The sequence below is a fragment of the Rhinoderma darwinii genome, chromosome 1 (genome assembly GCF_050947455.1).
Source record: "Rhinoderma darwinii isolate aRhiDar2 chromosome 1, aRhiDar2.hap1, whole genome shotgun sequence".
Taxonomy (NCBI): domain Eukaryota; kingdom Metazoa; phylum Chordata; class Amphibia; order Anura; family Rhinodermatidae; genus Rhinoderma; species Rhinoderma darwinii.
In genome coordinates, this window is record NC_134687.1 from 407,341,523 (window position 1) to 407,413,611 (window position 72,089).

General features: G+C 43.3%; 1 protein-coding gene across 1 annotated transcript; it reads right to left on the minus strand.

The window, feature by feature from the left end:
* Positions 1-12,699: 12,699 nt before the first annotated feature.
* Positions 12,700-43,238, minus strand: C1H14orf93 (chromosome 1 C14orf93 homolog). Its single transcript, XM_075852818.1, has 7 exons — positions 43,162-43,238; positions 31,200-32,207; positions 29,319-29,657; positions 18,472-18,533; positions 18,264-18,367; positions 16,507-16,619; positions 12,700-13,629 (listed from the first exon to the last, which is right to left on the minus strand). Exons 2-7 carry the CDS (start codon positions 31,734-31,736, stop codon positions 13,231-13,233), a joined length of 1,554 nt encoding a protein of 517 aa, XP_075708933.1. The 5' UTR covers positions 31,737-32,207; positions 43,162-43,238; the 3' UTR covers positions 12,700-13,230.
* Between the last annotated feature and the right edge of the window lie 28,851 nt (positions 43,239-72,089).

Below are 72,089 nucleotides of genomic sequence, written 5' to 3' on the forward strand. Positions count from 1 at the left end.
CCGAGTACGGCAATACCCCATATGTGGTAATAAACTGCTTTTTGGGCACACAGTAGGGCTCAGAAGGGAAGGAGCGCCATTTGGCTTTTGGAGTGCAGATTTTACTGGATTGGTTTCTGGACGCTATGTCGCATTTGCAAAGCCCCTGTGGGACCAAAGCAGTGGAAACCCCCCATAAGTGACCACATTTTGGAAACCATTTGTATTAGTTCAAAATTGCAGGGCTCTGATGTGAAATAATGTGAAATGTGAAATAATAAAAGAAACCCCTGAGAAGTGACCGCATTTTGGAAACTGCACCCCTCAAGGCATTTATTAAGAGGTGTAGTGAGCATCTTTACCCCACAGGTCTTTTCCATAAATGATTGCGCTGTGGATGGTGCAAAGTAAAAATTTCAATTTTTCCCTAGATATGCTATTTCAGAGGCAAATATGTCATGCCCAGCTTTTGCCACTGGAGACACACACCCCAAAAATTGTTAAAAGGGTTCTCCTGGGTATGGTGATGCCATATATGTGGAAGTAAACTGCTGTTTGGGCACGCTGTAGGGTTCAGAAGGGAGGGAGCACCATTTGGCTTTTTGGGGTGTGGATTTGCTTGGTAGTAGATTTGTTTGAGTATTGCTGGTGTTTCCATTTATAATGTGGGGGCACATGTAAGCTGGGCAGAGTACATCAGGGGCATAGTCAGGTGGTATAATAATTGGGTTAAAAAAAAAACAGTAAAATAATCCATAGATGTGTGTTACGCTGTGATACAATCCTTTCTGCACAGGCCAGTGTCGCACTGATAAATGGTCCTTTCTTATCCCCCTTTTGGTCCACACTCCGCACCTTTGCAGTTTGGGGAATTTTGCTGGGAAGTGTTGTCCTGGTATAATACGGGCACCCTCACTTCCAGCAGATATGTTTGGGCCCTCTCCTTCCTGGTTCCCTAATTTTAGGGCCTTGATAAATCGCATCTTGAAACAAGAAATGTTCTCCTCGGGCTGGCACAACTGCATATTTTTTATTTCCTGACTTAGGCCTTATTCACACGAACGTGTCCGTTTTGCGCGTGAAAAAAACGCTGTATTTTGCGTGCGCAAAAGTACAGTGTGGCATCTGTATATGGTGCGCGGCTGCGTGATTTTCGCGCAGCCGGCATCATTATGACACTGTTTTCATGTTACGAAACAGTAAAGGAGGAGCTTCTATGTTTCCCTTCACTTCTTTAACAACTGTAGCGCGAATCACTCGCGTCACCCGGAAGCTCTTCCATGTGCCGCGCACGATTTGCACGCACCCATTGACTTCAATGGGTGCGTGCTGCGCGAAACGCGGGCAAGTATAGGACATGACGTGAGTTTTACGCAGCGGACATACGCTGCGTGAAAATCACGACCTGTCAGAACGGCCCCGTTGACTTACATAAGTTCGTGCGACGCGCGTGATTTCCACGCGCGTAGCACGGACGTAATACACGTTCGTGTGAATAAGGCCTTATGGAAGCCTTAACTAATTTTATTTTTTGATAGACGTAGCGGTATGAGGGCTGTTTTTTTGCAGGACAAGCTGTAGTTATTATTGGTACCATTTTGGGGTACATGTGACTTTTTGATCACTTTTTATCCTATTTTTTTGGGAGGCAAGGGACCAAAAAACTGCAATTCTGGCATAGTTTTTTTTTTATACAGTGTTCACCATGCGTTATAAACTACGTTTGGCCTTATTCACACGAACGTGAGTTTTGCGCATGCAAAAAATGCTGCGATTTTTGCGCGTTGCAGTTCCGTGTGTCATAAGCGTTTGCTGCGTGATTTTCACGCATATGCCATCCTTATGACATGCGGTTTTGATGTTTAGAAAAAGAAATTAAGGAAGTGGTTTTATTTTTCCCTTCATTTCTTGTTCTACTGTTGCGCGAATCACACGCAGCACACGGAAGTGCGTCCGTGTGCTGCGCGTGATTTTCACGCACCCATTGACTTCAATGGGTGCGTGATGCTCAAAACACGCTCAAGTATAGGATATGCTGCGTGAAAATCACGGACTGTCTGAACGGCCCCATTGAGTTACATAGGTCATTGAGAGGCATGTTCGTGTGAATAAGGCCTTAACTTTATTCTGCAGGTCAGTTCGATTCCGGCGATACCAAATTTATAGCACTTTTTTATGTTTTACAACTTTTTGTACAATAAAATTACTTTTGTAAAAAGAATGTATTTTTTCTGTCGCCAAGTTTTAACGGTTTAATTTTTTCGTCGATGGAGCTGTATGAGGGCTTGTTTTTTGCGAGACGAGCTATAATTATTATAGGTACCATTTTTGGATACATGCGACTTTTTGTGCACTTATTCCAATATTTGTAGGGCAAAGTGACCAAAAAACAGAAATTCTGGTATCGTTTTTTAAGTTTTTTCTTTACGCCATTCACCGCGTGGAATAAATAACATATTTTCATAGTTCAGGCAGTTACGGACACGGCGATACCAAATATGTATGGTTTATTTATTTTTTTCAATATTAAAGGACTTGATAAGCGAACAGGGCAATTGTGTTTTATTTTATTACTTGAAACTTTTATTATATGTTTTAAAACTTGAAGGTTTAACTGTCAGATTTTTTTTCTTTCTAATACATTGCAATCTATGTAGTGCAATGTATTAGATCTGTCAGTCATTCGCTGACAGCAAGCCGGATAGGCTTCGCTTCCCGGCAGGGCTTATTCAGCTTCTGTAATGGCAGAGCAGGAGGCCAGCCCTGATTGCATGGCAGGGCTGGCGATCTGCAAGCAACCTCTAAGATGCAGCGATTGCTGCATGTAAGGGGTTAATGGCAGGGATCGGAGCTAGCTCTGGTTCCTGCCGTTACAGGTGGATGTCCGCTGTAATATACAGCCGACATCCACCGCTGACGACGCCGGCTCAGCTCCTGAGCCGACGCCATCTTGCCGTCGGCTGCGAAAGCCTTTCAGGGGCCGGGCGGCTCCTGGATGGCTTTCGTGCTAGGCAGACCGGCAGGCCAGTATTAGGCCTCCTGTTGCCATTGCAGCCACCGGAACCCCTGCAATTTCATTGCTGGGGTTCCGATGAGCTGTAAACAGCTTAAATGCAGTAATCGCGTTTTAGCGATGCATTTAAGTGGTAAATGGCGGGGGTCAAAGCTAATTTCGGTCCCCCCCATTACAGCCGGATGTCAGCTGTAAGATACTGACATCCGGCGATGGAGGCACCGACTCAGCTTCTGAGGCAGTGTCCACCATTTGTCGTATAGATACGGCAAAATGCGGGAAGCACTAGCTTTCAATGGCGTATCCATACGACAAATGTCGGGAAGGGGTTAAAAGTAATCCTCTAGCTGTAAGCCTATCGCACAGGACATACTCTATAGAAACAAAAGTATTGGGACACACCTCTTAATGATTGAATTCAGGTGTTTCATTCAGTCCCATTACCACAGGTGTATAAAATCCAACACCTAGCTATGCAGTCGCCTTTATAAACAATTGTGAAGAATGGGTCCTTCTAAAGAGAAAATTACATTACAAATACACCGTGATGCTGTAATAGGACGTTACGGTTGTAAGGGTATGTTCACACGCCTAGCAAAAAACGTCTGAAAATACAGAGCTGTTGTAATGATGGGGTTAGGGAAACAGACAAGTGAGCCCTAATCTACCCGCCACTCAGTCCCTGCCTACTTGCAACGAGCCGCCCTAGGCGACGGGGTACAACTGGGCGACGGTCCCTACGCTCAATAAGTGCACGACAAACAGAGAAGGGTACAAAGAAGCTAAGGGAAAAGGGGCAGTTGCCCACGGCAACACCGTGAGCAACAAGAGTGGTGAACGAGCCGAGTCAAACCAGGAGTGTACGAGGTACCAAACGCAGAGAAGGAGAGTAGTGAACAAGCCGAGTCAAACCAGGAGTGTACGAGGTACCAAACACAGAGCAGGAGAGTAGTCAGTAAGCCAAGGTCAGTATGAAGCAGGGACAAATAGTTCAAGAAGCTGCAGCAGGGCCAGGAAACCAAACGAGAAGAATCACAAGCAAGGAGGAACAGGAAAGGCAGGTATAAATAGACAGAGGGCGGGAGCTAGTTCCGTCTGGCCAGGCTGTGATAGGCTCTCCCACTCCTAAGCCTGCCATCCTGAGTGGTGGAAGATGGAGTCAGTCTCACAGACATAGAAGCAGGTGCAGACTGATTACCTATGGGCATTGACACAGAAGCTGTGCCTGGCAGATCCTTTACAGTACCCCCCCTTTTATGAGGGGCCACCGGACCCTTTCTAGGTGGACCTGGTTTATTGGGGAAACGAAGGTGGAACCTCCTGACCAATACCCCAGTGTGAACATCCCGGGCGGGTACCCAAGTCCTCTCCTCAGGCCCGTATCCTCTCCAATGGACCAGGTACTGGAGGGAGCCTTGGACCATCTTGCTGTCCACAATCTTGGCCACCTCGAATTTTACCCCCTCAGGGGTGAGAACGTGGACAGGAGGTTTCCTCGAGGGAGCCAAGGACGGGGAGCAGCGTTTAAGGAGGGAGGCATGAAACACGTCGTGTACTCGAAAAGATGGGGGCAACTCCAGTCGGAAGGAGACAGGATTGAGGACTTCAATGACCTTGTACGGCCCTATAAACCGGGGAGCAAACTTCTTGGACGGGACTTTAAGGCGCAAGTTCTTTGACGATAGCCACACCAGATCCCCGACCATAAACAAGGGGTTAGCAGAACGTCTTCTATCTGCCTGAGTTTTTTGTATGCTCTGGGATGCCTCTAGGTTCTTCTGAACCTGGGCCCAGACTGTGCACAGTTCCCGATGAACGACGTCTACCTCGGGATTGTTGGAACTACCAGGTGAAATGGAGGAGAACCGTGGATTAAACCCAAAATTACAGAAAAAGGGGGAGACCCCTGACGAGTTACTGACCCGGTTATTAAGGGAAAATTCGGCGAGGGGAATGAAGGAGACCCAATCATATTGACAGTCAGAGATAAAACACCTTAAATATTGTTCTAGAGACTGATTAGTCCTCTCAGTTTGGCCATTAGTTTCAGGATGGAAGGCAGAGGAGAAGGACAGATCCAACTTTTTACAGAATGCTCTCCAAAACAATTAAACAAATTGTACCCCTCTGTCAGAAACAATATTGACAGGGACCCCATGGAGACGCAGGATGTGTTTGACAAACAAGGTAGCTAACGTCTTAGCATTGGGTAGTTTCTTGAGGGGCACAAAGTGGCACATCTTACTGAAGCGGTCTACTACAACCCACACCACCGACTTGCCTTGAGATGGAGGCAAATCGGTGATAAAATCCATGGAGATATGGGTCCAAGGTCTCTGGGGTATGGGCAAAGAACGTAGTAAGCCCGCTGGTCGGGACCTGGGAGTCTTGGACCTAGCACAAACTTCACAAGCGGCGACGTAGGCCTTAACGTCTTTAGGCAACCCAGGCCACCAATAGTTTCTGCCAATGAGGTGCTTGGTACCCAGGATGCCTGGATGACCAGATAGTGCAGAGTCATGATTTTCCCTAAGTACCCTTAGCCGGAATTGCAGGGAAACAAACAGATTGTTCTCAGGAAGGTTCCCGGGAGCTGAACCTTGATCAGCCACAATCTCAGAGACTAAATCAGAATCAATAGAGGAAATGATTATACCTGGAGGCAAAATACAAGCAGGATCTTCCTCCGAAGGAGGGCTGGCCATGAAGCTACGCGACAGTGCATCAGCCTTAATATTTTTAGACCCAGCCCTATAGGTAACCAAAAAGTTGAATCTGGTAAAAAATAACGCCCATCGAGCTTGTCTCGGGTTTAACCTCCGGGCAGATTCTAGGAAAACCAGATTCTTGTGGTCGGTAAGGACCGTTACCTGGTGCCTAGCCCTCTCCAGGAAGTGGCGCCACTCTTCAAATGCCCATTTAATGGCTAAGAGTTCGCGGTTGCCAATATCATAGTTACTCTCAGTGGGCGAAAACTTCCTGGAGAAGTAGGCACAGGGACGGAGATGGGTGAGGGACCTGGTACTCTGGGACAAGACAGCCCCCACTACCACCTCGGACGTGTCAACCTCCACGATAAATGGCTCCATTTGGTTGGGCTGAACCAGCACCGGGGCCGAGATAAAGCACTTTTTAAGGATCTCAAAAACCTGGACAGCCTCAGGAGGCCAGTGGAGGAGATCCGCACCTTTGCGAGTGAGATCCGTAAGAGGCTTAGCGATGACCGAGAAGTTAGCGATAAATCTCCTGTAATAATTAGCGAACCCCAGGTAGCACTGTAACGCCTTCAGGGAGGCAGGTTGGATCCATTCCGCCACAGCCTGGACCTTGGCGGGGTCCATGCGGAATTCATGAGGAGTGAGGATTTTACTCAAAAATGGTATCTCCTGCACCCCAAACACACATTTTTCGGTCTTCGCAAACAGTTTGTTTTCCCGAAGGACCTGGAGCACCTTCCTGACATGCTCAATGTGGGAGGACCAGTCCTTAGAAAACACAAGTATGTCATCAAGGTACACTACAAGAAATACCCCCAGGTATTCTCTTAAAATCTCATTTATGAAATTCTGGAAGACCGCGGGAGCATTACACAACCCAAAGGGCATGACAAGGTATTCGAAATGACCTTCGGGCGTGTTAAACGCAGTCTTCCACTCATCCCCCTCTTTGATGCGGATAAGGTTATACGCCCCCCGTAGATCAAACTTAAGAGAACCATTGGGCCCCCTGAACCTGATTAAAGAGATCAGGAATCAAAGGAAGGGGATACTGGTTCCTTACAGTGACCTTATTCAAGTTACGGTAGTCAATGCATGGCCTAAGACCACCATCCTTCTTCCCTACGAAGAAGAAGCCAGCACCTACCGGAGAAGTAGAGGGGCGAATGTAACCCTTGGCCAGGCATTCCTGGATATACTCTCTCATGGCTTTACGCTCGGGACAAGAGAGATTAAATATCCTACCCTTAGTGAGCTTAGCTCCTGGTAACAAATCGATAGCGCAAACGTATTCTCTATGAGGAGGTAACACTTCGGAGGCCTCCTTAGAGAAAACATCAGCGAAGTCCTGAACAAACTCAGGTAGCGTGTTCACCTCCTCAGGGGGAGAAATAGAATTAACAGAAAAACATGACGTCAAGCATTCATTACCCCATTTGGTAAGACCCCCAGTATTCCAGTCAAACGTGGGATTATGCAACTGCAACCAGGGAAGGCCTAAAACCAAATCGGACGATAATCCCTGCATCAACAGTACAGAGCACTGCTCCAAATGCATGGAGCCAACAAGGAGTTCAAAAACAGGGGTATGCTGTGTAAAATAACCATTAGCAAGAGGAGTGGAGTCGATACCCACTACCGGGACAGGTTTAGGCAAATCAATCAAAGGCATAGCTAGAGACATAGCAAATTCCACAGACATGATATTAGCAGAAGACCCTGAATCCACGAAGGCACTGTCGGTAGCAGACCTACCACCAAAAGAGACCTGAAAGGGAAGCAAGATTTTATTACGTTTCATATTTACGGGAAATACCTGTGCGCCCAAGTGACCTCCCCGATGATCACTTAGGCGCAGAAGTTTTCCGGCTGCTTATTCCTACGCCTAGGACAGTTGTTCACTTGATGCTTGACATCCCCACAATAGAAGCAGAGACCATTCTTCCTGCGGAACTCTCTACGTTGTTGGGGGGACACGGAGGCCCCGAGTTGCATAGGTACCTCCGAGTTTTCCGTGGAAGAACGAAGCAACGGAACCTCGGGATGCATCATGGGGGAGTCAGAGGAGAAAACACCAAGACGTTCAAGTCGTCGTTCCCTGAGACGTCGGTCAAGTCGTACCGCTAAAGCCATAACCTGGTCTAGGGAGTCAGAAGAGGGGTAGCTAACTAGCAGGTCTTTCAGGGCGTTCGACAGGCCCAACCTAAACTGGCACCTTAAGGCAGGGTCATTCCACCGAGAAGCTACGCACCACTTCCTAAAGTCAGAGCAATACTCCTCAACAGGTCTCTTATCCTGACGTAAGGTCACCAGCTGACTCTCGGCAAAGGCAGTCTTGTCAGTCTCGTCATAAATGAGTTCGAGAGCAGAAAAGAAAAGATCAACGGAGGAAAGTTCAGGGGCGTCAGGAGCCAAGGAGAAGGCCCATTCTTCGGGCCCTTCCTGGAGCCGGGACATAATTATACCCACCTGCTGGCTCTCAGAACCTGAGGAGTGGGGCTTTAAGCGAAAATAGAGCCTACAACTCTCCCGAAAGGAGAGAAAAGTCTTCCGGTCCCCTGAGAACCGGTCAGGCAACTTGAGGTGGGGTTCAAGAGGTGAGGTGAGGGGCACTACCATGGTAGCATCAGGCTGGTTGACCCTCTGAGCCAGGGCCTGGACCTGTAGGGAGAGACCCTGCATTTGCTGAGCCAGGGTCTCAAGGGGGTCCATAGTAGTGTCAGGGACCAGGGTAGACTAGGTATATGGGCTTGTGATTATGTAATGATGGGGTTAGGGAAACAGACAAGTGAGCCCTAATCTACCCGCCACTCAGTCCCTGCCTACTTGCAACGACCTGCCCTAGGCGACGGGGTACAACTGGGCGACGGTCCCTGCGCTCAATAAGTGCACGACAGACAAACAGACAAGGGTACAAAGAAGCTAAGGGAAATGCGGCAGTTGCCCACGGCAACACCGTGAGCAACAAGAGTGGTGAACGAGCCGAGTCAAACCAGGAGTGTACGAGGTACCAAACGCAGAGGAGAGTAGTGAACAAGCCGAGTCAAACCAGGAGTGTACGAGGTACCAAACGCAGAGCAGGAGAGTAGTCAGTAAGCCAGGGTCAATATGAAGCAGGGACAAATAGTTCAAGAAGCTGCAGCAGGGCCAGGAAACCAAACGAGAAGAATCACAAGCAAGGAGGAACAGGAAAGGCAGGTATAAATAGACAGAGGGCGGGAGCTAGCTCCGTCTGGCCAGGCTGTGATAGGCTCTCCCACTCCTAAGCCTGCCATCCTGAGTGGTGGAAGATGGAGTCAGTCTCACAGACATAGAAGCAGGTGCAGACTGATTACCTATGGGCGTTGACACAGAAGCTGTGCCTGGCAGATCATTTACAGCTGTTTTCAAGGGAAAACAGCTCCTGATTTTCAGACGTTTTTTAAGCCACTCGCGTTTTTCGCTGCCTTTTATGGAGCTGTTTTTCTATAGAGTCTATGGAGAAACTGCTCCAAAAATGGCTGAAGTAGTGACAAGCAGTTCTTTTTCGCGGCCGTTTTGAAAAACGGCCCGTCAAAACACCGTTTTTCCCATTGAAATCAATGGGCAGATGTTCGGAGGCGTTCTGCTTCCGATTTTTCAGCCGTTTTTTGGGACGTTTACGGCCCGAAAAATGGCTGAAAATACTACGTGTGCACATACCCTAACAATTCAGTCAGTTTGTGAAATTTCTTCTCTCCTAGATATTCCACGATCAACTGTGAGTGGTATTATTGTGAATTGGAAGCATTTAGGCACCACAGCAACTTTATGTGGCAGTCCACATAAAGTTACAGAGCAGCGTTACCGAGTGCGGAGTCGCATAATGCATAAAAGTTTCCAACGCTCTGCTGACTCAATATCTGCTGAGTTCCAAACCTCCTCTGGCATTAACATCCGCACCTAAACTGTGTGCCGGGTGCTTCATGGCGTAGGTTTCCATGGCTGAGCAGCGGAGGAGCTTCATGGCATAGCTTTCCATGGCTGAGCAGCTGCATGCCAACCTTACATCACCAAGCACGATGCCAAGCCACTCTGGATCAGTGGAAACGTGTTCTGTGGAGTGACTAATCTCGCTTCTCTATCTGGCAGTCTGATGGACGAGTCTGGGTTTAGTGAATGCCAGGAGAATGTTACCTGCCTGACTGCATTGTGCCAACTGTAAAGTTTGGTAAAGGAGGGATAATGCTATGGGGTTGTTTTTCAGGGGTTGGCCTAGGCCTTTTCGTTCCAGTGAAGGGAAATCCTAATGCTTCAGCATACCATGAGCAAAAATTCCCAGATACACGCCAAAATCTTGTAGAAAGCCTTCCCAGAGAAGCGGAAGCTGTTTTAGCTGCAAAAGGGGGACCAACTCTATATTAATACCTATGGGATGTCATAAAAACTCCTGTAGGTGTAATGTGTAGGTGACCTAATACTTTTGTCCATATAGTGTATGACAGAGCTACAGAATGACAACCACCAGTCCCGCTTTATCACCTATCCACTGTATAGGTGATAAATGTAGATTGCTGAGGGCCACCGATCACTGGAGTGCCTCGTTTCTCCTCTACACAACCACGTGAGGAGGAGTGAATAGAGAGACGGTCAAGCATGCGTGCTGTCGCTCCATTCAAAGTCTACTTTTTATCTGTAATCATATGTTGCTATACTATGCAAGAAACTGAATTTTTCTTTTAGCACTGGGAGCCAACTCAATAGGCTGGGTTCACACATTTTGTATGTGATGCAGAATTTCGTTTGTTGAACAACATACAGTACAATGCAAGTGAACCCTTTTCACAAACAAAATAGACAATCTGCAGCAGATTCTTGACATGTTGCAGATTTCACCTTTTGAGTGTAATGCGCAGCAAAACCCACATTGAAATCTGCATGTAACATGCAATTTTTCTGGCTAGTTCTACATTGTATATTTTAGGCTCTGTTCACATCTGCACTCAAATTTCCATTTTTCTGTTTAGTCATAGGAATAGGATAACGAAATCGCCAGATCTGTGAAACGCACGTGAAAATCACTCGCGTCGCACGGACCTATGTAACTTAATGGGGCCGTTCAGACAGTCCGTGATTTTTACACAGCCTGTGTCCGCTGCGTAAAACTCACGACATGTCCTATACTTGGCCGTTTTTCGCGCATCACGCACCCATTGAAGTCAATGGGTGTGTGAAAATCGCGCATGGCACACGGAAGCACTTCTGTGCGATTCGCGTTACAGATAAATAAATGAAGGTAAAAATAAAAGCACCTCTTTTTCGGTTTCTAAACATAAAAACAGTGTCATAACGATGCCATATGCGCGAAAATCATGCAGCCACGCACCACATACTGATGACACACGCAACTGCAACGCACAAAAAACGTTGCGTTTTTTTGCGCGTGCAAAACGCACACGTTCGTGTGAATAAGGCCTAAGGGTATGCCCAGACGTGGCGGAGTTCTGCATACACTGTCCGCATAAATGCCGCACAGAATCTGCGTTGCAGATTCTGTTGCGGCTTTGCCTAAAATGGGCAGTAAATTGATGCGGACTAGCCGTTGTGTATTGAGTGGGTTAGAGGGCTTCCCTTCTCTCTATCAGTGCAGGATAGAGAGAAGGGACAGCCCTTTCCCTAGTAAAAGTAAAAATAAATTTATACTTACCTGGCCGTTGTCTTGGAGACGCGTCCCTCTTTCGCCATCCAGCCCGACCTCCCTGGATGACGCGGCAGTCCATGTGACCGCTGCAGCCTGTGATTGGCTGCAGCCATCACTTGGACTGAAACGTCATCCCGGGAGGCCGGACTGGAGGAAGAAGCATGGAGTTCTCGGTAAGTATGAACTTCTATTTTTTTTTACAGGTTGATGTATATTGTGATCGGTAGTCACTGTCCAGGGTGCAGAAACAGTTACTGCCAATCGCTTAACTCTTTCAGCACCCTGGACAGTGACTATTTACTGACGTCGCCTAGCAACGCTCCCGTAATTACGGGTGCACACACGTAGTCACCCGTAATTACGGGAGCCCCATTGACTTCCTCAGTCTGGCTGTAGAACTAGAAACACATATATATAGGTCCAGCCAGAATGAAGAAATGTCATGTTCGTAAAACCGATACGCTCCGCAGCACACATAACATTTGCGGACATCATTGCGGAATTTTGACTCTTCATTGAAGTCAATGGAGAAATTCCGCAATGAGTCCGCAACAGTCAGTGTATGCTGCGGACACCAAATTCCGCACCGCAGCCTATGCTCCGCAGCGGAATTGTCCGCAACGTGTAAACGAACACTACTAAAAAGCTGTGGAAGGCAATGGAGAAACGTGTACGCTGCGGATTTCCAGAGCAATTCCGCCACGTCTGGTCATGCCCTTAGACTCTGTGAAAACAACCTTATTATGCTTCCTTTATACACACTTTGTGTCATTGGTTTTGTTGCTTTTTGGGGGAGGGTGGGGGGGACACATCTGAAAAAAACTTTTTTCTCTGTAAAATGTTACATGCGTATTTTTTATGAATAGTGTTTTTTACTCCCTGCGTTTTTTTTATGTGCCGTTTTTCACATTGCAAATCATGTGATTTAAAGATCAGGTGATGCAAAGATTCCTCTTTGCAACACATGATTTATTCTAAAAAAAAACGCAACACACATTGACACTTGCGTTTTTTTTAAGCAGAAAAAAATCCTTTAGAGAAAAACACTACTAAATGCTTTAAAAAAAAACACTAAAACCAGCCTAGCTGGACAAAAATAAAAAATAGCCACCTAAAAAAAGACATGTTTGTAGCGCGCTTATCCATGCAGCATTTTTTGCCGAAACTAAATGCCAGGAAAAACACTATGTAAAGGCACTATAAAGCAGGAAATCTGAACTCCTCAGCCTGTCCGCTATTTTATCCTTTGTTCTTGCATATTTATAGGAATAATAAAAGTAGCCTATATTCCGCTCATAGATTTCCAAAGCAACAACAGGGAATTTTGATTTCCTGCTTCCTCCTGCTTTATTATAAGTAGCCTCCAAATTGCAAATGAAAGGTTTCTGCTAATATATTCATACGAATAATAGCATTAAAATATGTGTTAAACAAGGATGTTAAAAATAGCACTTTATTGTGGACATAGTAGGCTTCTTTGTACCACCTGGGCAGCTGGATCCACACTCTGTGCACAACCACAATTACTCAAATTTACTAAGACTGGCGAATCATACGCCGGTCTAAGTAAAGTAGTTATTTGCACCAAATTTATTAATTTGCGCTATCATCTGGCTTTTTTCATAATAAATTTGTCTAAAACTACATAATCTTAAAGACCACGTTGACTTTTCACGTCACTTGCCAAATAAGAAAAGTGAAAATTTTTCGCGTACATTTTTTGGGACTTTTTTTGCCCAGTTTATGACAAAAACTGGAGTACACTGCATGGTAAATTGTGGGCCATTGATTGTTCATATACCTCCGCTCAGTCACACAGATCAGGTCCTTTACTTGTAGTGCAGTAATTGTCTATAAAGCGTTCATTCATCTTTTTCCACTTTTATCTGTATAAAAGCATTTAGGTCAGGACAAGATTTTCTTCCTCTTCCTCCGCCTGCGACCTCTTCCTCTTCCCCTTCTCTTTCCCAATTTGGATTGTAGAGATGTGGGGAGAGAAGTTGAATCTCTGTGGACGGTAACCGATCGGATAGAGAACCATAAACACGATTGGATTTATTGCCATGCTTAGAGTGCGAGTCAATACTGTAACAGAGCCTGGAGAGCTCCGGTGCTCGGAAGCGAGGAGGTCGGGCGACCCAGACACCAGGCTCAGACAAACTGTCCTCTTCGTCCGACATGAACTCCTCTGTCACACCCTCCCACAGGGCTTGTTCTTCTAGTGGAAACTGCTGCACACCCCATGATCGATTTGCAAAAAGCTGTACAGAAACATTTTTACAGGTTAATAAATTGTATAAACCTAAAACATTTTTGCAATGTGCAGTATATGTGTGTGGTATATGCCACATAAAGTGAGACTGGTATAGGATAAACTAGGCACGAGCGCATGTTGGCCATCAGGAAAGATAAGGAAGCTCCTAAAAAGCAGTAAATTTAGCGCACTGAAGAAAACACATGTAAATAACTGGCTTTTGTGGTTTTAGAAGTCTAGAAAAAAAAATATTAGAACTTGAACAAGAAAGGACTAAAAGCTTATTAGGTGATGACAAGATTTAGGCAACTTCACATAAATAAATAGTAAATGGCTGTGGAATAGCACCTCTGACTACAGGTATGTACAACGCCCCTCTTAGGGTATGTGCACACACAAAATAAAAACGTCTCAAAATACGGAGCTGTTTTCAAGTAAAAACAGCGCCTGATTTTCAGACGGTTTTTTACGGATGTTTTTTAACCCCTTCAGGACTGAGCCTCTTTTGGCCTTGTGGACGCAGGCAATTTTTTCAAATCTGACGTGTCACTTTATGTGGTAATAACTTGGGAATGCTTTTACCTATCCAAGCAATTCTGAGAATGTTTTCTCGTGACATATTGTACTGTATGCTAGTGGAATAAAAATTGATCAATAAATTCAGTATTTGTTTGTGAAAATCACGTTTTTCTAAAATTAAATGTGTCTGCTTGTAAAACAGATCGTAATACCACACAAAATAGTTACTAGTTAACATCCCCCATATGTCTACTTTATGTTGGCATCGTTTTTTGAACTTCCTTTTATTTTTCAAGGCTTAGAACTTTAGCAGCAATTTCTGACATTTTTCAATAAAATTTCCAAAACCTATTTTTATAGATACCAGTTTAGTTCTGAAGTGGCTTTGAGGGCCTTATATATTAGAAACCCCCATAAGTCACCCAATTTTAAAAACTGCACTCCTCAAAGTATTCAATACAGCATTTAAAAAGTTTCTTAACCCTTTAGGTGTTTCACAGGAATTAAAGCAAAGTAGGGGAAATTTACAAATTTCTTTTTTTTGTCAGAAAATCCATTTTTTTCTGTAACACAGAAAGTTTTACCAGAGAAATGCAACTCAATATTTATTGCCCAGGTTCTGCAGTTTTTAGAAATATCCCACATGTGGCCCTAGTGCGTTAATGGACTGAAGCACCGGCCTCAGAAACAAAGGAGCACCTAGTGGATTTTGGAGCCTCCTTTTTATTAGAATATATTTTAGGCACCATGTCAGGTTTGAAGAGGTCTTGTGGTGCCAAATCAGTGGAACCCCCCCCCCCCAAAAGACACCATTTGGCAAACTACACCCCTCGAGGAATTCATCAAGGGGTATAGTGAGCATTTTAACCCCACAGTTTTTTTGCTGAATTTAGTGGAAGTCGTGCGTAAAAATGAAAATTACATTTTTTCCAATAAAACTTAGAAATGATCGATTTTTACAAGGAATAAAGAAGAAAAAGCGCCCTAAGATTTGTAAAGCAATTTCTCCTGATTACGGCAATACCCCATTTGTCGTAATAAACGGCTGTTTGGACACACGGCAGGGCTCAGAAGGGAAGAAGCGCTATTTGGCTTTTGGAGCTCAAGTTTACTCAATTGGTTTTCGGGTGTCATGTTGCATTTGCAAAGCCCCTGAGGGACCAAATCAGTGGACACCCCCCAGAAGTGACCCCATTTGGGAAACTACAGCCCTAAAAATAATTTGTCTAGGGGTATAGTGAGCATTTTGATCCCATAGTTTTTTTTGAATTTAGTGTAATTAGGCCGTCAAAAATTCTTTTGTTTTTTATTCCTTTTTTTTTTTTACGGTGTTCACCAAGCTCTATAAATTACATATTTAATTTATTCTGTGGGTCGATGCGATAACGGCGATACCATATGTATATAGGTTTTTTATGTTTTACGTTGTTTGCACGATAAAATCACGGTTTTAAAAAAAATTTGTTTTTGTGTCGCCATATTCTAAGAGCCACAACTTTTTTATTTTTCCATCAGGAAAGCTGTGTGCGGGCTTGTTTTCTGCGGAACAAACTAGTTTTTATTGGTACAATTTTTAGGTACATGCGACTTTTTGATCCCTATTTATGCAATTATTTGGGAGCTGAAGTGACTAAAAATAGCGATTCCGGTATCGTTCTTTTATTATTTTTTTTTATGGTGGTCACCGTGCAGTATAAATTACTTTATATTTTTATAGTTCAGGCCTTTACGGATGCGGCGATACCAATTATGCATAGTTTATTCATTTTTTTCTAATAATAAAGGACTTTATAAAGGGAAAAAGGGCGATTTTTTTTTTTTTTTTTTACATTTTATTATTTCGACATTTTACTTTTGTACATTTTTTTGTAACTTTTTTTAACGTTTCACACTGACAGGAGGCATATTAGGTCCTGCCTCTGGCAGGACCTAATTGCCTTCCATAGATGGCAGACTGGAAGCCTTTGTTAGGCTTCCGGTTGCCATAGCAATAACCCCCCCCCCCCCCCGCAACAATCGGACCCCGCAATCGCGTAGTGGGGTGCCAATGTTGCTATAACAACTTAAATGCGGCGGTCGCTATTGACTGCCGCATTTAAAGGGGTTAATCGGTTCGGATCACCGCTGTGATCCGACCCGATGTTTTCCCCCAGTACATTCTGCTTCCATTTTTTTCAGGCGTTTTTCAAGGCATAAACGCCCCGAAATACGCCTGAAAACACTCTGTGTGTACATACCCTAACTGATTCATAGTTTATAGCTACTCTTAATGCAAGTTAAATTCATGGTATTTATATAAAACAATGAGGCTTGCAGAGGATGGTGAGAATGCAGCTGAGCTCCTAAGAACTCTGTATATCCTTACCCTGTATCTGCGACTTCTCAACTTCTTTTCTTCCTTTTCTCTCAGACTCTTGAAAGGATTCATTGAGTTTCGGTATTCTCTTCGCTTTGTCAAAAAGTAGGCAACACAGGCACCTATGGATGAAAGAAAAATCTTCTTAAAGGCTATGTACACTTTCGAAGGCAATTTTTTTTTTAAAATAATAATATTTTTTTTAAATCATGTTTTACTTTTTGAGATACAGCTTCTATGTATCCCGTATACATAGAAGCTGTATCTTGCACTCAAAGCCGAATCAGTCAGGTCAGCAGGAATGACTGCTTCGGTGAATGCTGGTCACGCAAGATTCAGCTGTTATCGATCACATCTGAGTTCATGAATTTAGATGTGATCGATAATAGCTAGATCCTACTTGTCGGCCAGCGTTCACGGAAGCCGTTAGTCCTGCTGACCTGACAGATATGGCTTTGAGTTTATTAAGTTTATTTATTGTAAAAAATGTGTATTTCTGTGTATTTGTTTTACAATTTTTATATTTTTGTTTAATTTTTTTTTAAAAATGTTATCCCATAGAGGGATTTTTTCATTTAGATTTTTTAACTGTAATGTACCGGCATATATCTATATGCCAGTCCATTAGCCTGTGTACTGATTCTACACAAGCAGTTGTTAGGGCATACCTCAGTATGCACTATCATCAGGAAATATGGTCAGACAGCCCTGGGGTCCTTCAATGGACCCTAGGCTGTCTGGCTTTACAAGTTATGGGCTTTGATCACGTCACAGGGATTTTCTGTGACGCGATCAAAGGGCAGTCCCCCCTCCTCTTATTTACTTTGAATGCTGTGATCAGCTTTGATCGCGGCATTTAAGGTGTTAGAGGCGGAGAGAAGAGGTTTCTCTTCTCTCCGCCGTTAGAGCGGGGCTGCGGCTGTGTATTACAGCCGTTGCCCCGCTCCTGATCGTGCGCGGACACGGCTGTCACCCAGGACGAGAATACTCGTCCTAATGCGTGAAGTACCCGCCGCTCAGGACGAGTATTCTCGTCGTGTGTCTGCAACTGGTTAAGTACATAACATGAGACAATAAAAACTACAAGTACAGTAAACGTGAGCATAATGAATGACAGACTGGTACAAAAGGAGAGAGGAGCCTGCCCGCGAGGGCTTACAATCTACTGGGGATGGGGTAAGGAGACAGTAGGTTAGGGTAGAAGCTGTTCATCGGTAGTGTAGGTTTTCTGAAGAGGTGGGTTTTCAGGTTAGTTTTGGATGGTGGGAGAGTCTGATGTGTGAGTTCCGTAGTATGGGGAATACACAGGAGAGACAATGTTATGAGGAGCAGATCAATGGAGAGCAGAGAAGGAGGTCATATGAGGACCAGAGATTACGGGTGGGGCAGTATCGAGAGATTAGGACAGATATGTATGGTGAGGACAGCCTTCTATGTCATTCGTAGTGGATGTTTTTATGTGGATAAACTCTATATGTAACCTGTAAAATGGTGTTGGACACGCTAAACAATGTTTAGGCTTTATATGTGAAAATCAGTACATTTATGACAAGCGTTGTCCTCTTCTGCCAAGTCCTTAAAATGTTATTTTATTATACTTTATAACATGTTGGAGCCGTTACATGATTTATTTTTATTCATTAGCCCACTGTAGTCTATGTAGAGACTCCAAAAAGGTAAAGCTTCTTTCATATACATATTTTGTACTTTTCTCCCTGTTCAATATAATTTAGAAAATATTTCAGAATAACTACTGCCTCGATTACCTTTCAGCTCTTTGTCCGTATAGCGATGGCCACTGGATACAAGCTCTTGCTTCAGCTTTTCCACCAAGAACTTTAAAACTGAAATATTCCAGGAGGACTTGATGCTGCAATTGGACATTATACCAGATAAATATATCATGATAAAATAAAGGTTTTCAATAATGAAAAACATAGCACTGAATAGTATATTGATAGTGAACGCACTCACCTCTCTGAACCATTGAAACGCTTGTTGTTAGAGATGTGATTGTGAATATTATGTACCAGTTTCTGCGAACAAAAATAAACATATAGGGTGATTAGGTGGGCACTACCAAGAACAGAATCAGTCCTTTTCTACTTGTGTAAAGCCATAATATACTATTCGGCGGTTTCCTTGTTATAGCCGTTTCTGTCAGTGTATTACAAATAAGCCCCTGAGGAAGAATACTTCATCAGTGATACCATGGGGATCGCTATTGGGGAAACCGCTACATGTGGCGTATATATGGACATAGATATATTGTAGTATCTCATGTTTAGGGTGGGATTGTTATTGATGCTCCTGGAGCACCAGTTCCAACCCTCACTCTGTCTTAGACGGGCCCCAGACACTTATTGAATTTTGCCGCAATTTGCACAAAATCACCGCAAATTTTCCGCAATTTTACAGAATTATGGTGTTTGACAGTTCTACATAAATTGAAATTTTGCACAAATTGCGGCAAAACTGCAACTAGGAGAGGAGGAGCTTTTTGAAAAATCATAGTCACATGACGAGAGAGAAACAAAAAAAACAAAAACACAACACACTGGAGACTGGTAGGCAGAAAGGAAGAAGATGCCAAGTGCAGGGAGGCAGGTAGAGAACATCGATACTCATAGGAGCTCACACATATGTGCACTGGATTATAGGCTAACTATATGCACAGATGTAGCAGAGCTGAATTAGTGGCTGCAATGATTGTGCATGGTGATAACTTGCTGAGTTAGGATCATAACTTGTCATCATTCCGCCTCCCCTCTCAGATCAGACTACACCCCCTTCCCATCGGACAATAAAAATAAAAAAAGTGGTGTACATTACACACCTCACCGTTGTAAAGGCCCTGACGCTGCTCGGTCAGGACCTTGTAAGAGCTGGGGGAGCCTAAGGGGACACAGTGGGGAGAAGCAAATAGGTGAGGTGAGCATACATTTTAGAAGGGGGTTGGATGGCACATGGCCACTGTTTCTGTAACTTGGAAGTTTCTGTTTTCGTAACTTCTATGGGAGTTATGGAAACAGCGTAACTCAACGAGCTCGGCTATTTCTGGAATCTTGACCACCTTTACTGTCTGGATGCCTTGGCCACCTCACCAGGCAGGGACGGGACCCCCATTCTTGAGAAAGGTGCATTTATGGCATATCCTGTGGATATGCCATAAATGTCTGTCGTGAGACAACCCCTTTGATGGTTTTGACAGGGTTAGATGTAATTATGTACCAGCCTGGTAACAGTGATATTGTGCTGAAGAAAGAGCAGGTAGCATCCAGGTAGTTAATGATGTGAACTGCTCCATATCCTAGACCAGGGTTCTCAAACACACCCCTGAGGCTGTCATCTGCGGCCCGCGCAGCATCGAAGCCCTCGAGACAGCAGAGAGCAGGCCGAAGTGGGAGCGCAACACACACACTCCCTGTAGAAAGTGACGCCCCCCCTGTAGATAGGGCCCAACACAGCCCCCTGTAGATAGAGCCTTTAGGGCTCCCCCTAGGAGTGGAATACCCAGCCAGAGCGTTACTGATGCTTTGGCCGGGGATTCCTCTCCTGCAGGAGCCCCTGACGTCACTATCCCGCCAGGGGCTCCTCTTGGGCCTGAAACTCCGGTCAGAGCGTTGCCGACACCCTGGCCAAGGATTCCACTCCTAGAGGTGGTCCCTGACATCACTGTCCATTTATGGACAGTGATGTCAGGGGCGTCAGCAACGCTCTGGCCGAGGATTCCGGTCCAGGAGGAGCCCTGATGGCACAGTGACGGCAGTATCTACAGAGAGCACTGTGGCAGTATCTACAGAGGGCACTGTGGCACTATCTAAAAAGGAGGGGCTGCCCAATCTTGACATTTTTGTGTCTGCCAAACGCTGCCAACTGAGCAGCTAGACTGCATTTAGTGACAACTAAACTGGTAAACTCGCAAATTTCTGGTAAGTTTAAACCAAGCGCTATTATTATAGTAATGTAGAATTGTTATAGTAATGTAGTATTATTATAATATAGTATTGTTATAGTAATGTAGTATTATTATAGTAATGTAGTATTCTTATAGTAATGTAGCATTCTTATAGTAATGTAGTATTGTTATAGTAATGGAGTTTTATTATAGTAATGTAGTATTGTTATTGTAATGTAGTATTATAGTAATGTAGTATTATAGTAATTTAGTATTGTTATAGTAATGTATTATAGTAATGTCGTATTGTTATTGTAATGTATTATAGTAATGTAGTATTATAGTAATGTATTGTTATAGTAATGTATTATAGTAATATAGTATTATAGTAATGTAGTATTGTTATAGTAATGTAGTATTGTTATAGTAATGTATTATAGTAATGTAATATTGTTATTGTAATGTAGTATTGTTATAGTAATGTAGTAGTATTATAGTAATGTAGTATTATAGTAATGTAGTATTGTTATAGTAATGTAGTATTGTTATAGTAATGTAGTGTTATAGTAATGTAATATTATTATAGTTATGTAGTATTGTTATAGTAATGTAGTTTTATTATAGTAATGTAGTATTGTTATAGTAATGTAGTATTATAGTAATGTAGTATTGTTATAGTAATGTAGTATTATAGTAATGTAGTATTGTTATAGTAATGTAGTATTGTTATAGTAATGTAGTGTTATAGTAATGTAATGTAGTATTATTATAGTAATGTAGTATTGTTATAGTAATGTAGTATTATAGTAATGTAGTATTGTTATAGTAATGTAGTATTATAGTAATGTAGTATTGTTATAGTAATGTAGTGTTATAGTAATGTAATGTAGTATTATTATAGTAATGTAGTATTGTTATAGTAATGTAGTGTTTTAGTAATGTAGAATTATAGTAATGTAGTATTATTATAGTAATGTAGTATTATTATAGTAATGTAGTGTTGTTATAGTAATGTAGTATTATTATAGTAATGTAGTATTGTTATAGTAATGTAATATTATAGTAATGTAGTGTTATAGTAATCTAGTATTATTATAGTTATGTAGTATTATTATAGTAATGTAGTTTTATTATAGTAATGTAGTATTGTTATAGTAATGTAGTGTTATAGTAATGTAGTATTATTATAGTAATGTAGTATTGTTATAGTAATGTAGTGTTATAGTAATGTAGAATTATAGTAATGTAGTATTATTATAGTAATGTAGTATTATTATAGTAATGTAGTGTTGTTATAGTAATGTAGTATTATTATAGTAATGTAGTATTGTTATAGTAATGTAATATTATAGTAATGTAGTGTTATAGTAATCTAGTATTATTATAGTTATGTAGTATTATAGTAATGTAGTATTATTATAGTAATGTAGTATTGTTATAGTAATGTAGTATTATAGTAATGTAGTGTTATAGTAATGTAGTTTTATTATAGTAATGTAGTATTGTTATAGTAATGTAGTATTATTATAGTAATGTAGTGTTATAGTAATGTAGTGTTATAGTAATGTAGTATTATTATAGTAATGTAGTATTATAGTAATGTAGTATTATAGTAATGTAGTATTGTTATAGTAATGTAGTATTATAGTAATGTAGTATTGTTATAGTAATGTAGTATTATTATAGTAATTTAGTATTATTATAGTAAGGTAGTATTATAGTAATGTAGTGTTATAGTAATGTAGAATTGTTATAGTAATGTAGTATTATCGTAATGTAGTATTATTATAGTAATGTATTATTGTTATAGTAATGTAGTATTATATTATTGTTATAGTAGTTCAAATAACTAATTAACAATAATTCTGTATTTTATCAAATTTTAGAGTAATGCGGCCCGTCAACATTACATTTTTTCTATGTGCGGCCCATTTACCTGGCCGAGTTTGAGACCCCTGTTTTAGACCCTCTTAATCTGGCCCTGCTCATATTGATCCATACTTTCACTTTGTGTATTTTATTTCTGACATTCATGCAAGATGCACACAGATTATCTATATTGTTTTGTTATTTGAGATATGTGATGTATGAGGTTGTAATCCAATACTTGTTCAGATTTTTTACTATTAGGGTATGTTCACACGGATTATTTACGGACGTAATTCGGGCGTTTTACGCCTCGATTTACGTCCGAAAATGCGCCTCGATAGCGTTGGCAAACATCTGCCCATTCATTAGAATGGGTCTTACGATGTTCTGTGCACACGGTCATTTTTTTTACGCCCCGCTGTCAAAAGGCGGGGCGTAAAAAAGACGCCCGCATCAAAGAAGTGCCTGTCACTTCTTCAGACGTAAATGGAGCCGTTTTGCATTGACTCCATGGAAAAGCAGCTCCATTTAACGTCCGTAATGGACGCAGCAAAAAGCGCCTCAACATGCCATTACGGCTGAAATTACGGAGCGGTTTTCTCCTGAAAACAGCCCCGTAATTTCAGCCGTTACGGACGCTGCCGTGTGAACATACCCTTATATTGTGTCCTTTGAATGGTGTTCTCAGATCATGGGGATTGCCTTGATGTATATCGCAGTTCTAAAATATTTTTTTTAAACAACTGTCTAACACAACAAAGTTTGTATATATTTTTTATCTATACATCTTTTGAGTGTACATTATATATTGCCTGTTTTGTCTTTTGCTGATGGCAAATAGAAAGTTAGACAATTTTCGAACATAATTTGTGTAACAATTCTACAGCTCTCAAAATCTCTGCTTGCAGTCATTCAGAGAACCTCTACTGTATTGCAAATATGTATGCGTATATATATATATATATATATATATATATATATATATATACACACACGCACACACACAGACTTAAAGTAGTTTTGCGCACTTACTCGAACTTGATGTTATATCATGAAAGTAACAAGATGTGGATGCCGCTTTTATTGTACACTGTTCAATAAGGGTATATTTACAAACTCCTGCGTTTTTTTAAAATGTTATAGCTGTAATCTGGTTTTGAATTTAATGGTCATAGGCTTACGGGTAAAACACTGTATCAAAATGCACAGGTATTAAAAAAAAAAAAAATTGTTTTTTTTTTAGATGCTTTTTGGAAATGCAGCAATAACACAACAAAAACGCACAATGTGAACTAAGCCTAAAACACAGTGGTGAAGAAAGTAATCCAGAGTTCACTCCACGTGTGTGCAATGAGCAGATATGATAATCATTTTAAGGTGGATTCACACATTACGGTAGAAATTTGCTTTTTTGTGCAAACAGCGAAACGTGTGAACCCAGCCTTATGCACTAGAAAATAAATGTGCTCTTGGAATAAATCAGTGATAATGAAATCAACACTTTAGGGTGCCCCATACACCTAGCTTTAGTGTGCCTGGTCATAAATCCATTTTGGCCACATGGTTTTTACGGGTGAAACACGTTACAAATACTACCGCTGGATGTGTGGGCACCCTATTATCACCGATTGCTAGCTGGAGTGAGCTATAAATAATTAGAAATAAGTTAATGGATTGAATTTTTTAGTTTATTTTCAGAGCTATGCTAACCATGGTGAGCGGCAACAGCAGGGGTTAAACTACCTCTGTAGTGGCCATTCTGCGCTGTACCTATAGGTGGAGTTATGAGAAGTTGTAATACAGACATGGTTTTAAAAATATTATAGCTGAAAAGATAGCGGTGTACATGTATATGTGCATGTTTACATTTATATGTGTATTGGCAGTCCGTGTGAATATAATATTTGGGCTACTTATAGCGGTTTTAGGTTGCATTCACATGACAATTGGGATATCCGCTTTCTCAAACATTTACTTGTTCCCCTTCTACAATGCATTCTCAAAGTTTCAGACCATTTCACTTTTTTCACATTTTGTTATGTTGAGGCCTTGTGCTAAAATAAAATTAAAATTAACGTTTTTCCCCATCATTCTGCACTCAGTACCCCATAATGACAAAGTAAAAACAGAATGGTAGTAATTTTTGCTAATTTATTGAAAAGGAAAAACTAAAATATTGCATTGACATAAGTACTCAGACCCTTTACTTAGTACTTAGTTGAAGCACCATTAGCAGCGATAACAGCCTCCAGTATTCTTGGGTATGACGCCACAACGTTTGCACACCTGGGTTTGGGGATTTTCTACCATTCTTCTATGCAGATCCTCTAAAGCTCTGTCAGGTGGGATGGGGACCATCGGTGGACAGCCATTTTCAGGTCTCTCCAGAGATGTACGATTGGGTTCAAGTCAGGGCTCTGGCTAGGCCACTCAAGGATATTCACAGAGTTGTCTCTCAACCAGTCCTGTGTTGTCTTGGCTGTGTGCTTAGGATCATTCTATTGTTGAAAGGTGAACCTCTGGCCCAGTCTGAGGTCCAGAGCACTCTGGATCAGGTTTTCAATAAGAATATCTCTGTACTGTGCTTCATTTATCTTTCCCTCAACCCTGACAAGTCTCCCTGTCCCAGTCGCTAAAAAACACCCCACAGCATGATGCTGCCACCGCCATGATTCACTGTAGGGATGGTATTGGGCAGGTGATGAGTAGAGCCTAGTTTCCTCCAGACGTGACGCTTAGATTTGAGGCCAAAAACTTCAATCTTGGTTTCATCAGAGCACAGAAACTTGTTTCTCACAGTCTGAGAGTCCTTTTAGGTGCTTTTTTGAAGACTCCAGGTGGGCTTTCATGTGTCTTTTACTACAGAGGGGCTTCTTTCTGGCCACTCTGCCATAAAGCCCAGATTGGTGGAGTGCTGCAGTCATGGTTGACCTGGAAGTTTCTCCCATCTGCACACAGGATCTTTGGAGCCCAGCCAGAATAACCATTGGTTTCTTGGTCACCCTCTAACCAAGGCCCTTCTCCCCCGATTACTTAGTTTGGTGGGATGGACAGTTCTAGGAATAGTCCTGGTTATTCCAAACTTCTTCCATTTAAGAATTGTGGAGTCCACTGTGCTCTTGCGATTTTTCAGTGCAGCAGAAATGTTTTTGTAACCTTCTCCAAATCTGTGCCTCCACATAATCCTGTCTCTGAGCTCTACAAGCAGCTCTTTCCTCCTCATGGCTTGGTGTTTGCTCTGATATGCATTGTCAGCTGTGAGACCTTATATAGACAAGGGTGTGTCTATCCAAATCATGTCCAATCAAATGAATTTACCACAGGGGAACTCCAATCAAGGTGTAGAAACATTTCAAAGATGATCTAGGGATATGGGAGGCACCCAGAGCTAAATTTCAAGTGTTACAGCAAAGAGTCTGAATACTTATGTCCATGCCAAATTTGAGTTATTCATTTTTATTAAATTTGCAAAAATGTCCAAAATTCTGTTTCCACTTTGTCATTTTGGGTTATTGAGTGTAGAATGATGGGGAAAACCTTGAATTTTTATTTTAGCACAAAGCCTCAACATAATAAAATGTGAAAAAAAGTGAAGACATTCCGAATGCACTGTACCTTGTATAGGAGTCCATTTCTACTTTTGATTAACCCCTTAATGACCAGGCCTTTTTGCACGTTAATGACCAAGGATTATTTTTGATTTTTCACTGTCGCATTCCAAGTCATAACCTTTTTTTTTTTTTAATTCCGTCGATATAGCCGTATAAGGGCTTGTTTTTTGCAGGACGAGTTGTATTTTTCAATTGCACCATTTTTGGATGCATATAATATATGGATTAACTTTTATTAACTTTATATTAGGAGAGAATTGTAAATAAACAGCTATCCCAGCATTGTTTTTTGCGTTCTAAATGTACGCCGTTCACTATGCGGCGCCAATAATATGTTACCCTTAATCTATGGGTCGGCTCGATTATGGGAATACCAAATATGTAAAGGTTTTATATGTTTTCCTATGTTTGCACAATAAAAACCCTTTTTTTTAAAAAAATACTTGCTTTTGCATCACCGCATTCCAAGAGTCTGAACTTTTTTATTTTCCCATCAATGTAGCTGTATGTGGGCTTTTTTTTGCGGGACAAGGTGTAGTTTTCATTGGTACTATTTTAGGCTACATGGGACTTATTGATTAACATATTTTTTTATGGGGCGGGGATGGGAAAAAAATGATATTTGCCGTTGTTTTTTGTGTTTAATTAATGTGCTAACTTTATTGTTCGAGTTGCGACGATACCATATATGTGAATGTGTTATTTTTTACAATTTTGCTAAATAAAACCACTTTTTACGGAAAAAGTGGTTTTATGTTATTATTACTGTAATCTTTATTTATTTTTTCATAAACTTTAACTGTTTTAATTTTTTTGTCCCACTAGGGGACATCACTTTGCGATCTTCTGATGGCAGATATAATGCTATGGTATACGTAGTAATCTATTGGGCCATGCCTCTGGCAGTTACTGATGGCAGACCTGGGGGCCTTCATTAGTCCCCCTCGTCGCGGGTGGGCTGATGGGGTGACAGAGGGAGCTCCCTCCCTCTGTCAAACACATTAGATGCCACGGTCGCTATTGACAGTCATCTAAGGGATTAAACCTCCGGAATCGGAGAGCTCTTCGATTCCGGCAGGAGCCTGGCTATGTATCCCTGCTCCTGATCTCGTGAGTACAGTGGCAGTACCCATGAGATCAGAGTGACGGATATATCCGTCTCTGTGGGAATTAGCTCCTGCTTGTGACGGATATATCCATCACTAGTCTTTAAGGGGTTAAAAAAAATACTGAAAATATTGAAAGTTTCTAAAAGTAAAATACATATCTCTCTCTCTCTCACACTCATTTACACACAGTCGAGTCACATTTATTATGACCAGCAGCTAATGTCCAGAGTAACCGCTGTGTGCAGCATGGACAGCAGATAGACGGTCTGGGTGTGACTCAATAAGATGCTGGTACGTTGTCTCAGGTATCTGGAGTCAGCTGCAGTGCATCCCACATTTACTGGTGGGTGCGTGGGGAGGATCCATAGAGCGAAAAAGACGATCGAGGTGGTCCCATAGATGCTCAATTGGGTTCAAGTCTGGCGAATTAGGGGGCCAGGGAAGTACTTGGAAGTCTTGGTCGCGCTCTTCCAACCACTGTCAGACATTTCTAGACGTGTGACATGTCGCATTGTCTTGCTGGAAGATTCCATCTGCCCCAGGGAATACAGACAGCATGAATGGGTGGACATGATCTGCAACGATGGATTTATACCCAAATTGGTTCAGAATGCCTTCCACATGGATGAATGGGCCCAGAGAATGGGATGAAACAATTCCCCAGTCCATAACGCTGCCGCCACCAGCTTGTGTTCTTCCAGCAATGGTTGCAGGGTGTTTGTTCTCTGATGTTTCTCGTCTGACACGCCAACGTCCATCCGTTCACTGAAGCAGAAAACGTGACTCATGGGAGAAGGCAACCCTTTGCCAATCATCGGTGGTCCAATTCCGATACTTTGAATATAGAAAGTAGAAAATACGAGGCACTCACCGCTGTGGCAATAAAGTTGGCATCTTCCATATCAAAATAGAGTGAGATCTAAATCAATAAATCCTTTATTGCCACAGCGATGAGTGCCTCGTATTTTCTACTTTCTATATTTAAGTTATACATGTGCTGTTTTCTACCGATGAGAACCCCGCGGGCAACAAATTGACAGCTGTATTTCCACGTGTTCAAGTTACTTAGCTTTTACACGCAGAGACTGTGTTTTTTCATGCATTGGGGCAGTGCCAGCCTTCTTTTTCTCAATCCCAGTACCAATTCCGATACTGCTGTGCAAATTGAAACCTTTTTCTCCGATGCACCTCTGTTAGCATACAAGCTGTGCCCATCCGTCTGCTTTGGAGCCCCATATGCAGTAGGGTTCGCTGAACTGTTCTTTTAGACACACGTCTGGTAGCTCCCTAGTTGATTTTCATGTTGAGCTGCTCCACTGTAGCATGTCGTTTGGCCCTCGCGCACCTTCATAGCCGACGTTCACCTCTCACATCAATGGCACGTGGTGCTCTGCAGTTTCCACGTCGGTTATTCCTAATGGTGCCATTTGTCCACTAACAATACACTTTCATCACAGCAGCACGCGAACATTTCACAAACTGCGCTGTTTGAGAAATACTGCCACCCTTGACCCGAAAGCCAATAATCATCCCTTTTTGCAACTCTGATAAATCGCCCCTTTTACCCATTTCAACGAGTGATCTGGGTTCAGATGGTCTATCACACACCTTATATACCCACCAAGCCAACCCACGACACATCACTTCCTTCATGGGCTACATGCTGCCGACGGCGAAAGTAGGAGGTGGTCATAATAATGTGACTCGACTGTGTATATACATATATATATATATATATATATATATATATATATATATAAACTTAAAACTCCAACATTTGGGGCTTTCGTGGACCCATGCACTCTGCCGTATAATAGATCCTCAATACGGCCCCATGACCTGCAATGGGCTAATACTGTAATACTGTAGGCCTGACTGGGACCCTTTACGTCCAGGGGGCCCTGAATCCCGCAAATGCATTGGTCCGTGGGTATGCTGACATAAACACTGATGTCCTTAGGTGTAATGGATTAGAATGTATTAGGCCATTTGTTCCACGTAAACACTAAGTGCCATATTGTTACCCGTGACAGCGCAAAGTAGTTCTGACCATCGCTGAAGAAGAGCCGATCAAGTAATTTTACTGTTAGACTGGCATAGGATTATTTTCTCAAAAGGCATATCAGAATTTCCGGATTATCAGCTGCAGTATTAATGGAATTATACTGTACTTGTATCGGAGTACAAATTTGTACATGTTTGTATGTAAGAGTACCATGTATATCTATGTATATTAGACAACAGCTAAGAGGGAGCGGTGAAAAGCCTTCCTATGGGGTCTGTCTCATCTATTACACTTCTGGACAATAAATTATAACAATTCAATAAACTCACCGATAGTACTAGGTCTCGTTTTCGCCGTGAACATTTCTGCCCATTACTACGCTGCCGACTGTTTAAGCCACTATAAAATGGTGCATATGAGAGTGGTGAATTTGGTGGCCTCTCTGCAGAATCGGGAGAAGTTTCTGCCACCATCAACCCTCCGGGACTAAGGGAGCCATCCCTCTGCATTAGGACATGGGAATGACTTGACTTTATATTGGGGGGAGTTGATTCATTCAGATTTTCCATTGGATCCCTGTGAGGGTGCGTGTCTATCAACTGCTTCACGAAGTTGGAAGTTAAAATCCGCTGTGCAGGGGGCTCAGAGTTTAAGAAATCATCAATGGCCTATAAAAATAAAATGATGTAGTTATGTACAGAAAATGTGTAATGCACAAAACATGGAACTCAAAATGGAAAGTACAGTGTTAAAATACAAAGAAGTAGCTGGCGGGAAGGAAATCGGGGCTTTGAGTATGCACACAACAGATGGTATAAAGATGACACACCTGCCAGAATTGCTGCAAACAGAAGCTGTCCCTATTAAAAGTGACAGACTGTCTCCCACTGGAGTGCAATAGAATGGAGACTGAGCATAAACAGACTGTGAGCTGATATCTTGTGCACACATACTCATAGCACGTTGTACAGTATAAACCGCTATAACCCGGGCTTGTAACTAGATTTGTGGGTAAAGTAGCACATACGTGACCATGTCTATGTTCTGATGCATCCTGCCTCATGCATATTGTTATAAAATGATGGATTGCAATATCTCAGCCTCACCATCAACTGTACTTGTCTTATATTAATCATACCTGTCATTATCTGCAATCTCCTAATATACAAGAATCACTCCTGCATCAAGCAGGTTAGATCTGAATGTAGAGAAGGACAGTGAAGGAAATGCTTAGAGCAGTCTATAATGTGCCTATGAAGGATGAGGCTACAAATGAAAACAGCCTGTAGCTTGTTGACAGGCATTAGGGTGTTTAGTTCCCAGTAGTAGCTGCAGAATGCCCATTTGCAGCATAGCGGCTAATGGTAGTATATTAGGGAGCTGATCTTCAGGATACCCCTTAATAATGCTCATTTGCCTCATTAAAGGGGTTGTCCGACGAAAACAAAAAGTAATTTATTACTTTGCTTTTGTGAAATAAAGAAACTTTCTAATATACTTTATTTTTTCAAAACCTGCAAGGTTTGCAGGTCTTTAGTTCCCGCCACAAGGACCCGGAAGCTCGCAGGGAAGCGAGCTCCCTCCGCCTCTCTGTGTGTCTAGGGTCTGGCTGCCTGGCTCAATTCATCAGCTAAGCCAGCCCCTTTCTCGGGTCTCTTAATCAGCCGTGACAGTGGAGGAGGAAGGAAATCCTACCCCCGAATCAAGAACTGCAACTCCAAACTGGGACGGGGACTGAAAACCTGCAATCCGTGCAATAAAGAATATTAAAAAGTTTCTTTATTGCCCAAAAGCAAAAGTAATAAATAGTTTTGCTTTTAGTCGAACAACACTTTTAAAGGATTTTTTTCCGGGACTTTAACATTCATGGCCTATCCTTAGGAGATGGATTTCAGACTACCTCAGACAACCATTGGCAATGCAACAAAGCTGAAGTCACTGATCACAGCTCTGCCCAAATACATCAGAGCTCAAGTTCAGTCAAGCAGCCACAAGTGAAGAAAATAGACAACAGGTTTGGAATACCCAATGGTACTGACATGCTTGGAAATGCCCAAGTTACACTTTTCATATTGCTTCGTTTTGATGACTAGGTAAGCCAATGATCAGGCATTCTGTACTTTTCTGTATTATGAAGCTTCTCTAGACATAGCAGTAGTAAGGAGTATACAAACTAATCAGACATTATATCATTGTACGTGTTCACTTACCGGCATATGCACCGGACTGAGAAGGGATGGAGCTTCATTAGAACATGCCGTTAAGCAACTTTCTCTTGTCCTGTCCACGACTGGAGGGTGAAGCCCAGGAACTAATGAGGCAGATGCGGCACCCAGCTGTCTCAGCTCCTCTATCACAACCTGAACTCCTCCAATTTCATCAATGTCTTCCTCCTCTGATAACTTACATCTTACACTAGTATCTGGCGGTGACATTGGAGCCTCCGGCCTTTCGATCGCTCTCTTAAGACCACTGACTTCATCTTGTAGTTCACTGAGGAGGCTACTGTTTGCCTTGGCAACATTAAGTGCAGCTTCAGCTAGTCCCACTGCTTTCTCCACACGTTGATAGATCAGATGAAGAAGCTGCTCACAACCTTGAACTGCAACACCTTGCCCATTCACCGTGACAGGGGTAGCACCATCAACAGACACGGAGCCACCTTGGGTATTTTCAATTTTGCATGCACATTTTCCATCGGTTTGTCCCGGTGGAGGCGTAAACAGAATTGTGGCACTGAATGACATTTTGGAACAGAAAAGCCCAATACAAATATTTATTCTAAAAGACCAATTGACCAATGTCAGTTGTGGTTACTATGGCTGCCACCGAATAAATATGTTACAAATACAACATCTACCCTCTTATTATTAGCTTTCTCGTGATTGTATATGAAATTGAATATTATACCTAAAAAATTCAAGTCCGAGTAATACTCCAGTAGGTTGTGTCATCTGTCTAGGTGATATATTATTTAATATATTCATGATGTTTTTCTGTGAATGTCACAGATTCCTCAGGGAACATCTTCTATTCCTACTGTCAGGCTACAAACACATCCCACAAGATTTATTTTGGCCCCCAAACCGATTATCCTTTACATTTCCAGCTCTTCACTACGTTCACGACTACAGGTTTTATACTTGTTGACTTCTTATGGAGCTTGTGATCTGATAAATTTTTGAATTGTTCAGATGGTTGAATTTTCTGGGAAATGTCTGACAACAGCTAAGGAACGGAGCAATAAAGCCATTCACAAACAGGACGATAAAAATATAAAGAAGCGCTCTTATTCCAGAGAGCATATTTTTACCAAAGCAAAATTAAGAAACTATAAAATGCAGGTTTTCGAATTAAACACATTAGGACTTCGACATTTAAGCAGATCTGTCAGGTCTCCTTTGCTACTCTATATGCTATAGGCATCATAAGATAAAGATGCAGATGCTAAATTCGGGGAGATATCGTTTGCTATGATTTGATGCAGTATTTTCATATCCAGGACTCATACAAAAAGCCTGTGGGTCCTGATTCCCTGCCCACATACAGTTATTGACATCTCCTCCTGTATGAGTTTATATGCAGGAAGAATTGCCAATCACTTAACCCCTTAGCGCACCAGGACGTACCGGTACGTCCTGCATTGAAGTGCTTTAAGGCACAGGGACGTACCGGTGCGTCCTGGCTAAAAACTGTCACCCTGTCAAAGGACAAGGTGACAGAACTGTGCCGTCAACTGTTTATGACAGTTGATCGGCACAGTAAGACGGCAGGGGACCATTCACAGCGGTCTCCTGCCGGCGATCGCTGTGATTGGTCAGTCAAAGCAGACTGACCAATCACAGCTCTATGACGTGTGTATGTGATGACGCTGGCTCAGAAGCTGAGCCAGCGTTATCACCGCCGGGAATCAGCTGCCCGACGCCCCTCTGCAACGGCCAGGACCGGAGCTAGGCTCCGATCCGGCCGATTAACCCCTTCGATGCATCGATAAACGTGATCGATGCATCGAAGTGGCTTGTAGCCCTGTCGGCAACCACGATGGTTGCCACGGGCGCGGGTGTCAGCTGTTTGTCACAGCTGACATCGTGCCCTAACGGCCAGGACCGGAGCAAGGCTCCGATCCGGCCGATTAACCCCTTAGATGCAGCTATCGCTGCATCTAAGTGATTAGATCGTACCCTATGGTTGCTAATAACAACCATCGGCACCCGCGAGTGTTCTGATGGTTGCTATGGCAACCATAGCCTAACAATCGCTTCCTAGTACGGAAGCCTATTAGGCCCCGCCGGGAGGCGAAGCCTAATAGGCTTGCTGTCAGTGAATAGCTGACAGCTCTAATACACTGCACTATGTAGGTAGTGCAGTGTATTAGAATAGCGATCAGGGCTTCATGCCTTCAAGTTCCCTAGTGGGACAAAAGTAAAAGTTAAAACAAGTTAATAAAAATGTTGTAAAAAAGTAAAAAAAAAATACGTTTCATGTTAAAAAACACTATAACAGCCTTTTTTCCTATAATAAGTCTTTTATTATAGGAAAAACCAAAAAACATAAATAAAAGTACACATATGTGGTATCCCCGCGTCCGTAACGACCCAAACTATAAAAATATCACGCTATTTTACCCGTACGGTGAACACCGTAAAAAAATTAAATAAAAAACTATTCCAGAATCGCTTTTTGTTAGTCACTACCCCTTGCAAAACAGAATAAAAAAAGGGATCTAAAAATTGCATGTACCCCAAAATTATACCATTAAAAAACGCAGCCCGTCCCGCAAAAAACAAGCCCTCCCGCAGCTTTTTTGACGGAAAAATAAAAATGTTATGGCTCTCAGAATCTGGTGACACCAAAAATAAATTATTTGAAACAAAAGTGATTTTATCGTGCAGACGCTGCAAAACTTAAGAAAAACTATATATATATGGTATCGCCGTAATCATACCGACCCGCAGAATAACGTAAAATTGTCATTCATAGCGCATGGCGAACGCCATAAAAAAAATAATAATAAAAATCATCAGAATTGCAGGTTTTTGGTCACCTTGCTTGCCAAAAAAATTTAATACAAAGTGATCAAAAAATCGCATGTACCCCAAAATGGTGCCAATGAGATCTACAGATTGTCCCGCAACAAATAAGCCCTCACCCAGCTCCAGGGAAAAAAAATAAAGACGTTTTGGCTCTCAGAATATGGCGATGCAAAATGTGCAGAGTGTCCAAAAGCGGATAATATCGGGCGCCATTTATCAGTGCAACACCGGCCACGTCTGCGGATTATTATTTATTTACCGCATTATTATACTCTCTTATTATACCCCTGATGTTCTCCACACAGCTTACATATGCCCCCACATCATAAACTGAAATACCAGCAATACCCCAAACAAAACAACTAGCGAGCAAAATCCACGCTCCAAAAGCCAAATGGTGCGCCCTGCAGCGTGCCCAAGCAGCAGTGTACGTCCACATATATGGCATCGCCATACCCGGGAGAACCCGCTTAACAGTTTGAGGTATTTGTCTTCAGTGGCACGAACTGGGCACAAAATATTGTGCACTAAAATGGCACATACCTGTGGAAATTTGCAATTTTCACTTTGCACCATCCACTGAGCATTCATTTCTAATAGAAAAAAAAAAAACCTGTGTGGTCAAAATGCTCACTACACCCGTTAATAAAATGCCTTCAGGGGTGCAGTTTCCAAAATGGGGGTCACTACTTGGGGGTTTGTTTTACTATTTGACCCCAGAGCCCTGCCGTTGTGGGCTAATGCTGCGAAAATCACCAAAATTGGTCTCACATGCGCCTTTCACTCCTAAGCCGTCATATGTCCAGGCAAATGATAAATGCCTTGAGGGGTGTAGTTTACCAAATGGGGTCACTTTTGCCGGGTTTGCAGTATTTTGGCCCCTCAGTGGCTTTTCAAATGTGACATGGGGCCGCAAACCATTCCAGCAAAACTTGAGCTCCAAAAGTCAAATGGCGATCCGTCCTTTCTAACTTCCGCCATGTGTCCAAACAGCAGTTTATTACCACATATGGGGTATTGCTGTGCTCAGAAGAGTTTGCTTTACAAATATTGGGGTGTGTTTTCTCCTTTATCTGTTGTAAAAATGAAAAAATCTGAGCTAAAACGACATTTTATTAGAAAAAATTTAGATTTTCAATTTCACGGCATAATTCCCATAGATTCAGCAAAAACCGTGTAGGGTCCAAATGCTAACTATACCCCAAGAAAAATTCCTTGAGGGGTGTAGTTTCCAAAATGGGGTCACTTTTGGGGAGTTTCCACTGTTATGATCCCTCCAGGGCTCTGCAGCAAACACGACATGGCACCGAAAACCATTCCAGCAAAATCTGCGCTCCAAAATCCAAATGGCCCTCGTTCCCTTCTGAGCCCCGCTGTGGGTCCAAACAGCAGTTTATTACCACATATGGGGTATTGCTGTGCTCAGAAGAGTTTGCTTTACAAATATTGGGGTGTTTTTTCTCCTTTATCTGTTGTAAAAATGAAAAAATCTGAGCTAAAACTACATTTTATTAGAAAAAATTTAGATTTTCAATTTCACGGCATAATTCCCATAGATTCAGCAAAAACCGTGTAGGGTCAAAATGCTAACTATACCCCAAGAAAATTCCTTGAGGGGTGTAGTTTCCAAAATGGGGTCACTTTTGGGGAGTTTCCACTGTTATGGTCCCTTCAGGGCTTTGCAAACACGGCATGGCACCGAAAACCATTCCAGCAAAATCTGCGCTCCAAAATCCAAATGGCCCTCCTTCCCTTCTGAGCCCCGCTGTGGGTCCAAACAGCAGTTTATTACCACATATGGGGTATTGCCGTAATCGGGAGACATTGCTTTACAAATGTTGGGGTGCTTTTTCTCCTTTATTCCTTGTAAAATCTAAAACATTGTATGTTTTTCCAGAAAAAAAGTAGATTTTCATTTTCACAGACCAGTTCCAATAAATTTAGCAAAAAATCTGTGGGCTAAAAATGCTAAATATACCTCTTGAAAAAATCCTTGAGGGGTGTAGTTTCCAAAATGGGGTCACTTTTGGGGAGTTTCCACTGTTATGGTCCCTCCAGGGCTTTGCAAACACGACATGGCACCGAAAACCATTCCAGCAAAATCTGCGCTCCAAAATCCAAATGGCCCTAGTTCCCTTCTGAGCCCTGCCGTGGGTCCAAACAGCAGTTTATTACCACATATGGGGTATTGCCGTAATCGGGAGACATTGCTTTACAAATGTTGGGGTGCTTTTTCTCCTTTATTCCTTGTAAAAACGAAAACATCGTATGTTTTTTCAGAAAAAAAGTAGATTTTCATTTTCACAGACAAGTTCCAATAAATTTAGCAAAAAACCTGTGGGCTAAAAATGCTAACTATACCCCTAGAAAAATTCCTTCAGGGGTGTAGTTTCCAAAATCGGGTCACTTTTGGGGGGTTTCCGTTGTTTTGGCACCACAAGACCTCTTCAAACCTGACATGGTGCCTAAAATATATTCTAATAAAATAGAGGCCCCAAAATCCACCAGGTGCTCCTTTGCTTCTGAGGCCGGTGTTTCGGTCCTTTACCGCACTAGGACCACATGTGGGATATTTCTAAAAATTGCAGAATCTGGGCAATAAATATTGAGTTACATTTCTCGGGTAAAACCTTCTGTGTTACAGAAAAAACTGTATTACAAATGAATTTAGTAAAAAAAAATTGAAATTTGTAAATTTCACCTCTACTTTGCTTTATTTCTTGTGAAATGCCTAAAGGGTTCAAATAATTTCTGAATGCTGTTTTGAGTACTTTAAGGGGTGCAGTTTTTAAAATGGGGTGTTTTATAGGGGGTTTCTAATATATAAGGCCCTCAAAGCCACTTCAGAACTGAACTGGTCCCTGAAAAAATAGCCTTTTGAAATTTTCTTGAAAATATGATAAATTGCTGCTAAAGTTATAAGCCTTGTAACGTCCTAGAAAAATAAAAGCACGTTCAAAAAACAATGCAAACATAAAGTAGACATATAGGAAATGTTAACTAGTAACTATTTTGTGTGGTATAACTATCTGTTTTACAAGCAGATACATTACAATTTAGAAAAATGCAGATTTTTGCAAATTTTCTCTAAATTTTGGTGTTTTTTACAAATAAATATTGAATTTAACGACAAAATTTTTTCAGTATCATAAAGTCCAATGTGTCACGAGAAAACAATCTCAGAATCGCTTGGCTAGGTAAAAGCATTCAGGAGTTATTACAACATAAAGTAACACATGTCAGATTTGAAAAAATAGGCTGTGTCCTTAAGGCCAAAACAGGCTGTGTCCTTAAGGGGTTAAAGAGGCTCTGTCACCCTATCTCCTATTGCAGCAGATCGGCGCTACAATGTAGATAAGAGTAAAGTTTTTTGTTTTTTTTTAAAAACGAGCATTTTTGGCCAAGTTATGACCATTTTTATATTTATGCAAATGAGGCTTTCTAAAGTACAACTGGGCGTGTTTAACGTTAAAGTACAAGTGGGCGTGTATTATGTGTGTGTACATCGGGGCGTTTTTACTTCTTTTACTATCTGGGCGTTGTGATTTTACTATCTGGGCGTTGTGAATGGAAGTGGATGATGCTGACGAATCAGCATCATCCACTTCTCTTCGTCAACACCCAGCTTCTGGCAGGGCACAGACACACAGCGTGTTCTCGAGAGATCACGCTGTGATGTCACTTCCTGCCCCAGGTCCTGCATCGTGTCGGACGAGCGAGGACACATCGGCACCAGAGGCTACAGTTGATTCTGCAGCAGCATCGGCGTTTGCAGGTAAGTCGATGTAGCTACTTACCTGCAAACGCTGATGCTGCTGCAGAATCAACTGTAGCCTCTGGTGCCGATGTGTCCTCGCTCGTCCGACACGATGCAGGACCTGGGGCAGGAAGTGACGTCACAGCGTGATCTCTCGAGAACACGCTGTGTGTCTGCACTGCCAGAAGCTGGCCGTTAACGAAGAGAAGGGGATGATGCTGATTCGTCAGCATCATCCACTTCCATTCACAACGCCCAGATAGTAAAAGAAGTAAAAACGCCCAGATGTAACACACATAATACACGCCCACTTGTACATAACTATAAACACGCCCAGTTGTACTTTAGAAAGCCTCATTTGCATAAATATAAAAATGCTCATAACTTGGCCAAAAATGCTCGTTTTAAAAAAAAACAAAAAAAAAAAAACGTTACTCTTTGCAGCGCCGATCTGCTGCAATAGGAGATAGGGGTTGCAAAATCTGGTGACAGAGCCTCTTTAATGTGTGTGGGGAAAGCAGGACTCACAGGCTTTTTACATGAGAATTTGCCACATTTAACCTTTTAAAGCATAGCAAACTTTCAGATGACTTTTCAGAATAAGCTGTTATATGTGTGTACATGAGGAATCACACTATTTCTGCCCATTATAGGACTTTTGTATTCTGCACTTTTTCGCAGTTTTCCCCTCTGCGGGTTCTCTAATTCTCAGCTTTCTCTGATCTAGTAGGCGGAGCAGCTGTAATTGCCGTAAAAAGGCGCCGTAGGCTCGGTACACTATGGGGGTATCTTATAAATCTTTCTGCGTCAGTTTTCTGGTGTAGAAAAGTCGCAAGAGGGACTTTTTAAACCACCCTCAGCATTTTTGTGGAAAAGCCTGATAATAAATGTGTCGCTTTTTACTCTATAAGGACTGGCGTATGAAACGTCCGTATTAATAAATTGCTCGCTGTATGTTTTCAACATTTCTTCTTTTTTTGTTTTTGGAGACAAATTCCCATGTCCCTCAAGTAGAGTTCATCAACCAAAACAAAAAAATGCATGTTAACCCCTTCCCGCTCCTGGACGTACTATTAGGTCATGGCAGCTGTATCGTTTGCGCTCCATGACGGAATAGTACGTCTCGGGAGTAACGGCCGTTTCGGCCGTCCTCCCGACACATACAGGAGCTGTGACAGCTGCTGTCTCATACGTATGTAGTGCAGTGTATTAGAATTGCAATCAGGGCCTCCTGCCCTCATGTCCCCTAGTGGGACAAAGTAATAAAGTAAAAAAAAAGTAAAAAAAAGATGTGTAAAAATAAGAAAATAAAAGTTTTAAAACTATTAAAACTAAAAATCCCCCTTTTTCCCTTATCAGTCCTTTATTATTAATAAAAATATATAAACAAATAAACTATACATAATTGGTATCGCCGCGTCCGTAACGGCCTGAACTACAAAATTATTTTGTTATTTATCCCGCACGGTGAACGCCGTAAAAGAAAATAATAATAAACCGTACCACAATAACAATTGTTTGGTCACTTCACCTCCCAAAAAATGGAATAAAAAGAGATCAAAAAGTCGCATGTACCGAAAAATGGTACTGATCGAAACTACAGTTCGTGATTTTAACGCGCCTCGCACGGACCTATGTTAGTCAATGGGGCCGTTCAGACAGTCCGTGATTTTCACGCAGCGTATGTCCGCTGCGTAAAACTCACGACATGTCCTATATTTGTGCTTTTTTCGCGCATCACACACCCATTGAAGTCAATGGGTGCGTGAAAATCACGCGCAGCACACGGAAGCACTTTTTTTCCTATTTTCTGTTGTCTAAAAAACCTGGGTGCATCTAAGGCCTTATTTACACGATTGTGTTAAACGTCCGTGGTACCGCCGTTGAAACAGCGACCGACCCACGGACCTGTGTAATTCAATGTGGCCGTTCACACAGCCATTGTTTCAACAGACCGTGTCAAGGGTCGGTGCGAAAATAGGACATGTCCGTTCTTCTCGCGCATCACGCATCCCTCCATAGACTCTCAAATATGGGGGATGCGTGACATCACATCCCGCAGCACTGAGCACGGATGCACCTCGGACGTGAAAAACTTCAGTTTTTGACGTCGGAGATGCGCAGCGTTAGTGTAAATAAGGCCTTATAATCATTCTTATAGACTAAAAAATACGGTATATCTTTTTTTTACGGCGTTCACCAAACAGGATAGTTCAAACTTTTACAGACGCGGCGTTACCAGTTATGTTAACTATTATTTTAACATCGCTTTAGGGAAAAACCAGGAAAAGCTTTTTTTTTTTTTTTACTTTTAATATTTGATTTTTTATTGGAACATTACAATTTTTTTAACTGTTTTTTACTTAGTCCCCCTAGCGGACTTGAACCAGCAACCGGAGGCAGGGCTTCAAAGGAGTACAAAGATGGCAGACCCGGGGGCTTTCATTAGGCCCCCAGGCTACTTGACGTGTGAGGGGGGGGGGGCGATGGCGCGTTTGCCCCCGATTCTAACAATTTAAATGCCGCAGTCACGATTGACAGGTGGAATCAAACTGATCTTTCATTCCACTCGTTGCAGTGAGGTGTCGGCTGTATTACACAGCCGTGACCCGCTGAGTATGGAGCGCGCTCAGCTCGTGAGCCCGCTCCATACTTCCCCCTTAACGGCTGCCACGTACTAGTACGTGACATGTCGTTAAGGGGTTAAGCTGATTAATTTGTGATTGTTTTTGTATACCAATTATCAGGGGCGTGGCCAGCAGCGCACTTCTGTGGCGTATGCCCCGGATATTTTGCCCAATGCCCTGAATCACTACAGCAGAGAATGGGAGCCTATGGCTCCCTGCCCCACCGTTAACCATAAGCCACAGGCCTAAGTATGAGAATGTGGATGAATGGCACAGAGTGGCGCAATGACGTCATCACGCCAACCTGTGCCGGGCCGAAAACCGCTCAGTACACAGGCTGGAAGAGGCCTATTGCCTGCATCTCAACACTAGAACAGGAGTTGTGAGTATTGTATTTTTTGGGGTCTGTGGTATACTTTATTTTAGGGCACTATTACCAATGGGGCCACTTTGGAGAAGCTAATGATAGCACTCTGGGGATCACGAATACTAATATTCTTGAAAACCACTATGTGGCTTTGCTGCTGTCAGGGGCACTATTTGCTTGGCATAATTATTTTTGGGGCACAATGCGTGAAACAGATTACTATAGGGGGCAATGTGTCAGGTGTTTACAGGGGGGACTCTGTATGACACTAATATTTCTTCAGTACAGAATTTGGGGGCACTGGGTGGCACAGCAGGCACAGTATTGGGAGCAGCTGCAAAGTGGCATTATTAACCCCTTAAGGACTGAGCCATTTTTTCATTTTTGTTTTTCCCTCCCCACCTTCCAAGAGCCATAACGTTTTATTTTTCCGTCAAGAGTAGTGTGAGGGCTTATTTTTTGCGGGAGGAGTTGTAGTTTCAATTGGCACCATTTACCACACAATGTACCAGGAAACTGAAAAAAATAATTTACGGGCTGAAATTGGAAAAAACAGATTCCTCCATTGTTTTTTGGCATTCGTTCTTACCGTGCGAAAAACAACAACTTATCTTTATTCTGCGGCTCAATACAATTACAGTGATACCAAATTTATTGTTTTTTTTTATAGATTTTACTACTTTTGCAAAGAAAAAAATTAAACAAAAATAGTTTTGTGTCGCCACATTCTGATAGTCATAACTTTCTTCTTTTTTTTTAGTGGATTGAGAGGTGTGAGGGCTTATTTTTTGCAGGATGAGCTGTAGTTTTTATTGGTACCATTTTTTGGTACATACAACTTTTTCACAGCCCTTGAGCGACCCTCCATACTTCCCTATGACACTTATCACGCACATGTACGCGATAATGCGTTAAGGGATTAAATGGGCAGCAGGATTGGGAGTTTCTGTAAAGACAGTGACGATGTATTGGAAGAGGGAGGAACCAAAGATGGCAAACTATAGGAAAGTCATGCCTAGGAAAAGTTGTCACGGCAGTCTGGGACGGATAGAGAAGAAACGAGAAAGAGAACAACTACAAGCAGAGAAGACATCACCTGTGAGTGATTGAATGTAAAGGTTTATTCCTCGTCTGCCTGCGTGTGATCAGTATCAGATCTTGTAATACTTGTGATGGTCCCTGTATTATTTGGCAACTGTATTATCAGATATTGATGAGACAGGGCAAATTGGTAGGGGGCAGGGCTGACGCGGGTCAAACAGCTTTGCAATCTTTGGGCGAGTAACATTTCCTTCCAGTCATCCCTCTTGTAAGTGCAAGACACAATATGGGAGGTTTTTGTTTTACATATACACATTTTTATTGCGCAGTCATTATATTCAGCTGCTATTTTTCTTAAAAGACTGAAGTTGTCTTTCCTTTATGTAACTCATAAAAGCCTTGACGTAAAACCACGTAATTATCCCGGCAAAAAAAAGAAGATGAATGATTGTGCATCCACTAGGTCCACTCTTGGTGAGCCTCTCCCCTCAGATTTATCACATCCCTGCTTGGTCTATGGCGAGAGTAAAGCGCGGCTAAATATTGTCCCTCCCCAATTCGCTGCTGAAGCCTTCCCACTTTTCCTAGCATCACTCAGGTGGGTGTGGCCAGTACACGCCATGTCTCACGTGATTACTAGGATGTACGCGCGACAGCGTTTCGTGTACATAACACGCACGCTGAGACACACCCACCGCTGCTTTTGCTTGGCTGAGCGCACTTAGTATCTGATTCGCTACAGCGTGCTGTCAATCGCAGCAGCAGTACAGTCATTAGCCGTACGAAAGAAGAGGCGGGTTCCGTCGTCACAGAAGCGTCCAATAGGATAACGTTACCCGCAAACCTTCCTCAGTTAACCCTATGCCTGCCAGTAATGGAAGCAAATCGGACACCATTCTCCGTGCGAGGATTGCTTTTGATACATCGTATTACGGCTTCTTTCTATGGCGTCCAGAGCTAGAAGCAGTAAGTACACCAGCTACGAAGCCCGTATGTACAGTACACAGCAGAGACTACAACAATTAACTCTTAATCCGCTGCAACACCGATGGCCCAGGCGTTGACTCCCTACTTCACAATAAAGCACTTATACGACGCTCCGAACCATTGCGTCTATAAGTAGAAAGTTACCCTCCACTCACCCCCTCAGCAGTTTACAGCCTCATATACACAACTATATACAAGAGAATACACCAGCGAGAGGAAAGGCAGGAAAATGAATATACCACTAAACAGGTGAAAATACCTCCGCTTAGCCGTGAAGGGGTTAATACAGTATAAATATCAGCCAGCTGCAATGAGCATTCACCCCAAACAATGACAATCCCGACTTGTAATAAAGGATACATGAAGGTCAGCGTGTCCCCTTTGTATTCCTGCATCTGTGTGTGCAAAGACGAGTGCACAGCCGGCACACGCCTCTGCTGCGTGATGATTGGACGAGAGTGAGGATGGGGGCGGGGCTAGCTGTGTGTACAGGGGCCCTTCAGGGGAATTGTGTACGTTTCACATTCACTGATCCCAGAACATTGTCAGCCATGGTAACAGATACATCACATCATATGTCTCCATGGGCCTTATGTGTAGAGTAGTACAGAAAGTGGAGCAGTGTTCATAGCAACCAATCAGATCACTGTGCTCATTCTTTAACCTCCAATGAAAAGCAATAAAAGCTAGAAAGTGAATGGCTGCTATCAATACATGTTTGTGCTAAATGCCGGGCAGACCTTAAAGTGTAGCTAAACGTGCGACAAACTTCTGACATGTCATAGCGACTTGTCAGAAGTTTGGATTGGTGGGGGTCCGAGCACTGAGACCCCCACCAATCGCTAGAACGGAGCAGCTGAAGTACTCGTGTGAGCGCTCAGCCGCTTCGTGTCTCTTCGGCTGTTCCCGGAAAGCCGATGTATCGGAGTACGGGCTCATAGACTTTCTATTGACGATACATTTATTTCCGGAAAAAAACAAACAGACACGAAGCAGCTGAGCGCTCACACGAGTGCTTCGTTCTAGCGATTGGTGGGGGTCTCAGTGCTCGGACCCCCACCAATCCAAACTTCTGACGTCACTATGACATGTCAGAAGTTTGTCAAACGTTTAGCTACACTTTAAGGCCTCATGCACACGAACGTGCTTTTGCGGCTGCAATTCCCCCGAAAATCCATGGGAGAATTGCGGCCCCATTCATACGACCGTGGTTTTCACAGTCCGTGCACGCCCAGGAGCTCGCACCGCAGAAAGAACGGGCAAGTCTTATTACGGCCGTGTTCTGCGGTCCAGGCTCATTGAAAATAATGGTCGCGGCCATGTGCACGGCCCCCGATTTGCGGGCGGCTCGCGGCTGTCACTCCATGGCCGCCCGACCTGGAAATTACGGCCGTGCACATGGCTACGGTCGTGTGCATGAGGCCTAAAGGAGTGGGACAACTGTACAGGGCACTTAAAGGGTTATTTCCATTCTCAGACATTTAAAGGGGTGTTCCAGCAGGTAAAAATTGATGGAATATCCTCAGGAAAGGCCATCAATAGCTGATGGGTCGTGGTCCAACTCCCAGGACCCCCGCCGATCAGCTGTTTTGAAGGGGGTGCAGCACTCGTATGAGCGCTGCTTCCCCTTAATTTCTACTTGCTCACTGTAAATCTACGACACAGATGTAGCTGCGATTCACAGGTTGCAGCCTTTTCTCCCATTGAGGGGAGTTGTAGAAGGCAGCAATACTGTGAATCGCTGCTACATTTGTGTAGAAGATTCACAGTGAGTAAGTAGAAATGAAGGGGAAGCAGCGCTCGTACAACTGCAATATTCATTCCGTCAAAACAACGGAACCCTGTCACAGCGGTGACACACGGAAACCATTAGCAAAGTTTCCGTCACGATTGACTAAGGTTAGCTAAGGTTTCCGCTTGCCTTTCCGTTGAGGGGTTCCCCCGACGGAAAGCTCAGAGGGAACCACTCAACAGAAAGCAACGCTGATGTGAACACAGCCTGAGGCTGGATTCACACGAGCATGTTCGGTCCGTAAAGGACGGAACGTATTTCGGCCGCAAGTCCTGGGCCGAACACACTGCAGGGAGCCGGGCTCCTAGCATCATAGTTATGTACGACGCTAGGAGACCCTGCCTCGCTGCAGGACAACTGTACCGTACTGTAATCATGTTTTCAGTACAGGACAGTAGTTCCACGGAGAGGCAGGGACTGCTAGCGTCGTACATAACTATGATGCTAGGAGCCCGGCTCCCTGCAGTGTGTTCGGTCCGGGACATGCGGCCGAAATACATTCCGTCCTTTACGGACCGAACATGCTCGTGTGAATCCAGCCTTATCCTCCTGGCTCCTCTACCGTTTCGGGCGCCGCTGCACTGGGTTCTGATGTCGACCAGTGTCAGGACATAGTGTACAGCAGCGCACATAACGTCCTGATGATGGATAGTATCAGGACCCAGTGCAGCGGCGCCTGGAGCTCAGGAGTAGCCAGGATTGTAAGTATATGCAGGGGTCTGATTATTTTATTTTTCTCTGGTCTGGAGTCTGATTGATTCAGGGGATCTGGTCTGCAGTCTGACAAATTTATAGCCCCCTAAATTAATGGGACTGATAATTTTACAGGGTCTTATTATTTAAGGGATCTAGTCTGGGGTCTGATAAATGTAGGAGTCTGGTTGGGTCTTATTATTTAAGCCATACCTCCCAACCATCTTGGATTCAGCAGGACAGTCCCAGATTCCGGGGGTATGTCACGCTGTCAACTGTATCTGCATCCTCAGGACGCAGATACAGTTGAACCCAAATCTGAAGCAGGGAACCATCAGGTCCCTGCTTCAGAATTAGTTCAGAGCAGAGGGAGCTCCTCCGCTCACCGAGGACTCCTCGGGCACAGCGCTACTTTAAGCTCTGTGCTCGGAGAAGCACTTGACGTCACTGTCCATATATGGACAGGGGCGTCAGTGGATACTCCTTTAGCGGAATCCCCATTGCCCATGATCTGGCCAGGGATTCTGCTCCAGATTATTTTATTTGTCTGGAGTCTGATTGATTCAGGGGATCTGGTCTGCAGTCTGACAAATTTATAGCCCCCTAAATTAATGGGACTGATAATTTTACAGGGTCTTATTATTTAAGGGATCTAGTCTGGGGTCTGATAAATGTAGGAGTCTGGTTGGGTCTTATTATTTAAGCCATACCTCCCAACCATCTTGAATTCAGCAGGACAGTCCCAGATTCCGGGGGTATGTCACGCTGTCAACTGTATCTGCATCCTCAGGACGCAGATACAGTTGAACCCAAATCTGAAGCAGGGAACCATCAGGTCCCTGCTTCAGAATTAGTTCAGAGCAGAGGGAGCTCCTCCGCTCACCGAGGACTCCTCGGGCACAGCTTTAAGCTCTGTGCTCAGGGAAGCACTTGACGTCACTGTCCATATATGGACAGGGATGTCAGTGGATACTCCTTGAGCGGAATCCCCATTGCCGATGATCTGGCCAGGGATTCCGCTCCTAGAGGAAACCCCTGAGGTCACTGTCCATATATGGACATTGAAATCAGGGGCTCCTCCTGGAGCGGAATCCCTGGCCAGAGTAGGCAACGGGGATTCCGCTCAAGGAGTAGACAGTGACATCAGGGCTTCCCTCTAGGACCGGAATCCCCCGTCTATGCTCTGGCTGGGGATTTCGGTCCTAGAGGGATTCCCAATGACGAGGGGGGGGGGGGGGTGTATCGCTATCTTGAAGAGGGTGTGACACTATCGACATGGGCACTGTGCCACTGTATAGGTGCACTATCTACAGGGGACACTGTGGTACTATCTACATGGGCACTGTCACTATCTACAAGGGTGCTGGCACTAGGGGCAGCTAAGGGGGCATTATACTGTAAAAGGGCAGCTAGGGGGCATTATACTGTATGGGGGCAGCTATGGGGGCATTATGCTGTATGGGGGCAGCTTTGGGGCATTATACTGTATGGGGCAGCTATGGAGGCATTTATACTGCATGGGAGAATCTGTGTGGGCATTATACTGTATGGTGGCATCTGTGTGGGCGTTATACTGTATGGGGGCATCTGTGTTGGCTTTATACTGTATGGGTGCATCTATGGAGCAGTATATTGTATGTTGGCAGCTATGTTGGCATTATATTGTATGGTGGCAGCTATGGGGGCATTATACTATATGGTGGCAGCTATGGGGCATTATACTGTGTGGGGGCAGCTATTTGGAATTATACTGTGGAGGAGGCACTATGGGAGTATGATACTATGTGGGCTGAACCAGGTGTGTATGGGCGGAGATTGGGTGGTATTAGAGGCGTGGATTAAAATAAAAAAATGTGCCGCATCGGTTGTCCCTCTTTGTGATACTTGAAAGTTGGGAGGTATGATCAAGGTGTCTAAAAAAATTGGGGGGTCTGGTCTGGGTCTGATATATTTAGGAGTCTGGTTTGCCAAATATGCTAATGAATCGCTGGCTAGTCAAGATGGTGTGAACGCCAGCTATTCTCCTGAGGTGGCGCTACCTCACAGCCTCTGACGCTGTCCTATCAGCATGAGGCTGCTTCACACACGTCTTAGCTCAGCGCGATTTGAATATACCCTGAGGGAACATATTATTTGGGCACTACATGGTGGTTTTCTGTGGTACAGGTCTGTGGCCCATGAGCGATTTATTACCGCAATTTCTGCAAAATAAACCACATTTTTGACTGCATTGTGTAGATATACTTTTATGGCTCTTGATGGTATATTTACATGTAATTTTTTATGGGGTTTTTTTTTGCATCGATTTTTATAATTGCGGCAAAAACTGTGGCGGTTTTTTACCCGAAAAATTGTCACAAAACAAAAATAATCATGACAAAAATTGAAAAAAAGAACATGAAAAAAACAACTAATCTAAATACACTTGTAGGGCAAATTCACACAGTGCGGTTAAACCACGATTTATTACCACATAGTCGCTGGAAAATACCACAGTTTTGCCAAGACTGTGGCATTTTGCCACGATTTTGCAGTAATTAGCCAAGATGTGACTGCACCACGTGAATAAACCCTTAGAGTAGGCACATCAGTAGCATAAATACTTCTGGTTTTCCACAACGGAATTAGTTGTGGAAAATCCGCAGCATAATACAGCAGCAGCAGAGTGGATGAGATTTGAACCGCTCGGTGTACTGGTGACGCATCCCTCCTTTGCTGTCTGGTCCGGCCTTCCTGGATGATGCTGCAGCCCATGTGACTGCTGCAGCCTGTGATTGGCTGCAGCGCTCACACAGGATGTAACGTCATCCCAGGAGGCCAGACTGGAGGAAAAAGCAGGGAGTTCGGGGTAAGTATGATTTTTTTTAAAACATTTTTTAGAGTTTCGATTTTTGCGGCAGAAGTGCTGCGATTCCGCCGCTAAAGTCGCAGCACTTGGCTTTCTGTTGCAGGTTTTGCATCCCCATTGAATTCAATGGGGAAAATCCGCAACAGAAAACACAGCATAAATTGACATGCTGCATTTAGGCTACATGCACACGTTGAGTATTTTGCTACGGAAAATACGCACCAAAACCCCAGCAATACTCAGGAAATTCACAGGTAAAAACCGTACCTAATCATGCGGTTTTTGTTTTGCATTTTTCGGCGCGTTTTCTTGCCACGGGTTTTGGTGCGATTTTCCACAGCAGTAGGCAGATACAATTCACATGCGGAAACGCAAGATAAATTGACATACTGCGAATACTAAAACACACAACGCAGTTCAATTTCTGTCCGGAAAAATACCACAGCGTGTACATAAGATTTCCTGGAATCTCATTAACTATGCTGGTACTGTATTACGCTGTGGATTTGCCACATGCACATAATACGCATCGTGTGCATTGAGCCTTAAATTCCGCACAGCAGGTCGATTCAAGAATGTTTTTGTTGCGGTTTTTTTCCGCAGCATCGGCATGATTTTTAAAATCTCATCCACTTTGCTGCTACTGTAAATTCTGTGAAATTTCCACATAGAATTCCGTTGCGGAAATTCTGCAGCGTTTGCGCTACGTGGGAACCCGGCCTTAGCGTGACTTCACGTCTTGATGCGATTTTGTGTTGAGGATTTTGGCCGCCCAGATTCAACCAGGTGAAGCAAATTGAAAAAACTTGCTATACTTGGTAGAAAATCTGCAGCATAAAACCGTGGCAATTTGCTGTAGATCGTGTGCTGTTTTGCAGATCACGTGTCAAGTTACCCTAAGGCCTTATTCATATGAACATTGCATACGTCCGTGTGACGGCTGTTAAAACACTGGCCGTCACATGAATGCATGTTTTTCAATGGGGCCGTTCCCGTTGAAAAATAAAACCTGTCCTATTTTGTTCTGTTTTCACGGATCCCTCCTAGGCTCAAGTCTATGGAGATCCGTGAAAACGGGACCCGCACAGGGGCACCTCAGACGTGAAAAACGTCACGTTTTTCACGTCTGAGTGTCCCCACGCTCGTGTGAATCTAGCATAAGGGTTAATTTAAATTAGATATTTTTTAGTGCAAACTGTGTAAAAAATGCTACAAAGCCACATGGTTTGATTGCAAATTGCCATGGTTTTTGCAAAGTGGTATTCAGCCGCACGACTTGTGCAGGTGAAGCACATTGAAACAACCTGTTTCATGCAGTTTTGACCACGTGGTCAAAAAGTTTAATGCAAATGCACAACATATTGGGAATAGCCGCCCTGTGCAGGGCCGATTCCAGATTTTCTGCTGCCATTGAAATGGCGCCACCCAGATTTTGATTGACATCCGCCTGGCTGTTCTACATCACTAGCAGCCTCCTCCAACTCTTGCCGATGCGCCGTTGCCTTGTACTGGCATGCGCAGTGCAGCCGGGCAGAGTACACCTCGCTACACCGTGCGTGCCCAAGTAGTACAAGGCAATGGCGCATCCTAGAAAGTTGGAGGAGACTGGTAGTGATGTATAACAGCCAGGGGGATGTCAATCAAACATTGAAAGGTGGGTTTGGAGGCAGGATTATGTTACTCTTCAGGATAGCGGCACCATGACCCTTTAATGAGTAATTAGCATATAGCGTGCCACCATCCCCAGGTGCCAGCTTTATGTTACAGCTGACACCCTGCTGTAATGGCAGGGACCGAATTTAGTTTAGATCCCTGCCATTAACCCCTAAAATGCAGCAGTCAAAATCGATCGCTGCATTTAAGGTGTTTGCAGCTCATCGGCACCCCAGCACCACTAAAAGGCTTCCGTGGCCTTCGGCAAGATAGCGCCGGCTCAGAGGATGAGCCGGCGTTATCAGTGGTGGATGTCAGCTGTATGTTACAGCTGACATCCACCTGTAATGGCAGGATCTAAAGCGATCGCTGCAACTTAGTGGTTGGCAGCAGATCATCAGCTCTGCCCTGCAATCGCGGGGCTGCCTCCTGCTGCTATGGCAACAGGAGGCCTAACAATGGCCTCCTGCTCTGCCATTATGGAAGCCGATTAGGCCCCGACCGGAGGCGAAGCCTAATCAGCTTGCTGTCAGTGAATGACTGACCTATCTAATACATTGCACTACATAGGTCCCCTTGAGAAAGCTGTATGTGCGAAACGTGCGTCGGGGCGCTACCTTACCTTCTGGGTCACGTAATCACGCCATATAGCATTGGTAAGCTACCTACTAATTACTCACCAGATTCTGCATTTGTTCACTTAAACCTCTACCGCTCTTAAAAGCATTCAAGTCATATAGTGACTTTCTATCTATCTTTACCACAAGAGGCGGTTTTAGATTCTGAGTAGGTTCATGTGGCATGTGGACTGTTAGTGCTTATCCTTGGTCTTGGCAATTAGGATTATGTCAATAACTCATGTTCTATACACTATATCTGTATTTTTCATTGTACATGTTGTTATACTGTGCACATAAATGGTGGTCCAGATACAGACTTGGTTTTTAGATCCTCTGTAGTTTGTATGTAATTAATAAATTTTCTACATTGTGATAAACGATAGTAGCCGACTCCTTTTTTTATCTAGTTATTATACCCCTTACTAAATGCCTTGAGGGTGTAGTTTCCAGAATGGGGTCACTTGTCAGGGGTTTCTTTTATTATTTCACATCAGAGCCTCTGCAATTGTGAGCCAATACTTTGTAAATCACCAAATTAGGCATTCATTTTACATGGTACTCTTTCACTCCTGAGCATGGTCGAATGTCCAGGCAAAAGATTAGGGTCACATGTAGGGTGTTTCTAAAACCGGGAAACACCGCATAGTAATTAGAAAGGTGTCTTGTTATGGTGGCTCAAACTGGGAACCACATATTGGCATATCTATCGAAAAAATCCCATTTTCACTCTGGAACATCGAGTGCACACTAATTTCTGCAAAACACCTTCGGGGTTAACATGCTCACTACACCCCTAGGTAAATACCTCGAGGGGTGTAGTTTCCAACATGCGGTCACTTCTGGTGGGTTTCCACTGTTTTGGTCCCATAGGGGCTTTGCAAATGCGACATAGCGACCAGAAACCAATCTAGCAAAATCTGCACTCCAAAAGCCAAATCGCGCTCCTTCCCTTCTGGGCCATGACGTGTGCCCAAAAAGCAGTTTATGACCACATATCGGGTATTGCCTTACTCAGGAGAAATTGCTTTACAAATGCTGTGGTTGTTTTTTTCCTTTATTTGTTGAGAAAATTAAAAATTTTGAGCTAAACCTACATCTTATTGAATAAAAATAATTGTTTTTATTTTCGCTGCCCAATTCTAATAAAATCTATGAAACACCTGTGGGATCAAAATGCTCACTACACCCCTAGTTGAAGTCACTTTTTGGGCGTTTTCTCTGTTTTGGTCCTTCAGGGGCTTTGCAAATGCGACATGGCCTCTGCAAACCATTCCTGTTAAATTTGAGCTCCAAAAGCCAAATGGCACTCTTTCCATTCTAAGCCCTGCCGTGTGTCCAAACAGCCTTTTATGACCACATGTGGGGTATTGTTTTACTCGGGAGAAATTGCTTTACAAATATTCTGGTGCTTTTTCTCCTTTAGTCCTTGAGGAAATGAGAAAAAAAATTAGCTAAACCTACATTTTCTTAAAAAAAAATTTGATTTACATTTTCACGGCCTACTTCCAATAATTTCTGCAATAAACCTGTGGGGTCAAAATGCTCACTATACCCCTAGATAATTTCCTTGAGGGGTGTAGTTTCCCAAATGGGGTCCCTTTTAGGGGATTTCCACTGTTTTGGCACCGCAAGAGCCCTTCAAATCTGACATGGTGCCTACAATATATTCTAATAAAAAGGAGGCCCAAAATCCACTAGGTGCTCCTTTGCTTCGGAGGCCTGTCTCCAGTCCATTATCACACTAGGACCACATGTGGGATATTTCTAAAAACTGCAGAATCTGGGCAAGAAATATTGAGTGCGTTTCTCTGGTAAAACTATCGGTGTTACAAAAAAAATGTATAAAAAATAAATTTCTGCAAAAAAAATGACATTTGTAAATTTCCCCTCTACTTTTTTTTTAAATTCCTGTGAAACATCTAAAGGGTTAAGAAACTTTCTAAATACTGTTTTGAATACTTTGAGGGTTGAAGAGAATCTGGGATCAGCACTGCCAGGAGGTGTAGTCGGAGGATCTCTACTGCCAGAAGGTGTAGTAGGAGGAACTGCAGCTTGCACATCCTGCCAATGTGCAACAATGTTCAATGCCTGGAGGAGTTGGTCCTGTCGAGACCGGAGGTCTAGCATATCCACCCGCATCTCTTGTGCTGTCATCATGGTCTTGGATTGACCAGCGGGGTCCATGGCCTGAGCTTACTATCACGTTGGGTACGTGGACCCACTGGACCGTACCGCCTTAATGGTATGGCAGCTGGCCAACAGGACACAGGTCAAAGTCTGTAGTTTGTATAGGTATACCTGAGGTAGCTTCGGACAGTGGCAAGGCAGGCTCAGATGGGACTTTGGCAGCAGGCGGACACCAGGCGTTGTATAACAGGACAGGCGTGGTATACGGCACAGCACGACTCCAACTCGATACGCCACTTGACCAGGATAGCACGGGATACATGATACAGGTAGCAGGAACAGGAAACACTGGGAACTGGAAGACACTAGGAGACCATTTGCAGAGACCAACTAGGGTAACGACAACAAAGCTCAGGCAATAAAGGAAGGGGCAGAGCCCTTCTTATAGTCCAGGGTGCTCTGGGAGCAATCAGCTCAATCTCACACCTGTGTGCGCTCTGGCTCCTTAAGTTTGGACTGTTGGTCACTGTGGAACAGGACGGCCGCATGTGCAGACATCTCTGGAGAGAAGGGCGACGACCGGATGGAAGGAGTTCGTGGTCAGCAGCCACGGACGTTACACTCAGTACATATATACAGCACCACAATAAAGCTTAGCACATATATACAACACAAGAACCAAGCTCAATACATATAAACAACACCAGAACCAAGCTCAGTACATATATACAACACCAGAACCAAGCTCAGTACATATATACAACATCAGAACAAAGTTCGATACATGTATACAACACCAGGACCAAGCTCAGAACATATATACAACTTTAGAACCAAGCTCAGTACATAAATATATCACCAGAACAAAGCTCAGTACATATATACAGCACCATAACCAAGCTCAATACACATATACAACACCAGAACCAAGCTCAGTACATAAATACAACACCAGAACCAAGCTCAGTACATATATTCTGCGCCAGAACCAAGCTCAGTACATATATACAGCACCAGAACCTAGCTCAGTACATATATACAGCACCAGAACAAAGCTCATACATATATACAGCACCAGAACAAATACAGCACTAGAACCAAGCTCTTGACATATATACAGCACCAGAACCAACCTCAGTACAGAACTACAGCACCAGAATCAACCGCAGTACATAAATACATCCCCAGAACCAAGCTCAGTACATATATACACAGAACCAAAACCAATCTCATACGTATATACAGCACCAGAACCAAGCTCAGTACTTACAAACAGCATCAGAACCAAGATCAGTACATATCATAATCATCTCGCTGCAGATCATACAGTTACTACAGTGCTGATTAGAGGCAGAATAAACATTTACATTAAGTAACTCACCGGTGACGTCAACGATTCTAGTTCTTTTCTTCTCCCTCCGGCCCAGACATCTATGATGGATTTCTACCGGCCATGACCCATTTCTGCAGTTTTCCACTCAGATGTCTTCAGCTTCTCACTTTTAAAACATTTCTGCACCTATAAACAAAGTTAAAATTCTCAACACCTCTAAATATAATAAAGCACCATACACTGCACCTCTAACTATAAAAGCGCCATACACTGTGTCCCTGATTATAATAGTACCATACACTGTGTTACACACACACTGTGCCCCCTGTAGATAGTGCCCCCATAGCCCCCTGTAGATAGTGACCTTCATAGAGCCTCTGTAGATAGTTACCCCCATAGAGCCTCTGTAATTAGTGACCTACATAGAAGCCCCTGTAGATAGTGTCCTACATAGAAGCCCCTGTAGTTAGTGCATACATATGGACTCCAGAGCTGCAAGGCAATAGTGCTAACCACTGAGCCACCGTGCTGCCCTACATATAGCTTCCCCTATAGATAGTGCTCCACGTATAGCCCACCTCTGTAGATAGTGTCTCACATATAGCTCCCCCTGTATATAGTGTCCTACATATAGCCCACCCCTGTAGACTGTGCACTACATATAGCCACCCTGTTGCTAGTGCCCCACAGGTAACCCACCCCTGTATATAGTGTCCCACATATAGCCCACCCCTATAGAAAGTACCCTAAAAAAAGAGCTCCCCTATAGATAGTGCTCTACATATAGCCCACACCTGTACAGTGTCTCACATATAGTGCCCCACATATAGACCCCCCTGTAGATAGTGCTCCACATCCCCACATATAGACCCCCCTGTAGATAGTGGCCCACATATAGAGCCCCCTGTATATAGTGGCCCACATATAGAGCCCCCTGTATATAGTGGCCCACATATAGAGCCCCCTGTATATAGTGGCCCACATCCCCACATACAGACCTCCCCTGTAGCTAGTGCCTCACATATAGACCCCCCTGTATATAGTGGCGCACATAAAGTCGACCCCCCCTGTAGATAGAGCCCCCACTATATAATATAGTATATAGATAATGCCACTCACGTTACAAAATATAAACTTGACATACTCACATGATCCCGTTCCCACACTGTTCACTGGCGATGCAGACATGCTCTCTTCTGAGCATGTCTGCTGGAGCTGAACGAGCGTCGTCCAATGACGCTGATTGGCGGGGCAGAATGACTTGCCCCGTCAATCAGCACCTTCCAAGCATGGAAGCGGCACGATGATGTCATCGCGCCGCTAGCCAATCAGCGTCATTGTAAGGCACTAGATGGTCTGGCAGTGCTAATGCATGTATTTGGCTGCCGCTAGCACCGGGGCCCTCTCTGGTGCTAGCGACACCTACAGGCATGAGAGGGCCTGTGTTGCCCAGCCCATACTTGGAGGCTCGGCGGCGCGGGCCCCATAGTAGCAGCGCTACCACTGTAGCAGCCATAACGGCTGCTTGCGGCGCCAACGGGCATATGGGGGGGCGTGTCGGCTGGCGGCACGGGCCCCCTCAAGCCCCGGGCCCCGTAGCAGCCGCTACGGCTGCTACCACGGTAGTTACGCCACCGCGTGTGAACATATCCTCACAGTGATACCAAATTTATAATGGGAGAAGGATGTAATACTGTGATCTGCTACAAGTGTGCCGGCGATTCACAGTACGAGCAGGTAAGTAATGAAGGGGAAGCAGTGTTTGCATGAGTACCGCGGCCGCTTGAAAACTGCTAATTGTTCAGTGGGTTAGGAGTCGGACCCCCACTGATCACATATTGATGGCCTATCCTGAGGATAGGCCATCAAATTTCTTAAGACTGGAAAACCCCTTTTTAAAGACCATTTTCTCAGTCATTGTCAGCAGCAGTGCCACAGACGTTTACATTCATGGACACTTGCATTCCGGCACGTTTTAAAGAGGCCCTGTCACCAGTTTATAACTGCCCTATCTTCTACCTAATCTAATAGGTGGTTTAATATAGATATAAAGTAATGTGTTTTGTTTTTTTTTAAAGGTTTGTTTTTTTTACAAACTTTCGAGCATTTTAAGTGTTATGCAAATTTGTTCTTAAAGCGAAGGTGTCATGATTTTTTTTTTTATTATATTGCTTTTAATATAATATTAACAAACATTTTATTTATTTGTGTTCTCATTTTTTACGTTTTACTGTATTCATACTTTTACTTCTCTATGGGGGCTGCCATATTTTTTTTCATCTCTGTATGTGTCGATCAACAACACATACAGAAATGCTATACGGCACATACAACCCCATAGAGAATGCGAACGGGAACCGTTAAATTCTCAGAAGCGTGCGTTGTCTGTGTGGGAACGGCGCATGCGCCACTCCCACACAGACCAAAACGAAGCTCGTTCGTAGAGCGAAATCCGGCACCATTTTCATGTGGACCGGAAGCCGCTGTAAGATGACGACTTCCGGCCGCGGCTTCTGGCCATATGTTCAACGAAGTGAATGCGCAAGGAAGAGGAGCGTAGGTGGCAAGAACTTTGTTAGACCAGCGTAGGCGGCAGCAGAAGCAGGTAATTTATGTTCGTGTATATGTTCATGTGTGATACTGTCTGCTGAGCCCTGTATCTAATCCTCCTACCACTGTGCATTCGCTCAGAAAATGGCGGCACACAGTGTAGGAGGTTTGAAGACATTCAAACTTCTCCTTTTCCTGGCACTAGTGTGTCCACCCCAAATTTGCAGCATAAATCAATGAGGTTACTTTACCACAGTGACCATACTGCAATTTTGGGAACTGCTCCCTCTAGTGGCCAGCACATGGAAATGTTATAAATTAGAATCTAATTTATAATATTTCCTGACTTGTGAAAAAATGCAAAAAATTAAAACAATGTGTAATCACTTATATAATTGTTTAACTGAAAAAAAAATAAAAAAAATTCTAGCGACACATTCCCTTTAATGCCCAAGTGGGCGGTTTTTTACTCTTAACCAAGTGGACGTAGTAAAGAGAAGTGTATGACGCTGACCAATCAGCGTCATACATTTCTCTTCATTCATGCCCAGCTTAATCCACAGCACAGCGTGATCTCGCGAGATCACGCTGTGCTGTCATTTACTCCCATAGTTCCTTCACACAAGCGATGGAAGTATGACCAGACATCGCCTCCGGCCTCGCAAGATCATGCTGTGCTGTGGATTAAGCTGGACATGAATGAAGACAAGTGTATGACGCTGATTGGTCAGCATCATACACTTCTCATTCGCCCACTTGGTCAAGAGTAAAAAAATGCCCACTTGGGCATTAAGAACAAATTTGCATAACACTTAAAATGCTCATAACTTTGTCAAAAATAAAAAAAAAATTGAAAAAAAACCCCAACACATTACTTATCTACATTTAAGCGCCTATTAGATTAGGTAGAAGATAGGGCAGTTATAAACTGGCGACAGAGCCTCTTTAACACATTGGTGTGTCTAATGCAAAGGCTTCATGAGTTGCCCCCCCCTCCTAAACATTGTTAATTATCTTACAATGATATCTATTAAGGCTTTGTTCACACACATTCAAAGACCGTTTTACCCCAAATAGATAGTGACCCAAACAGTAATAGCCCCACACAGTAAGATTATCCGTGCTTGTGCTCCACACAGTAAGGTTGGGTTCACACCTGCATTGGTGTGCTCCGTTGTTCTGCTCCGTCAGAAGAGCAGAACAAGCGAATGACGGAACCAACGGGTTCCGTCGACTTTCCGCCGGGGTGTCCGTGATTTCACCGGACACAATAGCGCAATATGCTGTACTATTGTCTCCGGTAAACTCTGGCAAAACCTGCCAGATCAGCGACGGAGGCCCCCAACGGAGCCTCCGACGCAGATGTGAACATAGCCTAGTAGTGCCAACTTTGGGCCCCATACAGTGATAGAGCACTCTTTTAAGTCCCACACACTAAAAGTGCCGCCCCTTTTTAGGCCATGCACAGTAAGGCTGGGTTCATACGACCTATTTTCAGGCGTAATGGAAGCGTTTTACGCCTCGAATTACGCCTGAAAACACGGCTCCAATACGTCGGCAAACATCTGCCCATTCATTTCAATGGGCTTTACGATGTACTGTGCTGACGACCTGTCATTTTACGTTCGCTGTCAAAAGACGGCGCGTAAAATAACAGCCTCGTCAAAGAAGTGCAGCACACTTCTTGGGACGTAATTTGAGCCGTTTTTCATTGAATCCAGTGAAGAACAGCTCCAAATTACGTCCGTAATGGACGCCCCACAAAACGCGAGTACATGCAATTACGTCTGAAATTCAGGAGCTGTTTTCTCCTGAAAACAGCTCCGGAATTTCAGACGTAAATGCAGTTATCGTGTGCACATACCCTAATAGTGCAACTTTGCGCTTCCCACAGAGCGATAAAGCCCCTTTTTGTGCTCCACCACATAAAAAGTTAATGCCTCCTTTTGTGCTCCCTCACAGTAATTTACATAACCCCATTTCCACAACGAGCAAAGTGGCTGGGGCCTGTTCCGGACTGTACTACTAAGCCGCCCGGCACAGGCGTCGTGATGCAGTCATATCATCGTGCCACCTGTGCCGGGCCAGCAACGTCTTGCGCTCTCTGCCTTGAGCGCAGACATATTTAGTCTACTCCATAGAATGTATCCTGAGGGGGAATGTACAGTTAAAGAGGCTCTGTCACCAGATTATCAAATCCCTATCTCCTATGTGATCGGCGCTGCAATGTAGATAACAGTAACATTTTTTTTTTTTTTAAACTATCATTTTTGGCTAAGTTATGAGCAATTTTATATTTATGCAAATGAGCCTTTCTAATGGACAACTGGGCGTGTTTACTTCATTCACTGCACAATCACACTGTGCTGTGGATCATGCTGGGCTGGAACAATGAGAAGTGTATGACGCTGATTGGTCACTGATTGGTCAGCCTCATACACTCCTCTGTACAACACCCAGTTGGTAAAAAGTAAAAACACGCCCAGTTGTCCATTGAGAAACTCATTAGCATAAATCGTTTTTCTAAATAAAAACCACTGCTGTTATCTACATTACAGCGCCGATCAGATTATGTAGGAGATAGGGCACTTATAATCTGGTGACAGAGCCTCTTTAAAAGTGATTCCGGGTGGCTCTAAACATCTATTGGGGGATTAACCCTGTATGTAAACCTTCACAATTTGTTTTTTATTATTTCAATGCGCCTGAGATGAAGAATGAAGCAACTTTGCAAATAGTCTTGATTAACCCCTTCCCGCAAATGGGCGTTACTGTACGTCCTTTTTAGCGGCTCGTTCCCGCAAATGGGAGTACAGTAACGCCCTGAGGATGAAGCAGGCACAGGCTTCATCCTCAGCGGGTGACGGTTGTAATATACAGCTGACATCCCGCTGCAACGGCGGCGATCACTGTTATGTCTGATCGGCGCCATTTAACCCCTCAAATGCCGCTGTCAATAGCGATTGATTGATTGAAGTGATTGATACAGAGGGAGGGGGCTCCCTCTGTACCCCGTTGGCCCCCCGCGAAAAATCGCGGGGTTCTGATGGTTGCAATGGCAACCAAGAAGCCTAGCAATGGCTTCCTGGTTGCCAGGTACGGGAGCCTATTAGGTCCTGCCCGAGGCAGGACGTAATAGGCTCAACTGTCAGTTATAAAATGACATTTATAATACACTGCACTACACAAATAGTGCAGTGTATTGTACAGGGGATCAGAAGATCAGATCTTCCAGTCCCCTAGTATGTGTAAAATAAAAAGTAAAAAAAAAAGGTTAAAAAAAGTTTTAGATAAATAAATAAATAAAAGTTTTACGTAATAAAAACAATAATCGTCTTGTTTCCCTGATGGAGCCCTTTATAATTAGAAAAAAATTGAAAAAAAGACAAAAACTAGACCTAATAGGTATCGCCGCGTTCGTATCGGCGTGACCTATAAAAATATAATATTATTTATCCCGCACGGTGAACACCGTAAAAAAAATACAATAAAAAACAATGCCAGAATTTCCTTTTTTGGTCACATTGTTTCCAATAAAATGGAATAAAAAGTGATCAAAAAGTCGCGCGTAGCCAAACATGGTACCAATAAAAACTACAGTGTGTCACGCAAAAAACAAGCCCTCACAAAGCTCCGTCGACAAAAAAATAAAAAAGTTATGGCTCTCAGGAGATGGTGACACTAAAACATTTTATTTATAAAAAGGGTTTTTATTTTGTAAAAGTAGTAAAACATATAAAAACTATATAAATTTGGTATTGCCATAATCGTATCAAACCGCAGAATAAAGCAAACATGTTGTTTATACTGCACAGAGAACGCCGTTAAAAATTTATTTAAAAAAAACAGCGAGAGAATTTCTGTTTTTTGGTCTCCTCACCCCCCAAAAAATTGAATAAAAACTGATCACATTATCACATTTACCCCAAAATGATACTAATAAAAACGACAGCTCATCCCATGAAAATCAAGCACTCGCATAGCTCGTCAACGGAAAAATAAAAAGTTATGATTCTTGGAACGCAATAATGCAAAACGACGGCACAGACTAATTTATATGTGCAGCAGTTCTTCACCTAAAACCCCACATCATCATTTGCAGCCCCCATTGGTAGACCCTGTAAATGCAGCGGAAACTATGACATTTTGGAGTCTGTGCTACATATGGGGCTACTGAAGAAGTCAAAGATTAGACAATGCTGGAGTGCGGATATTTTGTACAATACCTCGGACGCCCTTTAGAAGTGCGACTCCTACACCCAAAAATCCAGCCTGTGCATGAAGGATTGGTTCAAAGCGTACGTCACTATCCATGGATAATTTTATTATTCATTTACCCCATTATTACATCATCCTATTATGTATGACCTGTTGCACTCCACCCAGCTTACATATACCCTGATGTACTCCACATAGCTTACATATACCCTGATGTACTCCGCACAGTTTACATATGCCCTGATGTACTCCACATAGTTTACATATACCCTGATGTACTGCGCCCAGATTACACATACCCTGATGCACTCCGCACAGCTTACACATACCCTGATGTACTCCGCCCAGCTTACATATACCTTGATGTACTCCGCCCAGCTTACATATACCTTGATGTACTCCGCCCAGCTTACATATACCCTGATGTACTCCGCCCAGTTTACATATATCCTGATGCACTCCGCCCAGTTTACATATATCCTGATGCACTCCGCCCAGCTTACATATATCCTGATGCACTCCGCCCATCTTACATATACCCTGATGTACTCCTCACATATTACATACACCCTGATGTACTCCTCACACATTACATATACCCTGATGTACTCCTCACACATTACATATACCCTGATGTACTCCGCACAGCTTACATATGCCCTGATGTACTCCGCACAGCTAACATATACCCTGATGCACTCTGCCCAGCTTACATATACCCTGATGCACTCCGCCCAGCTTACATATACCCTGATGCACTCCGCCCAGCTTACATATACCCTGATACACTCCACCCAGCTAACATATACCCTGATGCACTCCGCCCAGCTTACATATGCCCTGATGTACTCCACACAGCTAACATATACCCTGATGCACTCCGCCCAGCTTACATATACCCTGAATTACTCCGCGCAGCTTACATATACCCTGATGTACTCCGTACAGCTTACATATACCCTCATGTACTCCGCCCAGCTTACATATGCCCCCACATTATAAACTGAAACATCAGTAAAACACTAAACAAAACTACTACCAAGCAAAATCTGTGCTCCAAAAGCCAAATGGCGGTCCTTCTGGGCCTGGCAGTGTGCCCAAACAGCAGTTTATGACCACATATGGGGTATTACTGTACTCTGGAGAACCGCTTAACAATAATTTATGGGGTCTGTGTCTACGGTGGTACCAGCTGGGCACAACACATTGGGCACTGAAATAGCATATATGTGGAAAATGGCAAATTTAAATCTGCAACATCCACTGTGCACTCATTTTGACAAAACCTTTGGGGTTAAAATGCTCACTACAATTCTAGATGAATTCCTTGAGGGGTGTAGTTTCCCAAATGGGGTCACTTCTCGGGGGTTTTCACTGTACTGGTACCTCAGCGCAATGCAACATGGCGTCACTCCAAAAACGAAATTGCGCTTTTTCCCTTTAGACTCTTGCTGTGTGTCCAAATAGCAGTTTCCAACCACATATGGGGTACTTCCCTATTCAGGAGAAATTTTGTCACACATTTTGGGGTGTTTTTTCTCCTGTATTGCTTGTGTAAATGAAAAATTATGTGCTAAATCTATAGGTTATTGGAAAAAAAATGTTTTCCATTTTCACGGCCCAATTCTAATAAAATCTGTAAAACACCTGAGGGATCAAAATGCTCACTACACCTCTAATTTAATGCTTTGAGGGGTATAGTCTCCAAAATGGGATCACACCTGGGGAATTTCTACTATACTGGTACTTCAGGGGCTCTGCAAATGCGACATGGCCCCCAGAAACCAATTCAGCATAATCTGAGCTGCAAAATTCAAATGGTGCTCCGTCCCCTCTGAGCCCTGCCGTGGGTCCAAACAGCAGTTTATTACCACATATGGGGTATTGCCGTAATCAGGAGAAATTGCTTTACAAATGTTGAGGTGCTTTTTCTCCTTTATTCCTCATAAAAATTTGAAAATTCTATGTTTTTTCAGAAAAAAAGTCTATTTTCATCTTCACAGACTAATTCTAATAAATTCAGCAAAAAACCTGTGGGGTCAAAATGCCAACTATACCACTAGAAAAATTCCTTGAGGGGAATAGTTTCCAAAATTGAGTCACTTTTGGGGGGTTTCCCCTGTTTAGGTCCCTCTAGGGCGTTGCAAACACGACACGGCACGGAAAAATATTCCAGTAAAATCAGTGCTCCAAAATCCAAATGGCGCTCCTTCCCTTCTGAGCACTGCCGTGGGTCCAAGCAGCAGTTTATTACCACATGTGGGGTATTTCCGTAATCGTGAGAAATTGCTTTAAAATTGTTGGGGTGCTTTTTCTCCTTTATTCCTTGCAAAAATTCGAAAATTTATAAGTTTTAAAAGTAGATTTTGATTTTCACAGACTAATTCGAATAAATTTAGCAGAAAACCTGTGGGGTCAAAATTCTAACTATACCCCTAGATAAATTCCCTGAGGGGTGTAGTTTAAAAAATGGGGTCACTTTTGGGGGTTTCCACTGTTTTGGCACCACAAGAACTCTTCAAACCTGATATGGTGGCTAAAATATATTCTAAAAAATGGAGGCCCCAAAATTCTCTAGGTGCTCCTTTGCTTCTGAGGCCTGTGTTTCAGTCCATTAGCACACTAAATCCACATGTGGGATATTTCTAAAAACTGCAGAATCTGGGCAATAAGTATTGAGTTGCATTTCTCTGGTAAAACCTTCTGTGTTACAGAAAAAAATGTATTACAAATGAATTTTGTAAAAAATTCCTTCAATTCCTGTGAAACGTCTAAAGGGTTGAAATACTTTCTGAATGTGGTTTTGAATACTTTGAGGGGTGCAGTTTTCAAAATGGGGTGTTTTATGGGGGTTTCTAATATATAAGGCCCTCAAAACCACTTCAGAACTGAACTCGTCCCTGAAAAAAATAGCCTTTTGAAATGTTCTTAAAAATATGAGAAATTGCTGCTAAAGTTCTAAGTCTTGTAACGTCCTAGAAAAATAAAAGGATGTTCAAAAAACTATGCAAACATAAAGTAGACATATGGGGGATGTTAACTAGTGACTATTTTGTGTGGTATTACTATCTGTTTTACAAGCAGATACATTTAAAATTAGAAAAATCATAATTTCTTCAATTTTTCTCAAAATTTTGGTGTTTTTCACAAATAAGCAATAAATTTAGCGACCAAATTTTTTCACTAACCTAAAGTACAATATGTCACGAGAAAACAATCTCATAATCGATTGGATAGGTAAAAGCATTCCAGAGTTATTACCACACAAAGTGACACATGTCAGATTTGAAAAAATGGGTCTGGTCCTGAAGTCCAAAAATAGCTTGGTCTTGAAGGGGTTAAACATTTCCTATGATTTTATTTCTACAGCTAACATGAAGACCTATGCATCTCTATGGTAACCAACTAAAAACAAACGCTGTGTAGTCTGATCCTGCTACTCTCTTCCACCTGTCCCTTTTGTTTTGCAAACTTACCGAATGTATGTTGCAAGTAGTATGGGACAGATGTAGGGGGATTGGATTTTAGGATCCGACTACAGAGTTTGTTTCTTACCATAGAGATGCATAGTCTGTTACCATAACAATACATAATTTTGTGTCTACAGCTCATATGCAAACCTATTAGAATTTTTTTTTTTTTTGTCAATTTTTTATTTGTTTACATTTTTGAGACATAATACGGAGGGAAGAGGGATAAAGGTACAGAAAGGAATGGATGGGGAAAATTATTAGAAATTTTTAATCAGGACTATTTGCAAAATTTCTTTAATAGATGCACTGCAACAGTAAAAATAAAACTGGTTGCAAAGGTGGATAGTTGTACTCATCTGCTATTTCTTTAAAGTTTGATTTATCTGATGCTTGTTAGCTCAGCTTTATTAGGACAGAGGTTCTGTGTGGTTCAGCTTACCAGCATTTTCTATTAGGAGTCAGATGCAGTTTGAAATCCAGATCCTATCAGAGACTCAGGCTGCTGTTTGGTCCTTCCCACATGCTTTACATTGCAGCTCTGCTTGTAGTCTTTGAAGGGTAAATTTAAAGAGGCTGTCACCAGATTTTGCAACCCCTATCTCCTATTGCAGCAGATCGGCGCTGCAATGTAGATAAGAGTAACGTTTTTTTTGTTTTTTTAAACGAGCATTTTTGGCCAAGTTATGACCATTTTTATATTTATGTAAATTAGGCTTTCTAAAGTACAACTTGGCGTGTTTAAAGTTAAAGTACAACTGGGCGTGTATTGTGTATGTACATCTGGGCGTTTTTACGTCTTTTACTAGCTGGGCGTTGTGTATAGAAGTATCATCCACTTCTCTTCAGAACGCCCAGCTTCTGGCAGTGCAGACACACAGCGTGTTCTCGAGAGACATAGTGGCCCTGGTAGAAGCAATAGTGCCTCAGTGACTTAATGGCCCATTGCTCAGTTGACAAAATCATGTCAATTCTATGGATCTTGGTAAAATGAACAACTACCAGATTCTTATCAAGAGTAATCCAACCTGGCTGATCTACTTTTCACCTGACATCAGTCAAGGGTATAGTAGTCCTATAGACAAATATCTCTACTACTGGCTCTAATGGGGTTATTCAGTGACGTAGAATTGATGGCATATCCCTGGTGTAAAATGGCATTAAGACTTCTGTTACTGGCCCGATTTGACGACTTGGAAAGAATTGGGTGAATTGAGATATGAGAATAAATATAAAGTTAATTAGAAGAGACCACCAAGTATTATTAGTACGAAAAAACTGTGCCACCACTATGTGACACAGTACTTTTCCAGAAGTGCCACTCAATTCAATGGCCAGATAATAAAAAGGATCCCGGACAATCGGGAGGGATCCACATATCATTATGAACATTTAGTTGTGGATTCTAAGAGGGTTTTGGCGGGAAAGTTTCCCGCCATGATTGCCAGCTGTTTCAAGGCAGTTTCTGCATCTGGAAACAGCTGGGAGGTATTGGCTGGCCCGTGGGCCAATTGTCTGCTGTCACTAAGGAAGGATTCTTCCATTTCCTGGTGGCAGCAGGTCATTGGGTTTTAGTTGGACCCATGTGACTTGTATATACTATTTATATTAAAGTTCAAGGGCTGGGTGCTTGTCAGTTTTCCAGCCCTTGAGGTAGAAAGAAGGTGCACCCTCTGTGGCCAAATCATTTTATGTATTTTACTTATTGTCAAGGCCTCTTTATTAAAAGTTGGGGGTAAAATTCAATCAATAGGTTGATGGATCCTTTTACTGGTTAAGTTGGGTTCGATCTTATGGCTGAACTCCTGATGGTACCAGTTTGGTTAATAAAGTTAAAGTATTTATTGAGTAAAAGTTGATAAGTTTTAAAGTTATTCTAATAAAGAATGCCGTGGACAATATTTTTCCACACAGTCATCTGTCTGTTTGTTAGGTAAACTGTAAATGAAAGAGTACCTCCAAATATACTGACATTAGATAGAAAAACGATATAGTGCAGGAGTGTGCACAATAATCATTTTTCTAAATGACTTGTATTAGCGATTCTGCTTCTAGATACAGCACGGACTGTCTGTAGTTCTTGCTGCCGGCAGCTCATAATTCTGCATTAGGAGACAAAGCACCCTGCTCTGTCTCCATGGCTCGCGTATCCAGAACAACCGCCAGCGTTGCAGTATCACATTACATTCTACAGCGCTGGCGGACCTCTCGATACGATGAAGACATTCTGTGTTCTACTGCAAGTTATGGGCTGCTGGCAGCACAGACTATAGACAGTCCATGCTGTTTTTAGAAGCAGAATCGCTTTTGCTGCTGATTCTTTATGCTGGGTTCCAGTGTGGGGGCGCGATGACCCTTGTACCTAGGCATAAAAGGCCTTCCTTTTCTGGACTTCTTGCCAGAGCAATTTATTTCACTATTGTTCCCTGAGTTTCTAGTCTGCCTTCTCTTTATATTGGATTTGCCATGATTTGACCTGTGGTGTACCTTGACAATCCCAGGTCACCACAAGTCCTGACTTTTTGCCTTCTTACCCATGATGATTCTCTGCCACCTGCCCTGACCAGTTACCTATATACAATTAGAAGGTATTTAACCCCTCATGAGTTAGACTAAATAACACATCGACACTAGGTACTCATAATCATGCAACCCATAATCAAACCCTATGTCCAAAAAAACTTGAAAAAATACCAAGATTGTAGTACAAAGGTAACAATACTTATTGATGACAATTCTATAAACACAGTTAGGACCTGTTCACACAGAGTTGTTTTTCCAGGCAGACAAATCTCCCTCAAAATTCCTTCAGGAATTTTGAGGCAGGTTTTGACTTTCCTGAAAATTCTTGCTGCGAAAAACGCTTTCTCTGCCTCTTATTGATTTCAATAGAACGTCAGAGGCAAAACCGTAGGTATTTAGCCCCTCATGAATAAGACTATTTAACACATGGACACTAGATATTCATAATCATGCAACCCATAATCAAACCAAAAAACTTGAAAAAATACCAAGATGGTAGTACAAAAGTAGCAATATTTATTGATGACAATTCTAAAATCACAGTTAGCTGCACGCAGCTACACACATTTGCCCTGTTACCCGTGACGAACTTCTGTTGCCTGCCGTGACCATTTGCTACGATACCCGTGACAAACCTCTGCCGCCTTCCCTGACCTTTGCTATACCAGCAAATTACTTGTAACCTCAGCAGTCACAAAGGGAGACTTCTCTGGGTATAGCGACCTTGGATTCTCTTGCAGCAAAGTCCAGATCCTTGTACAGGGGTAAAAGGTAAAGACCAAGGGTTCCCTTAGACTCCGCTCCCTGGAGTAGCCTGGAGTCAAATGCCTTGGTGACCAGGTGGGTTCACACCGCCCCTTGCTGGCCCAGTGACAGTCAATTCCACGGACTCCGTGACACCGATTCTAGGGCTATTATAAAAAAAAAAATCATGTGCAACTAACCACATAAATGAAGGACAATGTTTCTATGAGTAGCAGTAATTGGAGGCAGCAGTTTATCGTCCTTGAAAACCATCATAATCTAAAACAATCTGTAATGGCCGCGTTCACGGACCGCCGGCATTACTTACCCGCCAATGGCCATGACCGCAAGCCTGTGAGCTCTTGTCGGCGTCTCCTATTCTTCCTTGCCTGAGCGTTGTTGTGTCTGCCCATGTTCGTTATTGCAAATGGTCCCTTAGCTGTATCCTGTGTTCCTGTACCCTGTATCCCGTATACAGTAATTGTGTTTGTTCCAGTGCGAAGCCAAGTGTCATTTGTGCCACTTTTCTACTACGCCACGTGTCTGCTACATCAAGTGTCTGCCATGTCGAGTGTCTGTCAAAGCATCTATTCATGTACTCTAGTGCCTCAAACTGTTATTGACTATTGTTTGGCCAGCTGCTACTCCGCTACGGCGGAGCGGCCCAGTGGGTCCACATACCCCAGTGTCATGACAGTACGCTCGGGCCATGGATTCCCCAGCTCAACCCAAGACCGCAGTCCAAATGATGCAAGCAAACAGGAGCAACTACTACAGGCGGTAAACTCCATAATCACTTGTTTGGATCTTCCTTTTGTACCTCCTCTGGCTGCAACCACTGGTTCACCATCTGCTATCCCTCCTACCTGCCTTAGGTCTGCAATTTTGATGCCTCTACCTCCTCGTTGCGAAAGGGGATTTGAAGACTTGTAGAAGTTTCATCAATCAGTGTACCATCCACTTCAGGTTACGTGCTCTCCTATTTCTCTCCTCTCCAGCAAAACACTTGCATGGGCAAACCCCAACTTGGAACGAGAGGGCCCGGAATTCTCTGATCTGACACTTTTTCTAGAGACTTTCTGTACTGTGTTCGAGGAACCGGGTCCAACATCTTCTGTCGCTGCCTCTCTGCTGACCCTTAATCGAGGAGAATCAACTGTAGGGGAGTACGCCACCCCCTTCCGCACGCTGGCAGCAGAGCTGGCTTTGAATAATGAGGCCTTAGTGGCAACTTTCTGCCAGGGCCTGGCCTCTCAGACAAAGGATGAACTGGCAGCTCGAAAGCTTCCTGCTACCTTGGAAGCCCTAATACTTCTGGCAACCCGGATCGATATGACGATTCAAGAGCACACTTTGGAGGTTTGTCGTGAAAAAAGGTCTTGTCTACTGGCACCCAAATTTCAAAGGCCTCTACTGCCCTGTCCTGCTGCACCTTCGGAGGAGCCTGTGCAGGTAGACAGACTCCGACTGTCCGACAGGGAACGGCAAAGCAGATGTTCGACTGGTCTATGTCTGTATTGTGGCCGCAAGGGACATTTCGTGCGCCAATGCCTTCAAAAGCCGGGAAACTCCAGCAGCTAGGCTTGATTGGCGAGACAATCCTAGGTGAATCTCCCTCAACCACTAAATTCTCTCCCATACTTTCCATTCCTGTGTCTATCATCACCGGTGAAGGATCGCACTGTGTCCCCACTTATCTGGATTCCAGGGCAGCCGCAAATTTTGTTCAGCAGAACTTAGTTGATCGTCTCCACTTAGCCACAGGTCCTCTGGAGAAACCGCTGGTGGTCGCCTCTGTAGATGGACAAGCTCTGTCTGACACTATCCTGTCTATCGCTGAACCACTGAGACTAGAGACAGGAGTCCTCCATTCTGAGCTGATAGCTTTCAATGTCTTGCCAAAAGCTATTAACCCTATTCTGCTGGGACTGCTTTGGCTTCGCCTACATGCTCCAGTACTCGCCTGGAGTTCCGGAGAGGTCCTCCAATGGGGATCCAAGTGTCTTCACCGCAGTCTGCCACAGGTTCATCCTATTGTGACTCCTCTGCCTCAGTCACTCTCTGGACTACCTCCACATTATGCCAGTTTTGCAAGTGTCTTTAGCAAAAAGGAGGCAGAGGTCCTTTCTCCTCATTGTTTCTACGATTGCCCTATAGAACTGCACCCTGAAGCCTCACCCACTCGTGGACAGGTCTATCCTCTCTCCTTACCAGAAACCCAGGCCATGTCGGCGTACATCAAGGAGAACCTTTAGAGGGGGTTCATCAGGAAGTCTACTTCACCACCCGGAGCCGGATTCTTTTTCGTGGAGAAAAAGGATGGATCACTCCGACCATGCATCGATTAGCGTGAGTTAAATCAAATCACGGTGAAAAACAAATACCCCTTGCCACTTACCTCCGAGCTCTTCGACAGGATTCGTGGAGCCAAGATTTGCACGAAGCTGTATCTACACAGGGCCTATAACCTGATCCGTATTTGCAAGGGTGACGAATGGAAAACCGCATTCAACCCCCGAGACGGTCATTACTAATATTTCGTGATGCCCTTTGGTCCGTGTAATGCTCCAGCGGTGTTTCAGGAATTTGTGAATGACATCTTCTGGAATCTACTGTATGTCTTTGTGGTGGTATATTTGGACGAAATCCTAAAATACTAACCAGATCTGATGACGCATCGGAAGCATGTTCGCCAAGTCCTGTCGCAGTTAGGGGCGAACTGCCTATGCGCTAAACTCTAGAGGTGCATGTTTAAAAGAAACTTGTTGCCCTTCCTGGGCTACATTGTCTCCGATCGCGGACTCAAGATGGATCCACAGGGTCTCCGGGCTATACAGAGATTTCTGGGGTTTGCCAATTTCTACCATCAATTTATCCCAAGCTTCTCATCTCTGACTGCTCCAATCTCTGCTTTCACCAAGAAGGAGGTAAACGACAAGGTTTGGACCCCGGAGGCTGAGTCCGCATTTACCAACCTCAAGAGAGCCTTCACTTCAGCTTCCATTCTTCACCATCCTGACGTGACTCGGCAGTTCTCACTGGAGGTTGATGCTTCTTCAGTTGGTGCTGGAGCACTTCTGTTTCAAAGAAACTCTAAGGCTAGATTCGCACCTGCGAGGTGCATCCGTGCTCTGTGCTGTGGGACGCGATATCACGCATCCCCCATAGACTAGAGTCTATGGATGGATGCGTGAAGCGTGAAAAAATAGGACATGCCCTATTTTCTCACGGACCCTTCAGACGGTCTGTTGAAACAACGGCCATGTGAATGGCCACATTGAAGTATATAGGTCCGTGTGACGGCCGTTGTTTCAACGGCCATCACACGGACGTTTAAAACGTTCGTCTGAATAAGGTCTAAGGGTGAGGCAGTGGCTTGTGACTTCTTCTCCAAACTATTCTCTCCTGCAGAGTGCAACTACTTCATTGGGGACCGGGATTTACTGGCCATCAAGTTGGCCTTGCAGGAGTGGAGACACCTGCTGGAGGGCGCTATTCATCCTATCATCATCTATACGGATCACAAGAATCTCACGTAACTGCAGTCTGCACAATGATTAAATCCTCGCCAAGTCAGATGGTCGCTGTTTTTCACCTGATTCCATTTCCTGTTCCACTTCCGTCCTGCAGATAAAAATGTGAAGGCCGATGCCCTGTCTTGGTCATTTGAAACTCATGACTCTGAGGAGGCATTCCACCTGAAAAAACTTTTGTGAGTCCTGCAGACAGGAAAAAGATTCTCCTCTGGGGACACAATTCCAAACTGACTGGGCACCCCGGTGTCCGTAAAACACGGGACAACTTTATCTCTCGTCACTGCTGGTGGCCCACGCTGCCTAGAGATGTTGTGGACTATGTTGCTTCTTGTACCAATTGCGCCCAAGACAAGTCTACTCATTAGAAAGCCTGCTGGTCTGCTTCAATCTCTGCCCGTTCCTGATGGTGCCCGGCAACACAGTGCCATGGATTTTATCACCGACCTTCCTCCTTCTGCAGGTTGTGCTACTGTCTGGGTCATGGTGGATCGCTTCACTAAGATGGCACATTTCATCCCACTGACGGACCTTCCCTCTGCTTCTCGTCTGACAAATTTATTTATATAGCATATCTTTTGTCTGCACGGACTGCCCCTCCATATCGTGATCTGATCGGGGTGTGCAATTTACTTCTAAATTCTGGAGAGCCCTGTGTAAACTTCTAGATGTGAGATTGGATTTTTCCACCACTTATCACCCACAATCTAACGGCCAAGTTAAAAGGATTAATCAAACACTTGAAAATGATCTTCGTCGCTTCGTTTCTGTTCAACACGACAATTTGGTTTAGCTCCTGCCTTGAGCCGAATTTTCATACAACAACCACACGAGTGAATCTACTACTTCTTCCCTGTTCTTCATTGTATACAGCCAACATCCACGTGTTTCTCTTCCTGTACTGGCTACATCTCAAGTGCCTGCAGCTAATTCTTCTTCATTTGGAAACTTTCTTCATATCTGGCAGCAAACCAAGTCCTATATCCTACAGGCTGTTGACCGCATGAAGAGAAATGCTGATAGAAAAAGTCCTCCTCAGTTTCTTCCCGGAGCCAAAGTCTGGTTATCATCAAGAAATATTAGTTTGAAAATCCCCTCTTACAAATTCACCCCCAAATTTCTTGGTATTTTTTAATTTCTACAACAAATAAACCTTGTGTCCTATAAGCTTTGGCTACCTCCTA

What these genes read in the sequence shown, in the direction of transcription:
- C1H14orf93 (XM_075852818.1), bottom strand. Translation starts at nt 31,736, where the DNA reads ATGTCATTCAGTGCCACAATTCTGTTTACGCCTCCACCGGGACAAACC. An exon ending in CGTTTCAATGGTTCAGAGAG is followed by an intron (nt 18,368 to 18,471) that starts GTGAGTGCGTTC and finishes GTCCAATTGCAG; the next exon opens with CATCAAGTCCTCCTGGAATA. An exon ending in TACGGACAAAGAGCTGAAAG is followed by an intron (nt 16,620 to 18,263) that starts GTAATCGAGGCA and finishes TTTCATCCATAG; the next exon opens with GTGCCTGTGTTGCCTACTTT.